Genomic DNA, 71,432 nt, shown 5'->3' with positions numbered 1-71,432 from the left:
TAGGGAGGACACATTGTATCGCGATTGAATGCAGCAGTGCCTAAATATGACACGATAAAGACGATACGATGGGTGGGTGGCTTTCCAATATCTCGTAGAAATGAAACGCCCGAAAATCCCCCGTTCGAGCAAACGCGAAAGGGAGCTCTCAAATCGCAAGCAGGAGAGCAAATCTCCCTCGATCGTCGGTCTCGCGCGTCCGAGATGGACGCGACGATTCCTTTCGAGCGCGTCGCCGTCGTAGAAGCTCTCCGATCATCTGATCGGAAGTCCCAAAAATCGTGTAAACGACCGTTCCGCCCCGCGGCCGGGGCGGAGTGTGTCGTTCTGCTTGGGGGTGAAAAGATTTGACGCGTAGACAATGGCCGTTGCATCGTCGAGCGGAGTGCGACGAGAGGAGAGAGCCGCGAGGGGGTCCCGGTAGTTGCAAAGCCGGGATGGTGGCGGGAAGAGGGATGCTCGCGCAAGCGCCCCCAGGAAAGTGGCGGCATAAGCGGCCGCACGGGAGAAACCACCCCGTCGGTGCGGCTGCGAGGCCGAGACGGAGTTCAGAGGAGAAAGAGAGACGGCGAGGGAAAGAGGGAGGCAGCGTAAGACGGGGATGAGTGGGGGGATGTAAATGCCCCCGTGATGTATCGGATCGATGCGGCAGCATCCAGACACCCCCCCATCTTACTACGCGACCTAAAAACGTTCTCCGAGGCAGGGATGAGTTACGGCTATCCTTTTCCTTTCGTCGTAATTTCGTGCCGCTGGACCACGGGAAACTCGAAATCACGACGCGAGTCACCGCGAGTTGACGTGTTGACGTAAGTTAATCGTAATGTATATAAACGAATTCAGCTTGAAATTATTAATATTATAAGAAAGTTTTGCATTTACATTAGAAACTTTAAAAGTAAAATTCACAATGACAGATTCGGATTTCCCCTTATCTTTGTTTTACTGCTTGCTAGAAATTAATATTAAAAATTAATAACATCCAGGATTTTGATTCCTATAAGGCGTTGAAAAGCGATATAAAGACTGAGCGTCCAATGAAATAGATACATTCTATCTCAGCGAAAGGGATTTTTGCAAGTATCTCCTACTTCTCATTAAAAAATTTCAACGGCGGATCGCGCGATCGCTCGCGATCGATCGGTGCAGTGCCGCGTGCGCGCGCGAAACTTGTAATAACCGCGTTTAAGCCCGCGATGATACTGCCGAGTATCGTTAGAGAAAGTTCGCGACGTAGTTTCGAGATTTCCTCGTTTGCCGAACTTTTTTGCACCGAATCTCGACAACCGCCGGCCCCATCTCGCCGCGCCGACAGTACATAGCCGCGCCATATACACACGTAGTACCGGCGAGCTGTACGTCCCGGAGCAAGTTTACGGATAGATACATTTTCCGCGAACCAGCGGCACGGCGGCGACTGCTAAGCGAAGTTACTCGGAATTGCGGGCGAGGCGACGATGTTCGTGCTTTTACTTGCCGGCAACTTTTCTGCGACCGAAGGGACGTGGCACTCTCGCGCGAAAACCCCGGGCACACACCACCGGCTCCAACGGCGGCGGGAACCGACGTATGCTATTAATGAACACGTGTGAGCCACCATCTTGCGCGCCCGCCAGTCTTCACGGTACTTTTCGGCGGCTTCTACCTTTACGAAACAGCTCCTTAACTTAAACCGCTATTTCTACGGATCTTTTATGCACAAAGGTACGTAGGTGTATGTATGTTTAGAAAATCGTCTTACATTGTTAAAAGTTAGTTTTTTGATATATTATTAGTATTAATATATTAATAATTATTTTCAGCCTTGTAGGATATTACTATTTAGAAGCGTAGATTTGCTTTCACCTAGAACGTTATGAAAGACGATCAAACAGCGCGACGGAGAGAGAAACCTCGAGAAGCGCGATTTTACTCGCGGAACAGCACATGGCGGCGTTGTTCAGTCGGCACGAGCTCTCACACCGTGCCCGGGATCCCATCCCGGTCGATTGTTGTTCGTTCCACCCCGCGTGCGCAATCAAGGCGGAATTAAAAAGTACAATCGCGCCACGTGCGCGTCTCGTTTCGCGTACGTGTGCGCGCGCGGGAAAACGCCGCCCCCACCCGCGCCGTCGCGGCCATCGAGCGATCGGTCGCCGCTGCATTTCCCGATTCCCGCGCGAAACAGATCTGCATTTATTGATAACGTTGACGCCGAGCGCAATAAAGCAGCGGTAATTACCGAGTTAAGTAATGGCTGCGTTTGCTCATTAGCACCCGGCGCGATGCGGCTACTTTAATTAGCAAGAGCCGAAGGAACCCCGCAGCGCGCACGTTCCGTATGTAAGAGTCCGCGCTAATGGACGACCGCGATAGCGTTTAGTAGATGCATTTTCATACGGCCGCCGGCAATGACGTGCTCACATCCGGATAAGAGCTGGATGGCGCAATGCCGCGTAACACGGTCTAAGGGTGCGACTGCGTACGGCAAAAGTGTGTACCGCGAAGCGGGCGCATCGGGAAGCGCACGGCCGGGAAGGCGATTTTATCGAATCTCCTAGAGCACGTTATGTAGACGGCCGTCTGTTCGCGGGGATAATTAGGGGAAAACTCCGAGCCCGTCGTGTGTAGCAGCGTAAAGTGGAAAATAATTGCCGCGCTAGATATTAAAGACCGGTTAAATACGCCATTCGTTGCGTTTACCGCGTTACCGCGCTTATCATATTGCGCGCGTAACGCGCGTGTAGCACGGATTGATGCAGATGCCCGGCCCTTTCGCGATTGCGTAACATTTTTGAGAAACATGTGCGTTTTATGCATCCTTCTTCTTCCGGAAAAGATTTATCTGAACATCATTCTTCTCTTGAAAAATAATTACGGTTTTTTTAATTTATTTTTTTTTAATAAAGCTCGCAACTATAACGATCGTTATAGTTGACAGAACAATGAGATACGCTGTCTTCGCATCTCATTAAATTTTAATAGTAGTTTTTGCATATTTATATGTTATTCAATAATTGATAAACTTTATATATATGTGCGAGCAAATAACGCGATAGTCACAGATAGAGTCGTGCGCATACAAATTATTAATTAATTTTAATTTCATTAAAATTCTCTTGTAGTAAATGCACGTACACATTTCCTTACGTATTTGTGGCGTTCGGACTTATCTGGAAATGCGAGGGAAACACGTTGCATTGTAAAATGTGAGTGGTCGTGCATATTCATAAGGAATACACGAGAAAATGCATGTCGAGGAAGTGAACAGCAGCAGTTTTACCGCTTTACGTCCCCTCTCGTAAATTTACAGGAATTTGAGCAGCCGGAGACTAGACAATTACAATTTTATTGCGCGCCTAACAAATTCCGTTTCTTAATTACTCAAATAAATCTGTCTCATGCAGTGTTAAACAATTTACATAAATATAAAATTAATTTTCTTGAACTAAGTTGATATCCGTTTCAAGAGCGCGTGTAGCAATTTCAAGAAGATGCAGCATATCGCTCACGTAGCATCGAACATATCCCAGCTGCAACACGTAAACCGGAGTAAAATAAGGAAATGTGGGGCAGTAATTGTCGGCTGTGCTGCATATTTATACATAATAAGGTATACTCCAATTACAATAGCGTACTGCAATCTTATCGACTCGTGCAGCTGTCTTATCGCCGACGATTCGGTTAGCGATCGCTTACGCTAATTGCGAGCACAGCTATCATTGGCCTGCAGAAAATTAAGGAGGCACAAGCGCAGGTAAAAGGGACTTCCGGGAGCGCCAAGCGAAGGCAGGAAGAAAGCAACCTCGCCCACACTCGTATACGTGTAATAACATGCATCCACTGCCAATGCATTTTCATGCCACCGACCATCGTCGCGGCTCGAAGAGAATGCAGCTCGATGGCGATAAGGGTACCGGAATATGCAAACGGCAAAGAAAAAAAATGTTGCGCGGCGGTAGAACTGTCTGTTAATGTTAATTTATAATTAGGTACAAGCCGCTGCCGGTGTAAGCGACCGCGATAATTTCATCGAAATCTCGTACGGCGCCTTATCGATGATCGAGAACCGTGATTTCTCATCTAGCGCGCGGCGCGTTATGCAGGAACGGCGCGCGTCTGCGGAAAATTAAAGGGAAATGCAATAGGTAGATAGACGATCTCGATTATGCCCGCGCTAAATATAGAATCAGGCCGCGCCGGCAATATTTAATTAACGTCTTGTGCATTCCGCGCGCATTCTTCTGGCGGCGCAAAAAATTTGCGTGCTTTCACGAAGTAACACCCGTGAGATTCCCGCGCTTCCCTCCTAATGATGACGAAATCTAATAGGTCCTCTTTTCCTCGAGATATGATCTTGAGAGCGGGGAGGACTGATAACTTCTCATCAGACGCGAATATATAATGAGATTTTATCTTTTTATAGGATTTTTTAAAATATTTTAAAATATTTTATTATTCAAGGTATGACGCTTTCCCTTAATTGTTGCATGCTTTAGATTCAACGAACATGAGGAATAGAAAGGCGTTCTTTCCTCGCGTATAACTGGCAGTTATGCGTCGACACGTTCGAAAATCCTAAGTGGCCGAAATCACCCCCATCGTGCTCATGCTCACGCGATCTTTCAGTTAGCATCGGCACCCCCGGTGTTCGCGGAGATTGGCAGAATATCTGCCGCAACACGCAAAGCAAACCGTGTGCGAAAATATATACTATAGTATCCAAATTTTTTAATAGTATTTCAATACCATAAAAGCACAATATGTAAAAAATAATTAAGTATTTTATTCATTACGATGATTATCATTAAATTAAGTATTTATAATATTAAGATTATTAATATTACATATTCTTTTATAAATGTTAGCATTAAAATATTTCAGAACTTTCAATATTAAGCTCTAATCTGATTCTAGTAACGATTTCTCATCGGTAAAACGGATTTATGTAAACGTTTTCGCAGAAGAAAATGCACGTTATCGTTTCAATGCAAACCATCTAACGAACCATCGATTCGTTCTACTTCCACGGTATTCATCCTAAACGGATTTGGCTTCATTAACCACCCGTGAGGCCACCCCTGTTGCAACCCCTACAATTTTCTCCGACGAAGCGAGCACATCCTCTCGCGTCGTAACTATGGTAACAATAGCAAAGGCAGTCAGAATTAGCACTGCTGCGAGGAAACGTTGCGTTCAAAGCATGAGATGAAACTTAATCAATACATTATAATGGCAATCTCTCATAACGACAATTACGTAAGTTTCAAGCAACGTAAAATTATATACAGCAACAAAAATATATTTTATAAATACTTAAGTGATGATTTAAATATTTATTTATCTCAATAAAAAGTTTAAATATTTTTTAATTACAAGGTAGGATATGATATTGCGATATTATATACAAGGGGTTGAAAACGTTCAACGAATCACATTTCTCAACGAACATCAGCCAATCGAGTTTCTCGGCAGGAACTCCCTTTACGGTTTAAATTACGAACCAGAAGGGTGCGATCCACCCTTCGAGAGAATCGAGCGTGCACATGCGCGAGACATATGCAAAGTAGAGGGTTCGTGTTGACCAATGAGTTTGCTCGAAAATGTAAAGGGTTGCGTCGAAAGCAATTCTGAAGAACCAATAGAAAATCTTTAATATTAATTTGTAAAAATTAATGAATTTGTATCATCTTTGGCCACTCTATATTTTAAAAATATGCAGAATAGATATAAATAAAACTAATTAACTACAAAACAGTTGCAAAAATCTTGCAAATATAAAAGTAATGAAAATATGTCTTAAATCGTTACTTGATATGTGATAATCGAGTAGAAAAGTATTCGCAAGAAAAATTATAAATTCTCAGAATGTTCAAATTCAGTCGCATACGTATCACTTGAATAAATGTATCAGCCAATCAGATAAGCGGGAATCGTCTTTCAAATTTTACCGGGGAGGGTTGCGACCCTTTGGCAAAGGGTTGCAACGCACGTGTGCGGCACATGCGCATGCAAAACGGATGAAGTAAAATGAGGCAGCCAATGACGTGGCTTTAAAGTTGATTCCAGCCCGTCCCTCGTGACCGTTGCGACCACTCTGGAATGAGGCCGATCCTAAAGGGCTCGCCCTTATCGGGAGGGAGCAGGCAGTGGGACTTAAAAAATGATCCATCGCTACCACCAATCACGCGGCGGGTGGTAGCGAGTCCCTCTCTGATTGAGACGAGCTTCCAGCGCGTCTGGAAAACGATCTACCCCCGGCGCGGATCCGCGGGGAGAGAAAAGTGTTAGCCATAAAGCACGATCATATATCAGCCCGAGAAATATTATCGCGCGCGCAATTGATGCTGCGTGTTCCACGCGTTTGCGAAAAAAATCTCCGCCTACAATTACTCTCCTGTTCATCCCGAGACATGCGCCGATCGCTTTTAAATTTCACGCGTTTCTGAAACAGTAATATTTTTATATATTTAGAAGCATTAATTAATTTTTCAATAAACTTTTAATAATTTTTTAATAGATAATATCTCGGTAAAAGTATCGTTTCTTAGCAAAAGAACGATTGAAAGTGTATTTCCGTAATTGATAAAACGACGAAATTATCATATCGAAAATTTGATATATTCCGTTATTCTTGCAATCTCGCTTGCAGCTGAACAAATTGGTCAAATAAACGTGAGGATAAACAACGCGGTTTTCTCGTACATGGTCTGCCAAAGCAGCCGATAAGCCGATATCCCTTGGTTGCTCTAGAACCGAAGGGTCTAAGCACGAAGATCGAAACATTCTTTTGTCTAGGAAGCTTAAAAGCTCTGTTCTAAAGTAGGGTCCATGTCCCTCATGAGATCCTCTTACCGTTCCCGGAATATCAACAGGATTTGATCAACAACAGTAGTCTAATAGAACGAATACATTTTAGAGTTTATGTATCGCGCGATCTTCTTATTCTTCTTGCATTTGTTAAGTATTTTAATAAAATGAATATACCTAAAACATGTATGTAAAACCTGCTATGCAATCGGAAGTATCAAAGTATGAAAAATTCCCTCAAGTAAGAGGCATATGCCACTTTAATTAATCGAAAATAGAGAAGCATTAGCAAAGATTTCTGTAATACAAAATTCTGTAATATAAAGGAAAATATAGAAAAAAGTTATTTCTGCACGAGGGGGTTGAAGTACATTCGACGCGGTAAGAAATGCCCATTATCAGACGCGTACGTCCTGTCAAAAATAAAAACGTCGTTAACGTCTACGGCGACGAGCACGACGACGACGATGACGACGACGAACGGAGGCCCGCGCGACGCCAAGCGGAAGGCAAAGCGAGCAACAAAATAAAAGCGACTGCGGGGTTGACCGGCGTTATAGACATGCTCGCGCCTCTCCACCCCTTCGCCACCCTACCCCGCGTCCGCTCGTACGCTCTGCGGGGTGGTTGGCGTCCGTTCCTTCTTTCTTTTAATCTTACTTTTCCCGCAAACGGGCAGCCAGGCGTTAATTCAACGGCATTGATTGCCACACGGCAATCCCCCACCGGTTCCGTGCGAGCGACCGAGAGAACGATGGGACGAGTTCACCCTCCCTCGTCCAGCGTCTCTCGTGCCTGGTAAGGAACGCTTTTCCACCCTTCTCCGCGTCTTCTTCGATCCCCCGCAACACTCGTTTCCTCGGCTCTCGGCTACATTCTCTCACTGCCAGCTGCCCGACTACCTCAAGTCCACGACACGACTTATGGGAGTACTTATTTCCATGCTTTAAGCGCGTCTCTTAATTCTAGGGAGTGTCGCATTTGCGTTTCTAATGTATTTACACTAGGCACTTTATTTTCGAGCTGTCCTCGACTTTATTTTTCTGCTGTTCTTTCACGAGACCAGAATGTATTTACCAAATAAATTCTGTTGTAAATTCCTAAGAACAATCGCTGAAATGTCGCAAATGAGCGAAGCATGAAAATAGTTCTCCAGATGATTTTAATATCGCGCGTAATAGAGAGGTGAATGGCAGCATGATGACGATGGTGAGCGCGGCGCTTTCGTTCGATGCAAACGATCGAGATAAATGGTCCAAAGGGTGTGGACTCGAGATGGAGGAGAGTGTCCCTGGGGTTGCCGGCAGGGACATCGGGGGAGATACAAAGAGGGAGAAGAGACGGCGAAAGAAGAAGGTAGGGGTCGAGTGCCCGGGGTCAATCTATAATAAAGCTGGCGTTATCTCGACCAGCTAGCGTGAACGAAGTCTAGAGGCTCGTAAAAAAAGGGAGAATGCTGCTTAAGAACGGATTACGGGAATGAAATCGGAGAACCGATGTTCGCAGCCGGTATGTCCTACAGTGTCAACTTTGAGTGATGCTCATATCGCGGTTAAAAGTAAAGATAAAGTATTTTTGCTTTGAATATAGAGAAAATGGCCGAAAAAATGCTTATTTAATCTGTCAAATAACGCATTTAATTTTAAAGATATAGTACATCTTTTTAAGAACTATTTTTAGCTCTCAGCAAACGTTCATCTAATCCATTACGTAGATCGAAGCGTAACTAAAGACTCTGCGCTTAAACGATTTTTGTTACGCAGATACACGTTGTAAGCAACGAGTTTTATATGCTGACTGTTCCCTCGGACTATGCTGTGGTCATCGTTATTCCAGACGATTGAGTGCAGTTGTTAGCAATTGGTAATTCAGTACAATCGTCAGACGCTGGAGGCAGCGAGGGGAAAGGTCGCACGACGCAGCGCCCGTGGAAAATGTCAGAAAGATACATGACGCAACGTAATACGAACACGAGGGAACCAGGTCTTGAATGGTCGCTGAATCCGTGGCAAAAAGTGTGCGAGGTACGTCTGAATAAAGTAAGTTTCAACATGGTGGAATAAAGTATTTGAAAATCGTTTCAACGATTGTGGCTCAATTACGTAAGCAGCATGCATCTAATTGTTGTAAAGAAACGGGAATTATGTATTCATCTTACGTGGAGTGTTCTACAACCCCTCATAAGGATAGAGAGCCCTTGCTCAGGTATACCAGATCCATTATTACGTTACGCGGGAGAATCACCTGTCGGTCTACCTGTTACTCGAACTAACACGCGTGAAACTCATTGCAATGCATAAGGGGGCGCATCGACTAACTCTTCATGCTAATAGCAACGTGGATGTTATGCTGGGGTGATTTTTATCGCGCGCTTTAAAGCCCATTTGCTTAATGAGCCGCGGAACATGCGCGTTTAGGGTACCATTTGCGCTCGAAAATGATTCCTACAATATTGTAACGCACATTGTTTATTACATTATTTCTTCTATTATCTGCTAACTCTTCTTAGAATGGCACATGATATTATATATATTATCACATAATATATATATAATTTTTACGTTATTTTATCGACATTTTAATATTTTATGTAATTAAACTAATGTATTCATTATACCTTGTCACAAAGAACCACCGCAAAAAGAGTGCAAAAAATGCCCGTTTTTCCGTCCTCGATTTTTCAAATGAATTTTATGCCAAATGATAGCTCATGATGAGACTTTAATCACAGAAAAATTTTACGATGAGCATATGATTGGTTTCAGAGATATAGAGGGTCAAAGTGGTTACTACTTACTGAAAAAGTATGACACTATCGACACTGTATAGCATGAATTTTGGTTGACTTTTTTCGAAACGTAGTACCTATGTGTTCTTTGAGTTGCTGATTACGAATCTGATGTCAGATTTCAAAAATTCAAGATGGCGCATCCAAGATGGCGGATATAAAATATAAAAAAATTACTTTCTCCAAAAATTGTTATCTAAGCGGGTTCAGGATCGCAAGCGAGTCGCACAGGAGAGCGCGATCCTGAACACGCTTAGATAACAATTTTTGGAGAAATTAATTTTTTTATATTTTATATCCGCCATCTTGGATGCGCCATCTTGAATTTTTGAAATCTGACATCAGATTCGTAATCAGCAACTCAAAGAACACATAGGTACTACGTTTCGAAAAAAGTCAACCAAAATTCATGCTATACAGTGTCGATAGTGTCATACTTTTTCAGTAAGTAGTAACCACTTTGACCCTCTATATCTCTGAAACCAATCATATGCTCATCGTAAAATTTTTCTGTGATTAAAGTCTCATCATGAGCTATCATTTGGCATAAAATTCATTTGAAAAATCGAGGACGGAAAAACGGGCATTTTTTGTGGTGGTTCTTTATATAAAGACAGTATAATTAACAAAATAATATCAAATACATTGCATGCACATAAAGTTACGCGTAATAAATTCAGACAATGATGAACTGTTATACATCGAAGAGTTGGGAAAGGCGAATCGACTTCTCGAAACGAGGATTTTCTGCCGTGATACTCGGCTATAATTTCGGTTGTTACAGTTATACTTTTCGGCATATACCGTCTTGTGCTTCTTGTGGAATCCATAATAGCGCCGATCCCCGCCGCAAACAATACAAAAATTATGTTCACGAGAGTTCCGTCGGAGTTCTCCGATTCTTCCCCGTAGTTTCATTCCGGAGCGTGTTGAGAGCCCGCCGTTTATTCGGGACACATGACGAGCGGTTGCGCGAGTATATTGGTTGACGATGTGTATACATATATACGTGTGTATTTAACACACGTTGTGTGTATATACGGGTCTGTAAAAATATATCTCAAACTTGCGTCCGGTAAACTTTCCCGAGTTAGAAATGATTTGCGAGCATTGAGAAGAAGTAGCAATTTCTTTGTTCCGGAAGGGGAATATCGGTAGTTCGTTGCTCGCTTATTAGCTTTTAATCTGTCGGCGTTTTTGCATTTTATCGACAGCTTCACAAACGGAACATTTCGGTTATTGCGTTTTCTTCGACCGTAATCCTACCGACGTTGATCCATTCTCGAGCAAATGGCATTCGCGATAATTAAACGTAGCAATATAAATTATAACGCTCGAATGGCTCTTCTTGCTCTGAGGATTGATTTATTTTAACTCTTTTTTCTCTGAGCGTATCTTAAGCGTAGAGATTTCAATATATCATGAAGACTAATACGAGACTAATTTTCGAAAACTATAATTTCTGATTAAAATTGAAAGAAGAATTGTGGAAACCTCATACTTATGTCCGATCAAAAAAGCGAGTCGCACGCGGGAAGAATTCTCTATCGCTTAATATTACAGTGCTTTTAGGCCTATCTCACGGACACAGATGTCCTCGTTGACGGCGCGGTTCAGTCATAAAGAGCACCCACTGCCCGCTCACCGTAACCGGAGTTTGTGCGATCTCGCGCCCTCGAACGAGGAGGTTTCTTTTAATTAAACTGCTTCCACCCTCCTGCCTAGTTATCCCGGCAAAAACGGGATTCTCGAGAGACATAACAACCGGCAGGAACGCGTTATCAGTGCTCACCAGCACTCCGAGCACACCCCCTGCTAGCTTTCATCCCTTCTGACGGCAGATCCGACTCCGGCTTTGTTAAAACTCACTCCCGGGCTGTTAACGATGACGCGTTTTATTGCCGAGATAATGTAATAAAATTAGAAAATTAAGAATCTTTTTGTGAATATTTCACAGAAGCTTGATTGATCGAAATTTCTTGTTTTATAACTTTTTTAACATTGAATTTCAAATAGACCTATATAATCAGAATTATGTTTCTATACTAATGTTTGCATCTCTTGATCGCATCATTTTGTTTGTAACTCGAGAAGTGTGATGTAATTTGAGGATTTTGGCATTGCGCACTTGACCAGCCCAGCTCGATTGGTCTTAGTTTGCTAAATCATTAGAAAAGTCGCGGCTCGCCCTTCGGAACGAAAATAAAAGAGATCAAACGCGACTGTATAGATGAGGACAAAGTTACGAAGCTGGTGTCATGCTGCACGCTCATAATCCCGGGCAACGTCCCGCCGCACCTTCGTACCTTTGCTCTTTTCACTCTTTTCTTTCCCTCTCCCCAGCGAAATTACTTATAATATCTGTCAGCGGACCGACACGGCCGATGGCGCCGTTACCATCGCGCTGCAGCGCAATCCCTTGGAGAAATGCTCTCTTTATTATCTATCAGAAGCAATCTACCGAACACTTTCCTCTTTGTTCCTTTTTCCTTTCGTTTTCCGTTTGTTCCTCTCCTCTGTCGTCTCCACCCGTCTTCGCCCCGGGCTTAACGTCCAAGGCTAATTCCTGATCACCAGCGAACGTTACTTGCGATTGTTACAACTCGCCGAAACTGGTTATGATTGGTAAACAATTGCTTCAACCGGTAACTGATAGACAAGAATTTTATTACATTATTTTCTTCGATATTTAATTTGTCGCAAATATATTTCAATAAAATGATTGCTGAAGTTAATTACTATGCTACATTTAATTTATTTATTTTAGATCAGTATAAGATTTATTATATTTGTATCAATATCGCTGCGGTCCAGCATCACTACGTGAGTCTTGAGCTAGTAGTAGCGAAGGGCATGTAAAGAGTTGCGCGGCATTAAACGCGATTGGTTCCAGCCACATCAAGGCCTGCCGCGGTATAATGCGACCGACCGACAGAAGAAATCGGATCACATCGGCTCGGCCGATGTGCGGCTGCGAGTTGACGGCTTTTCAGGTTCACTAGGAATGCCTCGGACGTCCCGCCGTATAAACTGGCTGGCTAATTTAGACCGACTGTCCCGTGAAATTACCGGGGTTCGCGGGTAATGAGAGGGTGAATGGGGAGGGATAGGCCAACCCTTGGACAGTGGCCGGCTAATCACGGCCGCTCGTTAGCGAATTGAATGCGCCGCCGGTCGTATCGGCGGGTAGAAAGTCAAAGAGAGTTCCTTTCTGCCTTAAAAAGGACCTCGGCCATTGCTGCTGCGGTCGTCTCTCAAAACTCGGCACGTTCGCAATCGCGGTGCACGATAGCGAACCTCCCAGAACCGCCTCTTTCACGGAGTTCTCGATTGACATCTGTTTGCGACAATAGCGGCCACATATCTCGCTACTGCAGGTGAACAAGTTGCATGTAATTCTTCCAGCTTGAATCCCTTCTGTTTATTTTTACATTGAGACGAACATTTAGATACGCGTGATTTCTTGCAAAAACACTTGTTTCTGTATGAAAATTAAAACATGCAAAACGCATATCGGCCTGTCGAGTAAAATACGTGTTATTGAAAAATATATATCTTTTTATAGTCTCAATAAGAAACTGTAAAATTACAACAAGTTAGTAACAAATAAGTTATCTGAAGAATAATGAAAAATGTTTAAATAGTTAGGTGTCTTCTTGCCTACTTGATAACACATTGTTTCCCGCTGATCGAAAATTTGAGCGAGTCCACGCTGACGGTAAATACCGTCGGATTTACGGAGGAATTGCACAATGCATCGATTGTCGCTAACTTAATGGACACCCTATATTTGCTCATTAACGAACCCTCTGTCGCGAATCCGAAGCGCGCTTCCACCAACACGAAGGCAACGCTGACAGACAAGAAGGATGCTGAGGAGAATAAGGAAAAGAAGGTGAATCCGGACGGGTGGATGGAGATGGGGAGGAGAAAAGGAAGAAGAAAGACAAGTCCCTCGTTACAACTTCTGCGAGGAGAAGAGCAATACGTCCGGCTTTCCAACGACACAAATTACGTTTTCGAAACCAGCGAGCGGTCGTAAAATATCATGCGCGATGTTTTTGAATCGCTAAGACAAGAAACAAGTTGCGAATTATTAATCGCTAACAATTATTTATTTTATAGTCGTTACAACTAATTAATTATCAAGTTCCCCGAACTTGCAGGATCCATTCCGTTGCGACTCATGTTTTTTTTGGGAATACTGAACAGCTATTGTTCAGCAAAAAAATTAAATTCCGAATTGCGGAAATAATAAGCTCTTACAGCGATGGGCAAGTTTTCGTCGCCGCATTCTCTTGTCATCCCGTTTTCTTTACTTTACTATTTGTTTTCTATTTCTTCTTCCCAGTATTTTATAAATATTCATGACGATACCTTATGCAGAACATTTCAACTGAAAGAGAAGAGCGAGTTAGGAATATCATCAAGAATGACACATTTTTCTCCGATCCGATCCTTCGCTGACCTTTTTCTTAACTCTGCAAGTTCCTTTTTCCACAATCGATTCACCCTCTCTCCCTCGGAGAAGCGGCAGCGTATACCGTTTGGTATTTAATTAACAAGGAATCAATCAATGGTGCTTCTCGTATTTCAGAAAACAGTAATTGAAAAAGGGAAGGAAAAAAAGGAGACAGCTTAAATTCTTGAAGAATTTTCTTGCGAGGGAAAAGTACGCGACTCTCTAGGTGCGTCTTCATTAAATTATATAATATAAAAATTACTCATTTAATGAATGTATTATATAACGTTCTCTTTAATTCATGAATTAATTCAATTCTGAACACTTCTTATTCCCAGCTTGTGTTTCCGGTACGGTCGGCGGGAGGGACGAACATGCTGTCGGAAAAAAAGAAGAAGCAAAACCAACACGACGCTCGATCTCGTTGCGACAGTTTGGAATTGATACAAAAGAGTTTCCAGCCGGCTCCTCCTCGCACTTTTCCCGCGTGTGGGATGAAACAGTAACGTTTAAAGCGCTGGGCGACCACCACCTCCTCTGGGAGGGTGGGTGAGGACCTCGCCAAATATTTGGTTAGTCTTTGATGGGCTTCGAGAAAGGACAAGGAAGGTACCGGTGGCGACGTGGGAGGAGGATTCGGACAGAGGGAACGAAGAGGTAAGGAATGGGGGAGAGAAGAAAGGTCCGAAAGGAGGAAAGGGAGAAGGACGAGTGGAAGAGATGGAGGCGCGTGCTAAGGTCCACGAACGGAACGGCGGATGAGCCGTAAGAGCCGGAGAATGCCGGGCATTTTTATTGGTTCCAGCTTTGGCTCTCCTTGAAACTCGGGAAGCCGATCAGCCGGACAGAAGGATCGTCGAATCTGATCTCATATGTGCCTATATTCCCTTCTCCCCCGACACAGTCTGCGCAAAGGTAAAGGAAGACTTCGGGGTGTGTGCGTACATGTCGTCGAATTGAATTCGACGCCCGAGGTAATCGAATTTCTGTAAATTTAATGCCTGCATGCAGCTTATTCCGTACGATAATGTAAATAATGTGCGATAATGATCAAAAAACAGATTCAAAAAATTCCGCTGGATGTATATTATTCTTTAATAATATTTAGGCAAAAACGTATATCTACATTTACGTCGTTACTGTATTTGTATCGTGATTCGAGTTGCATAGTCAAAACGCGAAATGGATCTTCTAGAATTAAGCTCAGATCAGCCTCAGAGGGTGGAAGAGGATTGGCGAGGACCTCATTCGAGAGGACGCATTTCCGCGATGTTCATTCGCGACAGCGAAACATCGCGGATGCGCAATTCTGTAAAAATACACGATTTTACCTCGGAGGTATATCAGCCCGCCTATATTCCCGCGCTCGCTCACGATCCCCCGCCGTACAATAACATCCCGCTCTTTCCGCTTTTGTATTTTGTAAGTCAATTCGAAACATGAATCGTATAATAATTCAACGAAGCTAAGGAAAACACGACGGATATTATTCGTCCCACCTAGCCCGCCCCTCGACCGGACTCCATATTTATGGGAGCGCGGGGGTAGTTTTGCGGAACGGTAGCTTTTCGCATTTCCGTACGTATGTTTTATCGCTTTTAAAATACGCTCGCGGATATTTTCACTATAAACGTACGGGAACCGAGAGGGTATGTGTCCACAGGATTACGAATAAGAGGTCAATCTACGCGGTGGATGCTGAAAAGTGTACGAGGCATGCGCGAACGAACAATTTTGAAGCGGTCTTCCCTTACCTGTCGAGTATAATTACATAGATGAAAATTACATAGATTAGATAAATAAATAAGCAAAAGAAGTAGGCTTTATTATCTTAGTTAATGTTTTTAGCTAAACTAACATTCTCAGCTCGATTAAATGTTTCAAGCTACACGTAATAATGATTATCTGATTTTGCGGGGACGTTTGTCGATTATTCGCGGAATCAACGCGATGCAAGAAAATCCAACTAGTAAACGTGCAGATACTACCCTGATTTTTTTGCCTAAAATTATACCGGGTGGGCGTGGAATAATGTATGTAGTCCGCCATGGAAGCGAACTAGTTGCAATTCCAATGAGAAAACTGAGTGCTATGTGAGCTTCGTATCTCGACGGATTTCTGTCTTCTCGCCTCTCATACATATTGTGATTACTTCTCAGGGAAAAGGAGAAAGCGCGAGCGAGGGAGACGGAGAGAAAGAGAGAGGAGCGGAAGCGCATGTACACGCACATTTACCGTAGGATAACGAAAATGCACGTATCTCTGCTAACACGGAGGCACGGAGGTGTAAAGGAGGAGATCTCACAATTCCGAAAATGTGCGATGTATTTTCGCATTGTGGCGCGACGAAATTCCGAATGGCCGAGTATTTCGGAACGGAACCGTTATTTCGCACCGTTTTCCTAACAAAACCGCCCGCGTCCATTCGTGATTCCTGATCGTCAGCGAAACGAGAGCATCGAGAATGAATAGTCGCTCAGGCTGAAGCGAGATTAAAGTGGACTCTAAAAAGCGGGCTCGCGCTCGCGCCGTGATCGATCGGTGACGATAACGAATCGTTTCGTACGTACGTACGTACGTACGTACGGCAACAACGATCTTATCGACGAAGTTTCCATTTCCGCCTGCTCTCCCGCTTCTCGCGGCAGTCCGTCGAGCTTTCCCTATTCGCGTTTCCTATCCTCCTCCTTTACCACCCTCTTGTCCGCCGCCCTTTTCTTTCCCTTTCTGTTTTCCCGTTCCCGTGCGTTTTCTCTCCTCCTCGCTCGATATCCGGGCCGATGCTAAATAGCAAAGACCATAATTCCGTGAGTGCGAGGAAATTGCTTTATCGCGTGGAATAATGGTTCGTATTCACGTGTAGCCCTCATAAGTCTCTTCCCCGATACTTGCACTTTTCGGAGATTGCACGTGGCTGGACCGAACCGCCCACGCATCCTCTTTGCATCGCTCGTCGAATGAATGCCATGCCGTTCCAAGCGCGGGGCCACGGCAATGCATTGGAAAGGAGGGTACGCTGAATGGTCACGAATCGAATGTGACAGCTTCGCTACATCGGCGTTCTGACAAATGTGGAAAATCAATACTGTGCGACGCACCGTTCTCGCTTGCAGTTGCGAATTTCGGATGTCCTGGGATCTTGAAATTCCCCGTGATGAAATTCTTATGGAGAAATCAACGTTCGTGTTAACTATTTCATCGATCAAACAATGATGGCAAGTTTTTAACAGACATAAAAGCTCACGGGAATATTTTTAATGATGCGTTCAGAAGGTCTTTATCTGGCTGGAATACTCTGACAGAGTTCTTATATAACTGCCTAAATGTTTAATTAAAATTAAATTAGATGTTGCTTAGATGTAACGTTAACAGTTTTCTTATGTATAACGCTAGCAATGTAATACATCGACTCGTATGCCATGTATGTCACATGACATATTTTATCCGGCTGCTGTGCCGAAAGATACATACCTGCAGACAATTTCTTTTGCGCCCGGGGCCCGCGGCGGAGAAAAATTGTTAAGAGAAATTTTCCTGACTTTAAGTGACGTTGATGTACGAGCGTAACCAAGAGAACGCCTGCAGGAATGTCAGATTCCTTTATTCCCCGCGAAAAGCACAGAAACCAACACCCCGGTCGGATAGCGCGATTCCGCAATTAAGAAGTACGCGAATTACTAAACCACGCGTAATTTCGATAGAATGTCGCGCAAAAACCCTGGCTACCTCGAAATGATTCTCAAACAGAGGTGAACGATAGAGAGAGAAAGAAAGAGAGAGAGAAAGAAAGAGAGAGAGAAAGAGAGAGAGAGAGAGAGAGAGAGAGACCAGGCAAGTGTACAATTAAAAATGTTCGTAATCTTACAACTTCTTAGTTTACCTTTAATGATATATATGAGGCATAAGAGCAATGAGATATAAATTGTAAGAATTTTTAATGGGCATGTCGTTGAGGCGGTTGAATCTGGCAATCATTCCTTCTTTAATTGTGCACTAATTAGACCAGCATCAATCGGAGTTGCACTCGTTTCATACGTCGGCGGGAATCGCAGTCTGTAATTCGATCCGTACATCGAACTCACCGCGGAGAGTAATTAAAAGCATTGTCAGAGCGGACAAACCAAAAGGGACAGGCTCTACCGAGGAAAAGGACGCTCTCATTTTGTGTCTTAGTCCGATTGGTAATTACAAGTCGCAAATAGGGTTTTAATGGAACGTGACTTACGTCGAGGAATGCAACCAAACGTGCAACTACTATGATGCAATTATGAATCTCATGACAATACGATAAGTAATTTATACTTAAAGAAATTAATGAATTATTAAGAAATTGTAATATAATTAATAAAATTGTGACACAATGCTAATTATACATATAATATAAATAATATAAATAATAATGTTACATGCAATCTATATCTCTTATAATATTTATAATATTTTTTATTTTTGTTATTTATTTAAATTTGAATCTTTGACATCTGGCAAATGCAATTCTAAATTTACAATTATGCTGCTTTTCTGAGACTTGCAAACGCCGGCGTTCCTTTGTCGAATGCGGGTTGAACTCACATGAGACACGTGACTTTTTATTCGCAGAGGGTTGAAAGTGCTGTCGCGCGCGGGGCGACGACGAGTGCTCGTCGACGGCCGGCTCTGAAGAGAGCGTAGCGGGGATGTTGGCAAATACGTAGGACGCATTCAGATCAGCCTCCACAGGCCGAGGGGACCTACCGAACGGGAACGACGACGGAGAAGTAGAAAAGGTTTTACGGGGCGCGTCAGCAAGAGACATCAGAGGCCGCACCATTTCCTCTAGCCGAATACAAATGAAATACGTGCGAATGTATCGCGTGTTGCTCCTTTGTACCTTACAAGAATCAATGCGTGAAGGAGGAAACTTTGTCCTGACAAAGCGAAGCTTCTCCTCGCGGTCCTACTTTTCATGTGAATAATTAATGGAACGGTCAAGTTTCAAACATCTTTCCTTCACGTGGTTTAATTTATCATAAGAGTATAATTTCTTTTTTATAATTTAGTATCCTATTCAGATTTTGAACCAATAATATACATAATATTTCATATTGTAAACTTTATTATAAAATGTTTACTTTGAGAATTTTACTTGTAGCAGATTAGGCTTTGATTGACGTTGCATCTGGACTTTCATATGTCCTATACATTTTTAAAGGATTGAAACGTTATAAATGTAACGACTTCGGAGGATTTGCGAAGCAGCTGGGAAGACAGAATAAATATTGATACACGTCAAAGGGAACGTCGCGTGTAAATGACATTCCGGCAGGATCGCGAAATATAGCACGGTAATACGCGAGACGGAAAATAGCGGCAATACTCTTGAGTGCCTCGGATGGTGGCCTGGGGGATCTAGGGACCACAGGATAAGGATTTGCTTTCGGTAGGGGAGAGAGACACTCGTGCGAATGCTACATACGGGAATGCATATGCAGGGAACATGGTCGTTCTAGGTGCGTCTAACCGGGGGTGCTTATCGGAGGGCGCTCGATAAAAAATATGACGGTAAATAAAATGAAAAATATTTTTCGTTTACTATATTTTATGCAATCGAGTAACGAGACCTTGTTCTTCTAAATTTAAAAATTAATTTTCAGATTTTAGTGTAAGAAGATTGATATAAGACTGCAAAACAAGCTGAAACGTAAAGATAAATATTAAACAATAAATACAGAACTATTTGCTTCCACAACACGACGCAAATATTAAATGCAAATATTAAAAGTATCTCCGTATTTGAAACACGTATGTTTCAACTTTCTTTCAAGAATCACGAAAGGGAGAAGTTAATTGGATATCAATATGTATATCAAGATGCCAATTAGTTATTAATCGAATAAATATTAATAAATAAATATTAACATATTGTAAATATTACAATGTATATTAAAATATGATTCCCTGACAACCCCCTGATGCAAGCGTATCATGACGATACAAAGCAAGCTACCTGGTTCTGCATAGAGAAAGACATTGATGCCCAAACTTGTACAAAACAATGTGGTCTCTTACGATCACAAAAAGTAAAAGGAATCGCCCCGAGGCCGGAGCGATCATGGTCGCTTATCGAACTTGAAATATCGTCAGGCCGAGGGTGCCGAGATCACCTCGACACACTGCTGGTCTCTTCGAGGGTCCCATAGTCCATACCCTTCTTAGATCAATAATACCATTCCCGTGGCGGCGCATGCGTCCCACAGCGTCTCCCGTTACAACCCCCATACGCGAGCTGGTTTCCACCCCCGTTGAGCCGCGTTCAGGGCGCCGCGTGCCCCTCCATGCAACATTCATAGCGCTATCAATATTATACGCGCGAAATAATAACCTGTGCATTTATTATAAGAAGGGGGAGAGGCGGCCGATATAAAAAAAGAAATACGCTCGGGATCAAGATAAATGCGCGTGTAAACTGTTATGCAGATCCATCGACCATCGATAAAGAGTCGCGAGAAACAAGATGGATCGGTGCGCGCAATTTGTCTAGCGACCAGGCAGCGAGAAAATTAGCGAACCGATATGTAAATAAGGAGAATAATCTGCAATTGTATCAAAATATTATTTTTCATCATGACGATATTATGAAAACTTTATAGAAATATTAAGAATGCGAAATTCTGTTTATGTGTCAATATACTGTTAAATGAATTAAACATTTAAATGTTTGCATAAATAGTGTCGACGTGTTGCAAGTGTAATACATTGTTTGCGTACTATGTTAATCAATAATAGATAATCAAAGTATGCATCACATTTGTATTAGATAGATAATTAAAACGCAATAAGCGATTAGCCTTGATACGTGGAATAGTATGAATACTAAAGTACCATTAAAAATATACGTCTCTTACGCAACTATATGTGATGACGCTCTTAAGAGAGTAAACATCTCATGAAAGATGCGAAAGATCTCGACTCGAAATTCCGGTTTTCTGGCGATACGGACGACAGTTGGCATTCGTAGTTGCGGATCCGACTGAGAGAGGCTCGCGCGTGACGTGGCCACTTAAAACTATAATAGTATAAAAGACTGTACATTAGTTTACGTTACGGCCGCAAATCGAAGTGTAGAAAATACGAACGCATCATTCATTACGAAAAGTGATTTACAATCTCGCCTCATCATCGTCATTTCGCTTATCGCGCGTCAGTCACCTTTACAAATGTGTAGATAACGAAAGATTTACTTTTTCAAAGGAAATCTCAACTGTGCGATCAATTCATAATTGCATTAAATATAAAGCGCAATTTGACGCTGACTAAAAAATTCACGGAATGATAAACGTGATCGTATGATAAATCGCAGCTTATCGCAATAACAAGTAGCAGAAATAAAGTGTGTTACCGGATATCGACTTTATCTTTTGATCTCGACGTCTTTCATTTGAAACTGTCAGTTTCGAGGTTGATTAAGCTACATAAAACAAATAAAGCTATCCGTTTTCGTGCAATATTTCGTACAATTTCACGGCAAACGTGATCAAAAATCTTCTTGTTAAAATCAGAAACGTGTTACGACTTTTCTGCCATGTCTAAGCGAGTGCCAAAATTCGTGATAACCAAAGAAACTAAAGATTATTTTATGAGGTAAGAGGATTAGCTTGTCATATTTTTGCAAAATAAAAATTGCAAATATGTTGAATCACAGATTAGCGATTATTGATTCAATTAACGCAGGTTTCTTTTAAATAAACAGATCCTTTATGGAATATATGTAAAATCATTATTCGACAGAGTTGGGACAGACTTAATGACAGATTTTATTAATGACTGGAGAAATACGTTTGTCTCTTATTTTAGTTCTCAATGAGACGACTGTGCTCGTATTTAGATAGACTCGCATGTCAGTCATAAGAATATAATTTACGAAAAATGAACTACTTTTTAAGCACGCACTTCTGGGGCCCGGTATTCAACTGGATGATACCCATAGCGGCCATATCCGACACGCGAAAACATCCGAGAATCATTAGCGGCAAAATGACTGTGGGTGAGTTCGACGTAGCTCTAGCGATGGACCTTTCGAAGAATTCATTCTTCGTCTCGTAATAATCACGTATCGCGACCGAGCGAGGAGGGTGCGCGGTGAACAGCGAGAGAGCAAGGGCCTTACAGAAGAGGGCCCATAAAATAATTTCTGCTCAAGCGCAGCAAATAACCGTTTATTTCTTAATGAGCAACACGACGCGAACGTCTGAGATGCATAAACCGACCTAAAAAACAAGTGCACAAGTAAATTGTTGCGGTGAAATGTTATAAGCCACCTGTGATCGCTAAGATGCAACATCTGTTCCAGAAAGTTTTCCCTGACAATGAGCACGTAAACGTGATTCAGGAAAGTTTGCATTCACAAGAGAGACTCTATATAAAATCTACAAAAGTTTGTCAAAAATTCTGTTTTTTGAATAATAATATTGTTTAACGCATCTCTCGTGTTTCATTTATCATAACTTCTGTTTCAGCTTTGCGAGTTTATTTTGCGAGGAACGGTAAATCAACGATAATTCACATATCGATCGTTTCCTCATTTGACTAATTTTCTTTCTATATAATTTTCAGCCTTGACCTTCTACTCTTTGGTCTTCATGCGATTTGCTTGGAAAGTACAACCGCAAAATTTGCTGCTCTTCGCGTGCCACATAACTAACACTGGGGCTCAGCTCACGCAAGGTTACAGGTTTATCATGTACCATTACGGCCAGCAGCAAGAGCCTAGAAAAACCGACGTAGGAAGTCAGCAACCACACGAAAAATCTGTTACAACAACAATTTGAACGCTTGGGAAATGTAAACTACGAAACGATAAAACATTAATAAAAAAAACATGAACTCTTTGATTCATATTCTGAGATTGTAAGTTTTCGTCGAATGAAAATATCAGCGAGATAACGTAACATTTTTCTCTCTACTAACGGAATGGCAAGAATTATATATAAATTATACATAAATCAAAAGAGAAAGAGAGAACCACATATACTTATAGAATATTAAAGAAAATTTAATGCAATCGTAAAATTTTTTTGCCTTTCTCTTTATTCATATTACGTTCAAATATAAAATATACATGTATATTCTCACCATTATCGGAGCATCTTATCAAGCGGTAACGCTCTGATACTCACGGCAAACATCAACGTTGCTCAACAAGTTTTATTGCAACAATCTGAGATGCAAACAACAGTAGTGCAGCGTTAGAATCAACCACGGCAATTATTGAAAAGCGTGCGCGTAGCCGTGTAATATATTGTAATAATTGCTAATATATTGGAAAGCCGCCTCGGGGATATGGCGTAATGTATCCTCGCGCAATGTTAACAGTGTTACGTATAGTTGGCCGATCCCGTTTATTAAATTATTCCGTTACTATTCTTCTAGTAATTGTGGCTAATGCGATATTTATGATTCAGCGATTGCGTGCCACAATGAGAGCGACTTGCACGCTGCAACATGTAACGCCTTGTATATTACTCTTTTTGTAAAATAATACATATCTTCTCTCGTAACTAAAGTGATCCTAATACTTTACATGATTCTGCCGAGACATTTGATATTTACGACCGCCGCTCAAATAATGCCGCATTCGTTTGTACATCGTTTGTACTGCTCGCCCTTTCACCGTGCGAAACATTTCACGACTTTATGGCAAATATTTAATATTAACGAAAAACTTTTATCGCGTATTATTATATCTCCTTTTTTTTCGTTTTCAGAAAAGTATCTATTTTTCTCGTTCTTTTTTAATTCAATACTCAATCACGTGAATCATCTTGTTCAGCAATATTATACTACTAAATGTTGAACAGACAATTTTACTGACTTTCCCATAAATCGCGTAAAAGGATCACTTCTCTCTCATTTATTTTCTTTATCTTTCTCTCTCTCGTATTCTCGTCCTTCTCCATAGTTTGACTTCTGTCTTTCTCTTGCATACGTCATCCACTTCTTCGTCCATCGTTACTTTTCCGATGGTATCCAAAGGGCACGAGTTTATTCGACTCGGCCCCAATTCCGCAGTACGAACGAATGTATAAGGAGAGCAATAATTTTCTGGGGTGGCCTCTCGCGCGCGCGATACTACGGGGGCGCGGGTACGGTATGGCGGGCACTCGATCGTGCTAGGGTCATTTTATGGGATCTGGCACGGATCAGACGCACGAATCTATCCTCGGTATATTCCGGTTTTTCCGAATGCTAAGCCGCGCCGTCCTTCTCTCCGCGACGTTTTCCCTCCGCCTCTTTCTGTCTTTTCGCTCCCTTTTCGTATCTCTCTGGTGCTGTCCAGGGATATAAAATCCACCCCCGACTAGCTGAATAAATATATATGGCCTTATTAGCCTTGTGCCTGGCGTCGATCATGTGGCACGCCCCGCCGGCGGCGCTCCTTTGCTACACGTTGATGGAAATGTTTCGAGTGACGTCATCTGACAATTTCCTTTCCACACGTTACGCTCTGAACAACGGTTAAATTATTTCCTTATCTTTATATAAAATTATGAGTTAAATATTAATTGTATAAGCATTATATATTTTATATAGAATATCAGAGTGTACAGTCGCAAAATATCCAATGCGTCGTCCATCATTTCCGCTTCCGTTAATCACGTATTAGGGAACAGTTTCCCGCGTGTCTTTCTTGATAAGACAAATCCGGCGTTTTCCATTCACGTTCCTCGGCCCTGCGGGTTTTGTCATGCCCGCGCGGAGACAATTGGAGAATCGCACGGGGGAGGTACGAGGAGGAGACGAGAGGAGCGACGAGGGAAGAGTCCTTCGGGACTGATTTCACAAACAAATGCCGCCGATTGAATCCTGGCATGTTGCAAGATGGATCGCTCTCTTTGAATCACAGATTACCGGCCGCCTCTTACCTTCCACCTCGTTTCGCAGCGTGTCGTTCCTTCGTACCGCCGTGGCATACATCGCCCTCTCCCCCGCTTCGCCCTTCCTGTCGATCCTCACGCCACTTCGTCCTTCGCGGAGGCGCCTCCACCTCCGCCAACGATTCTCTTCGAGTCCTCGGCAATTTGCCACATGCCTACGCAGCTGCGAACGTCTCTCTTTCTCTTTCCCTTCTATCTCTCTTGCTCTCTCGTTACTAGAATCCCAAATCTTACGGCAACGACCACCAAATTGGCGGGAATCGTAAAAGGATCGCGAAATCGAACCGACTGATGAAAGACATCTATGTCGGCCGAGTGAGACAAAACTGGTACATTCAAGAAATTGCATCCAATACGCGATTGAATCGATATAACTATGACAGTAAATATATATTCACGCGATATACTCGCAATTGTATCACAAGATACGTGAATCTGCAAGTAATTTCATTAATCAGTCACTTGAAAAAAATAGTATTATAAATAATAGCAAAAATAGTAAAATATTGCAAAGACAAACAGAGCATCACTAATTCGATCAAAATCGCGCGAGAAACGACGCCTCGGGAACGCCGGATGCAATCGAAGTGCGCTTCCGCCGACGAGTTCGAAATAATTCGATGAAGAGGAGACGCTTGCGCCGCCGCAAGCGAAATGAACTGTAAAGCGGAATGCTCGGATTGTAAAGCCGCCCCCGCAGAGCTGCATGAACTGCGATCGGACGAAGAAAAGAAGAAGGAGAAGGAGGAGGAAAAAAAGATAGAGTGGAAGCCAAGGGGAACGACCCTCGGCCCCGAGACTTTTCAACGCTAGACGATCTTTAAATTAAGTGCGTCAGCTTATGACGCCCATGTAAAGTCTTGCAGGGTGGATTTTCGATTCGCGCGCACGAGCCGAGCGGAAAGACTCCTGAAATGCGTGGCGAATGCGCGCCGCCGGCGGGGACCCCGAGGGTGAAATGAATCAAGCGCACCCTCACCATGCACGACATACATTAGGCTGACACTGGACTTGCCATTCGGAATGCTGACGATTTCTTATGTCAGGGGTGAAAAGGAATAAGAGTATTTCCCTGGAAAATCGAGGAAATATTTCGCGAATACGAAAAGAGCATGGAGCCAGCCACAAGGATATCTTCTTTAGCTAACAAAATAAGAATTTTATCAAACAAGTTTAGTGTATTAAACTGCTGCATAAATAAATTTGCAATCGTTAAATGTTACCTATAAATTTAGCTAAAACTTGATTTTTCTCCTATATAATTCTTTCAAAATTATGAAATTGTCGAAGCAAAGTGTGTGTTATGAAATTATTATCAAAGAAGGAAAAATATTATAGATGCTTTCGAATCTGCTGGAGTATGGCTACAAGAAAGGTGAAACATTCTGCAAAGTTAAGCGTGGCAACCACGGGGCATATACATACGCATTTCTGGTGGATTCATAAAAATGTACTTTAGCCACCCCTCTAAAATAGCACGGGAGCGCAACCGTAAGCGCGCCATAAGGGCGTGAAAGCGCGCTACGTTAAAAAAATCATGAGGGTACCATCTTGCGTGCGTATCATCCCCCAAAATAAATGCTTAAATTCGATAATCCTCTTTTCCGAAGGGCACCATAATTCGTCGAAGGATGCAAGTGATCTGGTGAAGATCGCGCGTCGTCTTTGAAATTTTTCTTTTCTTTCGATAATTTGATAGAAAATAGTAAGTAATTTCGGGGGAGTATAGGAAAGAACATGTCCCATTAAATGCGTTTGCGACGAATGGGAACTGAGGATACGCGAGGAATGACGAGCGTAAGAGTGCGAAAGGTTATGGGGTTGGGCCGGCTGGTCGGCGCACTGCGACGGGATGTTTTCGTTCGAGGGGGTGGGCCGACGTAGATGGCAACATAATCCCCGATCGAGGAGCCTGGCACATGGGAACATGGGGAACATCTTATCTTCATATTACACACCCGTCGTGGTTCTCAACCTGAATTGTCGGCAATGTGTTTCCGGAGCTCACCGATATCCCAAGGTTGACAGCTACGAATTATCTCGATTAATAACAGTAACACGATTATTTTATACTTGGCCCTTCGTTTTCGAAATATTATACAAATAATTCGCCGATCGCGTTCCACTGCGTCAGTAATGGCAAAATGAATCTACTCCCAAGTGTTTCATAAAGTAAGAGGAAAATTCTACTTGACGGGAATCTCCATTTTATATCCTCATTCCGAATACTGCAAAGTGTGCATTCTCCCCTTGCAACTTCTCTACTGATACCAAATACATTCCACCAAAGTCGATATCTCATGAAATTAATAAATGTCACATCGACTCTAAGATTGAATCGATCGCCGTCGTATAACGCGCTCTCGGATCGCGTTACTTTAAAAGTTCGCGGAGAGCAGTAAACAACTCTCCCGTTTCATGCCGCGCGAGAATCACGCGTGTTACTGTGCGGATCCGGAAGTGGATGGACGCGCGCGTGCACGTACACGCGCGAACTCGCATATAGAACGATTTCAGCGACTGAGGATGGTTTATGACCCGTAACCTTTCCACCCCTACCTTCGCGGATCTCCACCCGCTGCTCTATCCCGCGCAACGTGACTTCATCCCCCTGTAAACTCGATCCAATATATTAGGGTTAGCTTCGGCGGGAAGAAGCTATCGACGCCAACCTATCGAATCATCGTCCTCACCATTTGTGCCCGTCGAACTTTCGTACTTTAATAGTTTGCTCCTCTACCTGATATTTAATGCAACTATTTGATATAATATTTTCTCTAACTGTGAGCATGATACACATTATGAAGGATTATATTTAACAGCTTGATGATCATTTTGAAGGTGAATTCTTCGATTGATCGAGTTTGCGGAAGTAGAAGAGGGGAAAAAGAGCTTACAAGATTTATCTGTGACATTTGAAGTTACGGGTCAGTTTTATTGCGACGGAAACCGCGATAACGCACGACCTTCTTCTCTTCGATTTCCATTTTCCTCGATATGCAACGCTCTCCGACGTTCTACCCTCCGATCGGTCGCTACATGATGGGACTCCGTTCCATCAGATGCTGGAGTTGGCAACTTTGAAGGATATTTTTTATTCATGTGACGTGTTTGAGAGCGCGGAAAAATACATTCTCCCGATTCAACGTAGGATCGAATCGGAGGAACTTCCACCTACGTCTTCCGGCTAAGATCTTCAATTTTAGAATCCTCTCCGAACCGGGTCTACGTTCTCGTCCTTTTTGATCAGGATAAATGAGCCAACGTAGAGTGATTCGGTTAAAGTGGGAGAACTGGACAACTTCGATTCTGGCAAACTTTAATATGTACGCGCATCCGTTTCCCTTTTACGTAGCTATTATATTCTTAGAGGTAATAAAGAACCACTGCAAAAAATGCCCATTTTTCCGTCCTCGATTTTTCAAATGAATTTTATGACAAATGATAGTTCATGATGAGACATTAATCACAGAAAAACTTTGCGATGAGCATATGATTGGTTTCAGAGATATAGAGGGTCAAAGTGGTTACCACCTACTGAGAAAGTATGACACTATCGACACTGTATAGCATGAATTTTGGTTGACTTTTTTCGAAACGTAGTACCTATGTGTTCTTTGAGTTGCTGATTACGAATCTGATGTCAGATTTCAAAAATTCAAGATGGCGCATCCAAGATGGCGGATATAAAATATAAAATTTACTTTCTCCAAAAATTGTTATCTAAGCGGGTTCAGGATCGCAAGCGAGTCGCACAGGAGAGCGCGATCCTGAACACGCTTAGATAACAATTTTTGGAGAAATTAATTTTTTTATATTTTATATCCGCCATCTTGGATGCGCCATCTTGAATTTTTGAAATCTGACATCAGATTCGTAATCAGCAACTCAAAGAACACATAGGTACTACGTTTCGAAAAAAGTCAACCAAAATTCATGCTATACAGTGTCGATAGTGTCATACTTTTTCAGTAAGTAGTAACCACTTTGACCCTCTATATCTCTGAAACCAATCATATGCTCATCGTAAAATTTTTCTGTGATTAATGTCTCATCATGAGCTATCATTTGGCATAAAATTTATTTGAAAAATCAAGGACGGAAAAACGGGCATTTTTTGCACCCTTTTTGCGATGGTTTTTTGTACGACTTGCATTTATTCAATAATTATCTGGAATCTTTATATATAATCTAGTATTTTATTTGCACGTTTTGAGCAAAAACAAGCGGAATGTGTTGCACTTATTTGCTGATGTTGTAGGCCATTCGACACGACAAATCATGAAAAAAAGATGAAGAAACCGCGTTTTGTTTTGGGATACGACATCGATATACTTTTTCCTATATTCGACAAAACGACGTTCAAAAAAAGCTCTTTTGCTAATTGGTCGCTCAAAACCAAGGACGGGGAGATTTCCGAGGAACTTGCGAGACGCAGCTTGTCCCATGGGATATCAAGGAAATTCTACGGATCGGAGTCCTTTCAAATATTTAGCAGCAATATCCAATTTCGCCTTCTGTATCCCCACAATTCTTCATAGTTGATTTGCCGAGGCTGCCGTTCGACTAAAAGTCATTTTCGATCGATCGCAAGGTACATCTTTAATTAGGATGCTATGAAAGTTCCGTATAATAAAACATCATGCAATAATGATCGAGTTAGTTACACTGCCAATGAAGAAAAATTATACTTTAACTTCTTAATTAATCTATCCTTTATTAGAGAAAAACGTACTTAATAATTTGACAAATAATAAAAATCGATAATTTGTCGCTACTTGGCGCTCACTCGAATTAAAAACATTAATTTTTAGAAAATCATTTAGAAAATTTTTAGATCTCCGATTCACATAATAGATCGTGTACATCCTCTCGCGCAGCTTCAATCAAGGCCTGTCAACACACTCGGGAAAGTTAAGGCGAGGTGCGAGCGCGAATAACTTTCCGGTAAGTTGTCGATTTCAGCAGCAAAGATAATTTTAGTGTGCGAGAAAATTGCGGCACATCAGCGACACACACAGTGGCTCGTCAATTTGGAAATGACAAGGCGGCCGGTCGCGCAGACACCGCCAAATGGAACTTCTAAATGGATAAGATATAAGAGTTAACACTCGAGCGAAAGGAGGAATTAGGTGTCTGATGTATGAGGCAGCGTCATATACTCGCTCGTTTCCGATGAAGCATGTGCGTCATAAATGATGGTGACATTTTCCTGGCACCGTTCCCTTTGAAAACCCCGATAAACTCTAATGCGCGGATGTGTCGCGGAAGGGAGAATTGTCGTCACCAAAATGTCAAAGGATACCGAATCAATTAACATTTAAAGAAGCATGATGACTCATGCGAATTACTTCATCATGATGCGAATTTCTTCACTCTGTAAAGTTCCAGTCGTCTCTATGACAAACGTAAAAATTTCTTAGAGGGTTCATCGCATCGGTAAATAAACTGCATCGCGGGATCGGCGAAACGCGCAATGAAAAGCATTTCTGCCGCGCAAAGTTTGCAAATTCGATTCCCGCGACATCGACATGAGTAAACGCACAAGTCATGACAGTGAGGGTGAATGGCAGGGTGATGCATGTCCCGTGTACCAAGAGGCGAGGGGGATGGCACGGAGAACGTGATCCTGTGACTGATCCGTGAAAGCGTGAAAGGGTTTCCACTCCTTTTTCCACCCCTTTATCCACTCTGCGAGAACACGGGGGTGTCGCGAGGCGACGATCAATCACTCCGTGCCACAGCACCGACGCACACCTCCCTTCCCACCTAACGAACATCACCTCCCCTCCTCCGCCCGCCGTCGCTGTCCACTTCACTACCCCAGGATATTCACATAAAGGATTTTCACTGATACAGCTCGAACCAGCTCTCCACTTGAACCAAATGCATCTCCCACGCGATCTGTCTATATTATCCGCGGGCTGCTTATGCGTTTGGATTCGCGAAAATGGGGAGAAGCCACGCGGCAATACATCAATGATACCCTTGCGTTAAGATGTTACACAAGAATTATGCCCTGGGAAAAGAGAACTCTTACATCAGAGTTGATATGCTAATTTCCAGCAGAAGCAGCCGTGCCAGCTGCATTGCGAAAAACACCTTTGAAGACGTTTTCTTAGGCAAGATATCAGAGGCTGTAAACGAAAGAGAAATGGAAGGAAGGAAGGAAGGAAGGAAGGAAAGAATGTGGGAAGAAGAGAGAAGGGTGGATGGGCGGGCGGGTGAGAAAGAGAAAAAGGGCGAGAGCGAACGGCGATTAAGGATCGTAGGGAAGCGGGCACGCACTGGAAATCGTAGGTCAAGATATCCAATGCCGCTTTTACGGGCCGTGTCCGTGTCGGGAGATACTAAAACTAATGTATTCATGAGATAATTATTTCTTGCATTCATTACGGGGCTGTAAAGTTTTTATTGGCCGCTGGTCGGGGCTGGCGAAGCGCGAGGCATCCTTACAAAGTTAGAGAGAATTCGCTCTCCAGGTCGCTTCTTTCTTCTATTTCATTCGGGCCCGTTTACGGCACATTTAAGGACAGTCCTTAGCCCGCGATCGCGCCGATAACCGAAACTCAAACAAGCTAGCGATATCAGGAATGTTAAAAGCATTCTTCAATAATGTTTAATGGCCCGGGCAATATTTGACGACAACATCGCGTTGCGCAAGTTGCGGCCGGAGAAAACACAGAATGCTTCATTTTGCACTTTGAGCACATCGTCGGCTGATCGAAGTGACTAAATAGCAACTTCGGAAGTACTTCATGATAAACTCAATAAAGAGTTTATATCGAGAGTTGATTCGAAAACTTCATCACTGGTTTTACTAGAGTTTTAATAAAAGTGTTGCACCATAAAGACAAATTGATGCTGAAAAGATATCGACTCTCGCATAAGCTACATATTTAAATCAATCATTCACTTTGTATTGCATAATTTATATATCACAAATAAAAATTTTATAGTAGATATGTTTATTTTTCAGCACTGTTCTATTCTAGATTTTCTACCTTAAATTTGCGACGACAGTAGTGAGTTCATTAGGGAGGTTTCCTCAGGGTTTGCACGAGCTCATCGTTTTGGTCGTCTCTATTAGATTTGCTATTTTTACAAGGCGCACAGCCGAGCGTACCGTATATAATAAAACGCGCGCTAGCAAATGATAAAATTGTTTTCTCCCTTAAAACGCAGGGAAAATATTAATGCGCGAAAGAGTGATTAATTGAAAGCGAGGCGTCGCGCACAAATATCGATGATGGCGTGACACGGCTCGGAACGAAGAGAGAGTCTTATTCGCCTTTGTATATCTGCTAATTATAATTTTTTAATTACTTACTTTCGCGCAACACATCGGCAAGAATTTATGCACCGACCTATATAATATATATCTACATATCTCGCAAGTTTGAGGAGAAAAATGCGATAAATCATATCTATTTGTAATGAATGACTTTTTTAGGTATACCAGATAAAAAATTTAAATTTCATACATATATCTTAACCTTGCGCTTTCAGATATGCTGCGAATATCTTTCAGATTTTGACATTGCTCAAAAGAAAAGAAGAGAAAGCTCTTTAAAGATTTCGATCCGCGCGATTCAACCTACGTCTTATTAAACTCGTACATTGAAGTCGCGAATTCTTCGATATTCTTTTATATTATGGGACCAAAAACGGTAAAAAAAAGTTGGTAAAATGCAAGAGGAGGGATTGTCCCAGAAGGATATGAGGGCGCCGATGGAATATCAACAACTTCGCTAGGAGCCCTGAACAAAAGACATTACTCCTTCGTGTACTGCTCCTGTGCCGAGTGGGAAAGATACATCAACCTTTTCGTCATATAAAAATGTGTTTATGCGTTGCACACGGGGAATGGAAAACATCGTTCTAGGGAGTTTCCCATGTCCCAGCGCTGACACAACTCAGAAATATACCAACGCTCGTAGAATAAAAGGAAGAAGAGAAGAAAGACAAGAAGCTTCCATGAATTTTTCATTTTACGCTAATCGTTAAAAAGATTTGTGAATTCCTTTATGTGATTTACTTTTTCTCTTTATTATATCATTTCTCTGGTAATTTATTAATATTTATTCACTTCGTGTCATTTATGAACAAGATCAGTCGTCAAAAAGCGAGAAAGTCAAGTAACTTAAAGGATCAAGATTCGAGAATCGATGTAAAGCGAGGGCGGAAACCTTCGACGTGCAAGGGAGAAGACCGTACTAACATACGGAAGTAGAACACAGAAGAATGGAGTCGACGGCGCGAAAATCATGAAGACCGGAACCGGAAATGAAGCTCATCGTTATACACTATTCTGGCGTCAATGGGAGAAGCGTCTGATCGAGAGTGACTGTCACTACTGAATGTACGATCAATCTTATGAGCAAGCTTACGTGGCAATATTTCGCGAGCAATAATTTTTTATATTTAATATATAATTCTACATAGTATTACATATATTTATACAACAATAACAACAATACAACATATTAAAATCGCGAAAAACTTAGTTTTAGAGACAGCATATGATTATACGTGAAGTAAAATTCAAGGCTTTTGTAAATATATTATTTAAATTATCTAAATTTCTTTCAGATTTATTTTTCAAAAATTTGTTTCGTCACTTGATTATATTCCATATCATGCACTTATTTTGCAAATCAAGCTCTTACTCACCGGACTCGGAGGGACGAGGGGAGGAATGGAGAGATCGGATTTTCCCGACGAGAAGCGCTAAACGGACGAACGATCGATGCTGAGGGTGCAAACGTCGGGGCACGAGATTTTCGCACGTGTCCATGGGGCTGTCTGCGCGATTCCCGTAATCCCGCGCGGCCCGCACTCGAGCTTTCGTTTCTCCCTGTAAAAAGGAGAGAGGAATTGGAATCGGCTTTCCGAAATTGCGCACCGTCCCGTAAGGATCCCCAGGGAGGGAAATGCAAACACGCCTTCGCCGAATGCGTGGTCCATCAGGAAGAAGGAAGACGACAAAAGCGTACAACTTGCACAAGGGAAGCACTTGGATCGTCTCACTCTCAGGATCGAAACCTTCGAATCTAAATCCGAGGTAAATCCAAGAGAGGAGTTGGGTAGCTTTAAGTTTAGGCAAATAATTTGTGCGCGATTGATGAAACTTGGGAACAGCTCCTCTTTCGTCAAACAGAATACATTTTATGAAATGCTAGGATAAATTTATAAAGATAAAAACTGTTAAGATAAAACTATTTAGTTAATTATATCTTAATTTGATTCGTATGCAATTTTTGTTAGAATGAATTATAATTGCAACTTTTTATACAATGGATTTTTTAATTCATATACAAGCCATAACAAATGTTATAAGCGGTTAAAATATTGTTGTGGTACTTACATTTTGCAATAAATTAGCTTTACGTTAATTATTATTAGCGAAGGTGCACAATTAATTTGTAAAAAGTAAAATTAAATGAACTCCGTCATCTGTTACAATTAGGCACTGCCTAATAGGTAGTACTAGAGTTACTCTTCTGAGATAAATGTGTGCAAGAAGTCAATTGTAGCGCCATCGTACAAACGTCATGTGAATCATGTATCTGTAGTTCGAGTATAAGGGAACTCCGAAAATCGAAGTTTTCAAAAATTATTAAAAGAATTATTAGAAGATGCAGTTTTAATAATAAAATTTTAATAAATTCATCCATAACAATGAATTTTTACGAAAACTTGTTAAAAAAATAAAATCATCACATAATAATATACAAACATTAAATATAAAAGTTGGACAAATGTATAATCGAAAGAAAACTTCACATTAAATATCTTCTCTTTCATTTTAAAAATGATTATTTCAAGCAGAAATATGAAATATAAAATATTTCAAAATCATTTAAAATAATAAATGCGCGTATCTTATATCGTTATATCGTACATAAATTTGATAATGATAATTATTTCTTCACAGAGAAAAAGAGAGAGAGAGAGAGAACATTTTACATATAACTTAATTTTTTTAAATGTATTTTTAAAGGACTTACTAATCTCAAATAATTCATCTTACCTTTTGATTATGAAAGATATCCTTTAAAGTAGTTTAAAATATGCAGGAATAACTAATATTATTTTATAGACTAGAAGCTTTAATATAAAAAAACGTCTGAATATTATTGGAGAAACAGCTGTGCTACACATCTTTCACCCTTGAACTCCACCGTAAAACTGATTACCCTTTTTCCTATATCTTGTATGGAAAGCAGTAGGGAATGTAAGCTCCACCCATTTTTTACTCTCAGCCTAAGGCACAAAGCTTAATCACAAGTCAAGGAACGCAGTATCTATCCGGACTATCACTACTGATGAAATAATAATTTACGTTTGCTACATATTCACGTATTTCTGAAGACTACTGACGAAAATTTTGTTTAAAAAAAGTCTCTCAAAGCTATTTCCAACGTTAGAAATAGCAATTAAAACTATATATAATAATTAAGAATTGTCGCAATTGTTTTCGAATTATTAATGAAAACATGACATAAAGAGAAGCATAAATTGAGATCAAAATTAACTGGCAATGAGTGCTATATTATTATTTAATATATTTTCGCTGTTGTAATATTTGATGTTGGCGTTCAAAAGGTAGTAATATTTCGGTATTTTCTATTTCACCTAACATTATAGTTTCAAATTTTTATAATTTAAATTTAGAATATAAGATAGTCAAAGGTTAAGAATCACATAACACGCATGTTATTATATTATTGTCACGTATTTTGTTATTTTATGTAAAAATTACAATTTCTTTTTATATTTATATCTGATTTTGTTTCAATCATTTTGGTATCTATTAATTTTGATATTTAGTAGAATTAAAATAAAAATGTAAAATAAAGCTTTACATTCTTTGTTATTTCATATTACTCATAAGTCAAAAGTTTTGAACCTTATTTAATATGTGTCTCCAATATTATAAAAATGCTCGAAAACTTATATAATAAAAATGTATTAAAATACTTGCAAGATATATGTAGACAATATAAAGTATGTGCAGTTTCAGTCAAACACTTTTTTATTTATTTCTTTATGTAAAAAAAACTAGTTCAATTATAATATAAAGATAATAGAATCTTTCCTGGCTTACTTTTAGAAAATTAAAAATAATTTCTAAAAATATAGGCTTATAAGTATATAAGAAAGTAAAGTACAGCCAAATATTTCACAGCATTTTGTAAGTTTTTGGAAAGACACAAACCATTTTTCACAGCATAGTATGTACACTCGGACAGTTGCACACTTGAAAAGTCAGATAATGCCTCAGATGAGCATGACATCCTGACAACTGATTAATCAAAAATCCACTGTGAAGGAAATTCAACGGCAGCCAGCGACAGACTGAGCTACCCTTTCCATGCAGAGTAGCCTCTGGGGTAGATCCAATGAGATTCTGCCCAATCGCGGGCAGCTCCCGGCCAACCCCCAGGATGTTATCCTCCATGGAAGGCAACTGGAGAGGGACAGCGAGCAGTCTCCGGGACACGGAGCATGCCCCGACGGAGCAGTCTAAATCCCATGGCCCATGCGTAGTACCCTATCAATTTTGACTGTAAACAGAAGAGAAATTGACTAATCTAATACTTATGCAACACGTATTGATAGATGCCTTATCAATATCCTACCTTTTCCACATCATTAATAGATGTTGACTGATTAACTTAAAGATACACATATACCATGCCTGGAACGAGTATTTTTAAATGGAAGATACAAAGATTTTAATATATGTTTAACACAAATCATAGAAAAACCATGGCCAATACTTCTGCTGCTGCAACACCCTTTTTTAGCAGCTACCCCTTTTTATGGGGAAAGGGGTGACTATACCCCTTTCAAAGGGGTTAAAATATAAAAGGGGGACTGTGTAATGTGCCATCAAAAAAATCTTCTACCACAAAGGGCCAATACCAAGTCGAATAAAAGCAGTGAAAATGAATGCGCGAGAGAAACGTTCCATTGACTATTTTTCTTTACAAGAAAATTTTAACGTACTTTTGTTTATATCTCCGAGTTGCAAACCACAATTTTAAATTATTAGAAAATGTAATGTATTTTACGATATATAAAGTTTTAGAAATAAAATTAGCACGTAAATAAGCAGAGAAAACACGCAATGATTTACTATTTGTTAAATCTATAAAAGTTTTCACCTCGCACATGTGACGCGTATAACCTAAAAAGTTCTCGATCGATTTCCGCTCTCACTTTTTTCTCATGAAAACTTTTCAACAGTAATGAAAAATTAATATTTCTCTTGTACTTTTAACATAATACATAATTTATATTATTTTTTCCCAAGATTATTATATATATATAATTATTAGCAACATTTTTATCAAACCATCATTTTAACTCGGAATTGGCAATACAGAACTCGCCCTTACTGACAGAGACTGACGAAGAAATGTCTGGTCGATTCATGGTTCCAAGTTCCAACAGAATACTGTAGTTCGCGACAGTGCGGTATCAGTATCCATAATTTTATCATGAATCGTTCATTTCTTGGATGACACCTTAAATTGATTGAATATAACTGAAAATGACATTGTATCATTTTGGAAACTGCTTGGCGTTGGTATACGTGCCATACTACTTGACGTATAAATATTCTGGCCTGTAAGTATCACAGATCTTTTTCTTTTTTATCCTAACCTATAAATGTAGCGGTGCTGATAACGAAGAAAAGTGTTTTTTCAGGTCAGAATACGGTGCTTTCTGGAAATGCATCCAAGCGGGTGGTATCTACATCTTCACTCAACTTGTAAAAATGCTAGCGCTTGCCACATTTTTTCCTACAGCTGACAATGTTGGAGAAGAAGGGTTCGATGTGTTTGGAGTATGTAACCAGTAAATTATCAGATTTCTTTCAAGCAATACTTTTTGCAATTAAATTTTTGCTTCATCGTCCATCATACTTGCTTTATATTGTCCAAAAATAAATAACCTATTGATCTCTTATCGCTCATTTCCTTCTGTCAATTTTGCCATGGATCCGTAGAACCTTTAGAACGACGTAGAAGAGCACAATTTATTTACATAAAAAAATAAATAGTATTTTATTTATTTTATTTGTTATTTTATTTATTGTTATAGCAAAACTGCTCGCAGTATGCCACTCTAAAGTGCTAAATAAAGATATATATTTGTAGGAGTTTCTAAAGTCATCTATCGACTTAGCAGACCTGGTAGGAATTCTGCTAGTACTGAATGGTATACCGGGAAAGGGCCATGCCAAGGTATTAACTGCTGGTATAGGCTGGGCAGGAGCAGAGGTATTGCTCACGAGGTTTTTGTTACTCTGGGTTGGAGCGCGTGGTGCTGAGTTCGATTGGAAGTACATCCAAAAGAGTCTCGAGTCAAATATAAACTTGGTAAATTTTATTTCAGATGTTTAAGGACTGTTAGAGAACAAGGATTTTGTAACCGTGTCAGAGAAAATTTATATGAATTATTCTTAACAGGTTCAACATATAACGACCGCAACATTGGTTTGGTTGTGGTCGAGGCACGATTTACGACGTGGTTTAGTTCCCGTAGTGATTAGTATGCTCATACTCACGGTGTACAGGCCGCTGGTGCTAGATTTTCTTACGTCACTTTTGTTAGCTGGTCCATGGTCAACGCTTATTATTAAGGCGATCACTACCTTTGTCATGGGTGCAACAACGCTGCATATTTATGCAGGCCTTGCACATTCAATCGGAATTTTCTGAGCGGTGTATGTATTTATATACGTATTTTCTCGATGTATGTACAGTTGTGTTGAACAATATCCCCCATTCCATTCTCCATCTTCAATAATTGTATATTGTGTAATAAATAATAATTTTATTTATTTGTGTTGTATTATTGTTCTTTTATTTCTCTTTCTTTTCATCATCATTTTTATTGTAAAAAGAAAGTACGAATTTTCATATAATAATAATTAGAATAAACTTTATTTTGCGCGAAATGTATAGTAAAAATTGTGAGATACTCTTAGCCTCTTCAAGAAAAAAATCCATCATATGTTATGACAAACATATTAATTATGAGCTTTGTTAACGGAGTCTGTTATACGTGTTCGCTATTGTACCGTCCGTGACAATGCTATTATCGTGTTTCATAATTTAGTTTGAAAAATATTCTTTATATATGTATTTAGACATGTAAAGAACGATGGGCGCACAATCTTTATCATCTAACTCTAGCCTTCGATCTAGAAGCATGACTATTCTGGTTAATGGACGATAGTAACCGCAGGCCTGTATGCAGATGTTCGCTGACTGAATCGTTTTAGAATAGAACTCGTCAATGACAAGCTTTGATGTTTCGCATCTGAAACTAAGCCAGGACACTTTACAAGAGGGATTAAAAATATTATTTTCCTTAGATTAAATATTTCTACCGAAAGAAAAAACAATTTATTAAGTATAATACAAAATTGAGTAATTAATAAATATATTAAAAGGATCTTAATACGAATTAATTAACAAAATTATATTTCATTGTTACTACTAAATTCTAAACCAATTATATATATGTAATTGAATTTAGTAATATATTAAAATCTTTAAAATCTTTAAAGATTTTAGAATCAGAAAATTATCCTAATTTGCGTAACATATTAACTGATTTGTAGAAATAAATTATAAAATAGAATTTCTCTTAATTGCTTCCAAGAATTGATCGCAGAATTAAAGATACGTTGCAAGTATGCGAAGTTTCCTTATTTTAATTTACATAAATGGCGATTCGACAAATCAGTGATTCATAATGGATATATTTGTAAGTACAACTTAAGTATACGCTAAGAGACGCAACAGTCGTACGTATACGGACCTTCGTTTGCCGATCATTCTTTCAATTAATCCGCTAGAACTTCATTATACTGGAATTCAAATTGACCATTAACTAATAATGCACATTATATCAATAAATTTTTATGAAGATTGGTGAGTATGTGTTTGTACAAGTAGTATCGCGCTTTTTCCTGTCTTTACTGCCATTACTGTCACTCTGCAAGACTCCCAATGCGTTTGTGGAACATTTTCTGTTTAGAGAAAAGAACAAAAATCCCTTATCGATTTTTCTTTAATTTAGGAATCAAGTTAGCGTACATAGAAACATTAAATGTCTGCAATACGTTAATGAGAGAATAGTTTACTTACAACGGGACGTTTGAAGTTAATCGCGAATGGAGTCTTATAGCTTCATTTTGTTACGATCCATTGGATCATGTATGACCTTTATCACGCATCGGCATAGCATATATCACGTGCAGCGGCAGATGCACGTTTAAAGTACTTTCCCGTTATCATCTGCTTCTGACGTTTACCTACTTAGACGTAAAAATCTAATGTCTCGCGGTGCTATTATTTACGAGTGTCTTATCAGCGTAAACAGGATATTCTTCAACTATTGATTTCCGGAAGCTTTTAGGTTTTATCTGGCTTTAAAGTTTTATCAAAATTTATGGTAGACGTACTGAGAGTACTGAAAGTCTTACTTGTACAATATATAAAATATAAAGCTGAAGTTACAGTTTTTACGTGCTATACGTGTTACAAGCAAATAAACGCAAGAATACAATTTCTTCTGTTTAAACAGGAACGTTTGATATATCATAGCATAGCTTAATATAGCTTAATACATAGCACAGCTTAATATATCTGGTTAAGTTTTCTTTCGTCTGTTAACACCTTTGGAATGGGCACATTTATTTATAGTTCTTTCGTGAAGAAAGAAGAGATGCAGTAGATTGCATATGCATTTGTAGAAGATAGTTCTTATTTTTAATATAAGTCAGTTTATTATTTTAAAGATTGTAAAAAAATAGTATATGTAAATCCATACAAAATGCGTCCATTATATCAATAGACTAAAATGAGGTATGCATCACGCTCATACCTTGGCGTTCTAATATTAATCCACCTACGTGTGTAAGCGATTTTCTTGGAAAAATTTGTTTCTCTTTGAATGGCGTTATTTGAAAGCGGTTCCAAAGTCCACTATTCGGCGGAGGAGTTGCTCCATATAGTGGCTTACACGTGATGTAATTACCCGGCAGGTCAGGACATTAATGATCCGGTGTCTCCTCATTTAACTCAATGACGCCGAGCGTATACGCGCTTAGATGGTCGTTTGCCAAACGATTACGTGAAAATAGGAAAAACAGCCGTGGACTTTGGACGTGCAATCGGCCAAGAAAAATTCAAGCCGGTTTCATCAGACATAACATAAACCAATTTAAAATTCTCATGTCGAGCATGTGCTAGAACGTCGTCAATTGCGTACGTCAACGAGAATTATAGTTTAGTAATATATCAGACAAGGACAAACGATTTGTTAAATCTTTGAAAATTTAACAAATTTTAATTTAAATCTAATTTAATGTTAAAATTTTGAGAGATCAAACTTGAGTTGGGTAAATTTTAAAAAGTAAGATAATTCAAAGTTTTAAGATCCAACCGGATGCAAAATGGAGTCAATCGCGAATATAGACAAAGAAAGTGTTTAGTTCACGGATAAAGAAATTTACGCTGAAACGTTCGTGGCTTTTAGATGGGATGGATGCTTCGACTCACGGCTATATGGGAAAACGAATGTTCGCCCATGGCGCGCAAATTTTATCCGAGAACATGATGCGTAGAGGGGTCAACCGATTCTCCATTGGCTCGCCATGTCGGAGTACGTTCGCTCGTGGGTTCTGGTCGATGCTGCTAAAAGCCGCCGTGGAACCAGAACTACTAGTCGTCGGCAAGCCGAGAAGCACGTATCGACCGGCTACGTCCGCAGCGTAAGCACAGTCTATTCTCGTCCAGCCGAGTATACTTGTGGTCTTGTCGCGATAGAGCGTGTTCTCTGAAGCAGTAAGCTCAGGAGCCAAAGCCGAGACTGAGAGAACATCAACGAGAAGCCTCGAGGAACATCCGTAAAAGGAAATTTCTATTGCCTGGGTGAACATCTGCGTGTATCACATCAATCAAGTTTTGTCGCGCGGGGGAGCACGAGCGGGAGGAAGAGAAATCGGCGATAAAGTAAGGACATTAGAGTGATCATAGTAGTGACCCCGAGATCAAAGAAAGAACAATTGGCGAGATCGCGGCCAGACGTTGTTACTATGTAAATTACCAGCGCGTATACTCGCTCGCGCGCGCGCGCATTGCCGTTTACGAGCAACGACACCAGCTGCGACAATATCATCATTGTCAATAGCAGTAGTAGGAAGAGAAGAGTGAGCGACAGGGAATCGCGCGGCACGCCGCGACCTAGAGGCCTGAGCTTTTCTCTGACCGATCCCAAGGAAGCCCGCAAACTGGCTCCGGAAGTGAGGATCAAGCAAATTGGAATGAGGGAGGACCTGCTGTCCATAATACGGCACACGAGCAGCGACCACTTCTCGGAAGAGCTTTAGCCGGATACTCGGCCAGGAAGCAGAAGTGGAAGGAGCAGGACCAGCCAAGCTGGCGCGATTATTTGTGGCTAGAGTATTCGCGCGATAGAGTAGAGGTGGCTCTTGCTCGTTGGCCTTTTCGAGCGACCGACCGTATCGGGCTTCCCTTCGTTCCGAGGATCCTCGCACTCATATTCCTCAATCGATCGTGACCTCGTCGTAGCCAGAAGGGAGAACCGAGCGTCCACAGGACTCGTCGTTCTCCGTTATACGGGTTTCCCGGTTATGCCCTGGGTTGCCGCATGCTTTGATCTGCTGGCGGCTCCGTTACTGGGTTACTGTCTCGCGGTCAGGAAACTTGCCCTACAAGTCGGCATCCTGCAGGAGAAGAAGATCGATCTCGCCGGGAGATCGACTAGCACGGAAACACCCTTGTACGCTGACGTAACAACCAACATGGTCCCCAACGCGGAAGAGCAGCATCAAGGTAAAGTCTCGCGCGGAATCGTCTCGCACTTGATATCGAGAGATGTTAATGTCCGCTTATGTAATCCATATCGTCTTTCTACACGTCACGGTTTTTTCAAGCTTCCGTCTGTGTTATCTGTGTGTAAAGCAGCTTATCTAAATATGATTAAATAATTAGTATCACGAAATTATTTTAAGTGTATGGGAAAGTACACGCATGTACTTCACATTACTCAACAGTTTTTTAAAATATTTAAAATTTATTAGAGTATTTATTATGTGTGTGATTAAGTATGCTTTTAAAGTAATAAACTTTAAGTTTAATAAATTTTGATTGGGCAGAATTATTATCGCAGCTATTATATTAATCTTTCCTGGTATGACTTATAAGGAAAGTCGCATCAACTGGTGATTTTCTCATAAACAACAGCATAATTTCCTTGTTTTAAATTATCTGTTATACTAACAAGTGCGATATAATTAACACGACTGCGAACAGCTCTATTTGATCAGACAATAGATATGTATTTTAAGAAGTTGCTATCCGTGTATGCATTTACCTTATTTATGTCATCCTTTATTGTTACAATCAACAATTACCTGACTTATTTCAGCAACATTTCCAAAAAAACTTGATTGCATATTAAAGTAGGAAAAAGAGAAATTTGCAATGTATGTTCCCACGTTCAGCAGTTTAGGAAAAAAATTTATGCGCATAATACATGCATCACATAACGCATTATAAATTAATTAATTTTTCTTACTGTATTGGAAGTTAGTTTAATGCCATTCAAAGGAAATGCAAAAGTGAAAGGAAAAGAACAGCCTGAGTATTGAGGTCGCCATCGGCAATATTATATGACTGCTCTGTTCAATACCGCATTTATGTTTCACTTTCCATTTATTGCACAAAATTAACGGAATTTTATGTGTTTAAATTTTAATTACGTTATAACGTTGACAAAGAATACGTATGTAAGTCCGTACTGCCATTGTCTATACTCTAGGCACTTGGCTAAAATTATGTTGGCTAAAATTATAAAGGACTTACATAAATACATGGATGCGTTCCATTGCATTAAAGTCCACCACTTTTATTTTCTGTATGTAATATTTTTGATCGCGTATATGCGAGAAAAATAAATAATATTCTGCTTTATACGACTGTTTTGTTCGAATGCTTTAATCGTATACGATTAAAAGACGAAAACACATTTGCATTTAGTTTTTTAATCTAAATATTAATTTTTACTCACTTTAGAATACGTATAATTTTTACTATACACATTCATTCCTTTATTTGTGTGTGTACCTATAAAACATTAGTCTTCTATTACAAACGACAGACTCACAGACGATAGACATTTCACGTCGGATCGGATTTCTTCGATGGTAATCCATCTTGTAATATAATTCTATCAATTAATCGATATCGTATTGTTCGATCTAAACTTGTATATAATTGAAATCGATTACCAGAAGTTGATCATTACTTCTCATGCGAATGTAACGATAGAGAGTATGTCGTACAGTCAACGTTACATAATGCGCACAATGGTAATTAGAATAATTTATGCGCAAAGATTGCAAGAAATTATTTATGCTACAACCTGTTTTTTTGTAAGTAAAGTACCCTGTAATTTGCATATAGATCTGAACTTGTTTTTACATTAAACCGCGTTGCAACATTTCGGGGAAGCGGTAGAAGTTTCAGTAGTTGCGAAAAACTACGTTTTTTTTTATCCGTCTACTACGACAAAATCGTATCTGAAGCTGTATCTTCTATTTATTATTTTTGAATGACATTGAGACATCGATAGCTTATCACTATATTCTTCAGGAACTAAATTGTCTCTTATCTGCTACGTATGTTCTTATATAAGTACAGGGAGCTTCAGAGCTACTGTACAATCGCTTTCAATCACACAAATCCTTTTGTGGATATAAAAGACGTCAGACGTCACAGAGATAACTGAATAAATGAATCGTCATAAATTTTTAATAAATGATATTAAATTCTGATGCAATTCAGATCTTGAAAGAACGCACAACGTACATCGTTGTGATTGGAAGGCCAAATTATTATTATTATCTATCGATGATATCAATTAGATGATACAAAACACAAGGAACGCAAGGAACAGCTGCATTATATTCCGGATATAGATAAAGACAAACTGGTTTATATAGACGAGCAAATAATACTTCATATTTTCTGAGAACTTCTTTAGTTGCCATTTTTTGCTTTATTTATGGATAAGAACGATATCTATCACTTGGAATAATGATCACCAAATTTTTATTGTTAAACCATATCATTGATAACTGATTGTGATATTATTGATACAATATCTGAAAGAAGTAACGTATAATTGTGATGTGCATTATTTCTCCTGGCATCTATCACTGTAGAAAAATGGTTAATAATGATAAAGCACAGTATTTACAAACTTCAAAGAAAATAAAAATAATTATCTCGAATAATTATTTCTTTCTCGCAAATTGTGACAGTGTCAGATAATAGGAATTGTACTACGTTGAAAAAATAAGTTAAAATTGGCTGCAACGCACGGGAAAGCCCAAACAAAACCAATGCACGCGTGCTTGCAATTCTAAATATAAAGTCCGTCCCTGGTGGGACACGAGGCATCATATATTTGATTGCTCGCACATTCGACGTCTCAGTATTCATCAGATTTGTACAGAGTGTAGAAATCTAGAGTACCCGGGTTTCCCGATCTTCTTTCAGTCACTTTTATCAAACGTGTCTGACGACATCAAGCAGTCTACGTTCTCTTTAATCTTTATAATTTTACGGAAACATGTGTGTGTTAGGTAAGATGATTTATATACGCAAAATCAATAATGATGATTTTAAAAGTAAAGTGCGGTAGCAATTGCGCAAAGATGTAATAATGGAACAACGTTACGACATGTAATAATATATTTTTGACACAAAATTGCACAAAATTGATTTAACAAAAATTTTTAAATTTAAATTGCACATATTTCGTATAGTAATTTTTTGACAATGACAATTAATTTTTCATGCTTATTAATCTATTTAATCAGGCTAAAGAAATAAAAACTAATGACTTTTTTCAATAAAGATATTTCACAAGTTCTTCGTATATGTTTAGAATACTTCATAAAAATTACATATATAATATTTGTAACGGTAGAAATTAATGAATAACTTATATTGCTGAATATGCTTTTATTTAAGTGTTTTGGACGTGTTGGAATGTGTTTGTCTAGAATTTACGATCAATGTTATTTTCAAAGTGCACATTTTCGTCTACGTTTCTGTAACTTTAGACGTCACAGTCATATTGCGAAAAATCACATATGCCTAACCACTAATTCTCACATTACTGCTGTTCACGTTTGTAGATGAACATACATATTGCCAAAATATTTTCACGTCATATGAAATGTCTCATACAACAAAGCTCTGACTAATGAATTATAATTACACTTTGCCCTATAATTTTTAAAAAGTTTTATTTATGTTCAGCGTGAATAAAAGTTTTTAAAAATCATTAAATGTATCTTTTATCGTTTATGACATTTAATATTGCTAAGAAGAGTGTACTTAAACATGTATATTAATACATATTTTTAAAAATATATATTTTTATCGTCATGCTTTATATTATCTTACTATTTTTTTCGTAGATCCCGGCAAAGAGAAGGTTGCGGGAAGAATGTTGGGTACATCGAAGTCATCGCGCAAATTCGCGGGAGTCATCATAGCCACTTGTGGTTTACCGGCTCGTGGGAAAAGCCAAATTGGACAGAGTCTTGCTCGCAGACTCAATTGGAATGGCATGACCACGAAGGGTAAATACATACTTGTAATAAAACAAATATATTTCTATTCAATAAATTTGTTACACGACTCTAAGAATGAACACAGTCATTTTAATAATATACGCTTTTTATCATTCCAGTATTTCGCGTGAGCGATTATCGAAGAAAACGGCTTGATACCCGTACACCTCACGAGCACTTCCGATCGGATAATGCAGCCAACAATGCTTTAAGGGCTCTCGCTCAGAGGGATGCTATGCAGGATTGTGCAGCATGGCTGGCATCTGGAAATAACATAGCAGTAAGTATTCAGGACATTTATTTTTCTTTTCTTGACAGGGCGACTGCGAGAGAACAGCAATATTCTTCAATAACATTGCCTTTCATAATTTATAATAGCGTGAGGAAATTAATTAAAATCTCGCTTGATTACTAGTTTCAGGAAATATATCGCACGGTTATTCTTTAGAGCTTTTCCCTGTTTCAAGCTTCTGGATGCCATGCTGATCACGCGAGCGCAGCGCACGGAGGTCTACGACTACTTTTCCGGCCAGCTCGGTTATCGGGTTTTGTTCATCGAATGCGTCTGCGATGATCCGGAGATCTTGGAGCAAAATCAGCAGGAGATCGTGAGACACAGCATTGACTACGTGGGTGCGGATGCGGCATTGGCCGCGGAGGATGTGCGCTCGAAGATCGCCTATTACACTCAATTGTACGAGCCCATGGACGAGAGGACCTATCCCAGGATCAAGATCGACACCGTCACCATGGATATCGAGACCTGCAAAGTGTCCGGTCATATTGAAACCAGCGTGCTCAGATATCTTGGAGACATCAGTCTAAGACCGCACACTCTTTATTTCTCGAGGGTAAGCAGTCAAACAAGTAACGATATTTCTCTATATTATAATAGATAAGTTCATATTAATTCATATTAATTAATATTGAAAAGAGGATGAGATATCTTAGCGGAGAAGGAAAATTATTCTCAAAGTTTACGCCTTTTGTACTTTATATCTAATATTCTTACACTTTTGCATATTTATGAGAATATCTCGCTCTCTCTTATTCCACTTTACATCTTTTTCGTATTTTATACTTTTCTTTATTTATATTTTTATATATTATTACAGCATTTATATATATTATTTTTATATATTATTACAGCACGGCGAGAGCGAGTACAACGTGCTCGGTAAAGTCGGCGGTGATGCGGTACTGAGTGCCAGAGGCGAGCGGTATGCTCAAGCGTTGTCGAACAAGTTCAACGCCATGCGTATTCCCGATCTTCGTGTTCTCACCAGCCGCCTTCGCAGAACCATCGCAACGGCACGCGGCATCGAAGCTCCTCAGGAACACGTAGCCGCTCTGAATGAGCTTCACGCGGGGGTGTGCGAGGGTCTCTCCTACGAGGAGATGCAGGAGCACTATCCACAGGTAATGACCCCTCAACATTTCAATACAAACTTAACTCAATAATTATTTAAAGCAAGCTATCGATCATTTGCTAAAAATATCCGAGAGCTTAGAGAGAATTTGTTAAGATTAAATATAAAGTGATGCGTCATTTTTATCCGAAATTGCAGCCATCGATCGCATATGACACAGCGCAGCAACGTTATTTCTCTCATACTTATTAATAATTTCGTAACAATGTAATTTCAGGAATTCGCCTGGCGCGATCAGGACAAGCTGCGTTATCGTTACCCGTGGGGAGAGAGTTACATTGACGCAATGCAACGTGTCGAGCCGGTGATTGCTGAGTTGCAGCGGTCCCACAACGTGCTCGTGGTGTCGCATCAGGCGGTATTGCGCTGCATCATCGGATTCTTCCTCGACAAGAAACCCGAGGAACTGCCCTACATGGAAGTGCCGCTGCACACGATAATCCGCATCGCCAGCCAGGGCTACAATTACAAGCTCGAGCTCTTCAAGCTGCCAATCGAGTGCGTAAACACGACTCGCGTCAAGCCGACGAATTGCAGCGGTGATCGTACCGCCGACGATGCCCTCATCACTGTTCCAGCCCACTTCGATATACCGGATCCTTGGAGGAATCCCGGCAACGGGCCCACTCTCGTGCAACAGCATTAGGAGAATCAATTTCGAGGTCATTTTGAAAATAGCGTAAGTCGACTTTTGCAACGCTATTGATCGTTGCGATTGATCTTTGAAAAATCGTCGATGTATATAATCAGTGATGCGCGGTTCTGCGCACACAAAACTGGCGCGACTTTTCGTATTTGCTGTCAATTAATAATAATATAAATCTTATAAATAAATAACATATATCTCGGCGATCTATCAATATTATACTAATTAAGGATTAATAAAGTTTTCAAAAGTTGACTTACGCTATACTCGAAATAGATGATTCGCGCGATCTTCTCTTGCGCCCAGAATTAATTGTAAAGTCGCGGCGCCATCAAAATTACTTGTCCACTGCTTGTAGTTTCCGGGGATGAGCAAAGTGCTATTGCATATAGAAGAAAGAATTAGATTATCTTTAGTTAATTATTCTCATAATGCCAGCTAAGCGAGCCGATTTTGTTTGCAAGCACAACTCTGAGAGTTTTTGCAGCTCTCAGACGAATAGCACGTCGACTTGATTGATTTGTAATCAGCATCACAATGATAGATATAGAAAGTGTTTTTGATTTCGCGTTTTATTTCATGCAACGTGAAAATGTACAGACTTTTGGATCTTTTTGACACTGATCATCGGCGAGGTTGCGCGAGGTTTTGTCTCTGATCGACTTCGACGATGGGTCTACGATATACACTCCGATGCTACAACGTTCTCTTAAGTAGCAATTGGGAGTCCATGGTTCGAGCCCCCTACGTATCGCGAGACATGATAGTTTTGTGTTAGTAGTTTATAGAATTACACATTGTATAGGCCCGTAGATTAAGAGAGGAAGACAGATACCTGTCGCGTTAAATATAATACAGTCTTGTGTATATAATAGAATGGACGATGGCAAGCGTTGAGAAGCGTTCGCGACAGATTAGTAGCGCGCAGGTACTGCACCACGAAATTAAAATGCAAATCAATGCACGTTGTATTTTCGTATCTTAGAATTTCTTTAACGGAATTTCTTATTCACGGAACACATTGTAAAACTCTCATTTCGTACTGTGATCGTTTTTTCAACTTTTTAACGTCAGGAATACATAATTTCATTCATTAGCGCGTTTTGTATCCTTTGAGTGCCATTGAATTCATAATTACGCCGAGATCGCCGAAAGAAGTAATAAATGAAGACACTTGGGGTAATCGTTTGATTTTGGAGTACGCAACAGTTACTTCCAACGGCCTTTTGTAACGATCAGAATAGTGGATAATTTATCTAGTTACTCTCTAAGAAGTTATATTTTTATAAAAGATAGATATTAGATGTAATCATAGAATTACTCCGTTTATATAACAATTTATTCCTATGTTTTATCGATTATTTTAATCAACAATGCAATATATATATATATATATATATATAATGTATAAGTATTCGTAATCCATAGAAATAAGATTGTTAATTATATTATTTTGTGTAAGTAAGTTATGTGAAAACTTTTTACAACGAAACGGACGATCGAAAGAAAACTTTGAAGCCTATCATATATCAGAGATACAAATTATATTATATTATATTATACTTATATTTTTGTAGTGATTGCGATCGTTATATAAATTATGACTGTCTATGCACAATAAAAGAGAGTTTGCAATTTCAATATATATTTTGCGAAACAAGTATTGCTTGAATTTTATTGCCGTTATCGCGTAAACTAATTTAAACGTATAATCGGTATAATAATTTTAATTTACTACTAAATTTCATTTCAGCTAAACGGATTGTTCTGTTGCACATATTTGTAAACCGATTTAATTTAATACCATGCAGACTTATAATGAAATGCGTAGTTTTTTTAGCATAAACGCGATATAATGCGCAGGAAAGCGAATACTTAACAGTACATGCATTTTGATATAATAAATCAACGGTAATTCTACAATTCGTAATTTATGCATTATTCTGCATGAAGTTAATTACAATAATAATTTTTATGTCGATAGATTAAATTTGAGAAATGTGGGTGAATTATTTTTTACATGCTGTTGACTTTATTGTTTCGTTTTAGTAAAATACTTTATTGCATAAAAGCGCATGATATTTTCTTAGACGCGAATGTAATTCTACAAAATAACGCGTACGATACTAGACCGTAGATCTGAGATTTGCGAGAATTAGATAATTTAATAGTCTTGGGGAAACCCGCTTGCGTATGTTGTGTTGTGTATGTCTTCCTTTTGAAGAAGAATACATCTAGTCGATCTCTTGACATTTCGACTGCTGAAGATGTGATTCTACACATTCAATCGCGAGAAGTAAAAATTACAATTTGTTATATGTATGTACACTACATGGATAAAGTATATAGTCGAAAGCCTTATAAGTTTTTTATTTGTACACTCTTAATAAATATTTTTTACAAAATCATATTGTTCTTTATCTGATATTTAAACTATTGAACAGACAAGTATATTAAAAATATATGATTTTGATTTATAAAACTTATTATGTGTGATTTTTCAGTATATGTTACCAAAAAAAGATTCTGGTTGCGGAAAACATTAAATAAAAGATTATAATCAAAATTATTAAATTTAAATTATTAAAACTATTAAAATATTATCCATTTTTTTATTATTTTATTTCTCTAGGAAATGTCACAGCGTTATATATATATATTAATTTATTGCATATATATTTCTATTTATAAAGCTCACAAAATTTTATTTATAATAAATCTCGCCACTATAATATATCGATAATATATATCTATAAAATAATTAAGTAGCTTTGCAGAATAATATGCAAGCTATGACTAGCGATATGATATATGACTAGATGGATTTTTATAAATACTGAGTTGAGATCAATTATAAATCGATTGAGATCGATTATAGATTGATTAAAAATTAAAATTGTTGAAGAATCTGGACTTTAGCAAAAATTTTGATTTCTCGAGTAAAATACATTCTCGATTGCTTATGCAATTATTAAATTTCGGTCAACTCGATGCATGATGAACTAATAATACTGTCAAAATTAATTGTGCAATATTTCTAAAAAGCTCTTTTTAAAAAAAATCGCACCGATTAGACAAATACTGTTACCATCACATAAAGAAAATATCAGTAGCACTCTGGTGAACATAAACATAATAGAGCAAGCATGTGCTTCAAATTTTCATTATATTAACATCGATAACGCGGGACGTACTCTGCAGGCATACAATTCAGAGATTACCATTCTTCGATTCGTTCACTCGAGGATGTCATGCGCAGAGCTATATACCCGATCTCATTAATTTGGCTGTATAGTCTCTTTGTTTGGTGGCCAAATGCAAATCCAGACTCTTCAACATCCTCGCTCGAGTTTCTTCCGCGTTTGTTTCTCGTTTACGCAGATCGCTCGCGAGATTTTCATCTGCCGAAGGCAATGGTTCGTTCCGTTGGAACGGCAAATCGAGATACTCGGGTTCAACGGTGTCTAATGAGGCGGATCTGTTTCGTGATTCTCGCACGATGTTCTTCATAAAGTCGAGAGCCATCCTCCGACAAGTATCGAAACCTAATAATTGTATTCTCTTACTGTGTATCACATTCATACGATGAGTCTCCCAGCGTGTTTCGTTGTCCATTATTTTAGCGATCGAGCTGGATGCTCCCGGTAGATCTTGGAACACTTTGGCAAGAATTTCCTTCGTTAAATCCTCCTCGCTGCCTGATGCATCTATAAAGTGAGAAGTATGCCAGTAATGACACGGTTGCTCTGAAGATCGCTGATCACGAAAATGATGTCTCTACAGAATGAGTATGATGAAGTACATGCTGTAAGTGCTGTAAATTTCTAGACCTTCAACATATCTTTTGGTTTAAATATAAATATGTAAAAATATGTAAAAAGTTATAATATGAAGAGTTACGATTAGATTATATTTAAAATTAATAACGATTTGCTTCGATTTGTTCATTATCAAGAAATTATCAAAGAATTGGATTGCATTTAATGTCTGTGATATTAATAACTTGCCACATTGTATAATAAATATTCATTTCTTTAGATGATAAACCAAGTGATTTATCTCGCTCCATATATCACACGGATGACACGCGATTTGGCGTCATGTCACATTGAAAATCACATGTGAATTTGATGACATTGCCAAGATATCTTCCGTAGAGAATTTTTCTCTGGCGTCGAAGTGATATCGTTTCGCATGATTTTTACGTTATACCGAATTTTATTTCATATATACAGTTTTTTTCGTATATTATTTTCTGATTGATATAAATCGCTCCTTGAACCTTTGTTTTTTTTTCTACGATTGGCCTTATTCTTCATAAGAATGTCATTTTATTACAATAATGAAGTATTCCAGTAAATTTAATATAAAATATTTATTAATATCAAACAAAGGGAATTCCAAAGTTCGCAGAAAGGGCTAGTAATTTCTACTTTTCTTCGTAGGATATTGCAAAAGTTCTTACTAGTGATACTCACATACAAGTTACATGCGATTCTCGAAAAGAACGAGAAAAAGTGTTACTTACCCAGATCACTGCTGCCATTATCAGTTTCTGCGATATATGTGTCTTCCTTGATCTCTCGTTGTAATTCTAGGACTCGAGTTAAAGCCAACTCGAGATATTCCTTTGTATTTGGACCCTGTAGAACATGAGATATGCACAGTAGATGTCGGATGCAACATCGGACATGCTTTGATCGCTGACAGCTACAATCCTTAGATAGTATAGAGATCTCTGAGACCTTGCAGTATTTACCCTTTATCTTATTTCTGATATCTCTTTGATTACATTTTTTCCCATCTTTCTCGGTGATGTTTAAGAAAGTTTTGAACTATCTTTTAATGTATAATTTAAATATATAATAATATATAACTTAAATTTATCGGAATTATTTTTTCGAGGTTTGCAAATGTTTATGTTTGTAACCACTTGGGTTAAATAAATTTTTACAATATAAATTCCTGTAAGTTTAGAATATTCAATAAAACTATTAAATCTATCTAGTATTATTGAGGATTATCTATCAGATGTAATTTTTTCTATCTCTTATTATCCTTTTAATAATTGGAAATGAAAACATTCACTATCTCTTTTTTTTTCAATAATCTATAAAATCTGAAAAGATTCTTTTTAATTTACACAATTCCCTAAAAATCTAAAAAATATTTGTGCGTGCATTGATTTGTTTCCTATACGTTTGAATTCTGTCACAATTGAATTCTTTCGTTACGGCCAAATTGGCTATAACAACTTATTTGCTAAAAAAACGAAATATCAAATGTAATTTAATTACAACCTAATATACGTACATATTGTACATGGCATTTCAATCCAGAAAAACTTATAGATTTTTGCAAATCTTTTTTGAGTTATTAAATCCAAATTGGTAAAAATCTGCCTTCATATTCAAAGCGTTCCAAATTTCATCAAACTTCGAGTATCAAACGTGTAACATATATGTAAAGTAAATCAATATAGAAACAATTTTTACCGCATTAACCGCGAAAACACAAAATCTGGTTTTGAGCTCGAGAGTTTGAGAGATTTCTGGTCGAGAGGTAAAGCTTCAGTTATATTTGACTTTAGCAAATTATTAGGTTGTTCATTAAGTTCTGCGGTTTTCTCGATAGATAGCGTTTGTCCATTGAAAAAGATAGCATGCATCGCCTGAACCGCAGATTGCCGCATACTCCGTGACAGGTTAGACAACGCTTGACATTTCGCCAGAGTCTTTGTTGTGTTTTGACGTGTTGTGTGTACGCACTATTCATTGAAAATGGAGGATCAAAAGGTGCATTTTCGGCACATTTTGCTATTTTTCTTCCGCAAAGGAGTAAAAGCGACGGACGCACAACGTGAGATATGTGGCGTGTACGGGGACTCGGCCATAAGCTCTGACACTTGTCAGCGTTGGTTTGCGCGCTTTCGTTCCGGAGATGTGGACGTCTCCGATGCTGCTCGCTCCGGTCGTCCATCCACCACTGACGACGACCAAATCGTGGCCGCAATCAAAGCAGACCGACACCTGACGACGCGGGAGATCGCGGAGCGCTTCGACATCGCCCATACAACGGTTGCGCAGCGATTAAAACGGCTTGGGATGTCGAAAAAAGCAGATGTTTGGGTCCCTCACGAGCTCACCGAAAAGAACATTTTGGACCGCCTCATGATCTGTGAATCCCTGCTGAAATGGGACTCGCTGGAGGCCTTTCTCAAACGGGTGGTCACGGGAGATGAAAAATGGGTGGTATATAACAATATTCGACGCAAGCGGTCATGGTGCGGTCCGGGTGAGTCGTCACAATCGGTTGCCAAAGCGGATTTGCATCCGAAGAAAGTGATGCTGAGTGTGTGGTGGGATTGGCGAGGCGTCCTGTACTTCGAGCTGCTTCCGCGCGGTCAGACCATCGACGCCGAGAAGTATTGCGCTCAGTTAGAAAAATTGAAGCAGGCAGTGGCGGAGAAGCGGCCGGAATTGGCGAACAGGAAGGGCGTTGTCTTCCACCACGACAACGTCAAACCACACACTGCTTTGGTGACCAAGAAGAAGTTGAAGTGCTTTGGCTGGGAAGTCATGCAGCACCCACCGTACTCCCCAGACCTTGCGCCGTCGGATTACCATTTGTTCCGGTCACTCCAAAACAATCTCGACGGGCAGCGCTTTAATTCAGTGGACGATATTCAAACGTACTTGGAGGACTTTTTCGCGCAGAAGTCGCGCGACTTCTACAAACGCGGCATTATGTCCCTTCTAGAACGTTGGCAGAAGGTGGTCGATCAAGATGGACAATACATTCTAGATTGAATAAATGTGTAAGTACAATAGATTTATGTTTTAATTTAGAGCAAAAAAACCGCAGAACTTAATGAACAACCTAATATTTCAAGCCTTTATGAGTTTGCAAGACCTCTCTTAGTCATGAGTACAATTACCACTTTATGATAATTAAATTGGCTGCAATAATCGCGATAAAATTAGCTTTTTATTTACTTCTTTCATTATAATAAATTTTATTGTCCGCGTTTTTTTATGTTCTTACTAAGAAAGAAATAAATTGTAATCTACTTTACAGTTGTACGTTATCAACTATAATTATTAATAATTACATTAAATGAATTATAACATTTGAACAATATAGTAAATGGGTTTAACTTACCACATCTCGTTCAATTCCTTTTACTCTTTTAACACCGTCGCCACCATCTTCCAAACAAGGTGCCTATGTTAATATAATAAAATAATGCATTAAGAAAACTGCTTCCTCATTAATTTCTTATGAATTTATAATTTTCAATTTATATGTATAATATAATTTCTTCTCTTCTCTGTATCGTTATATTAGTATAAAAACATATTTATATGTAATAACATATATGTTAGAGGCACATTCTATATTATTTTAAACCTGTATCATTTATTTCTATTGTAAATGTCTTACCGATGAACATCTCTTCATTATAAAGTGCTCGAGCTTGTCTACCTGTAATCAAATGATACTTGGTGATCAAGGAATGATAAGATGCGAGAATTTCAGTTTTTACCTTGTCAAAACTTTCTTGCTAATTATTTTACATTTTTACTGAATAAATCGCAAAACGTGTGTGTGACATTATTCTAAAATTGTTTTTTACTTCTAATGTAAACTGTCATGTAAAAACTTTTGCTTCTAATGTAAAATGTCATATAAAAATTAAAAGCGTTGCGATTTATTTCTTTTATAATTTCTGTGTACTATGTCTATATTGCATTGGACATTTAATGTATAAATATCTATGAAAAAAAAATATATATACAGGGTGTCTGACATAAGGTGAAAAACCTCTCGCCCACAGGTAGATCTCGTCAAACTGAATTAAAAAGTCCTGTTTGCAATTTTGCAACTATTTTGCAAACAATTACGTAAAATTTCAAGTAATTAAGTAAAGAAAGTTCGCTAATTCAGCGGACACGATTGGCAGCGAAGGAAGTAGGTATGAATGACAAAACGGCTAGCCGCGCGCGCGACGCGAGTGTATTTCTAAGGGCCGGTTTTTCAATCATGGTTTAAACTGAGATCTAAGTTTAAACCATGATTGAAAAACGGCCCTAAGAAGGCGATAGCAGCGAGTATCGGATTACAGTGGCAGGCGAGACGACGCGTGGACAATAATTTCTCAACGTTTCATTCAAGTTCTCGTGTTGCCGAGAAAGTGTTGTCCACGCGTCGTCTCGTCTGCCGTTGTAATCCGATACTCGCTGTCATCGCGTCCCGCGCGCGGCTAGCCGTTTCTTATACATCACAAAAAGTCGTCTCGCCTGCCGCTGTAATCCGATACTCGCTGTCATCGCGTCCCGCGCGCGGCTAGCCATTTCTTACGTCATTCATGCCTACTTCCCTCGCTGCCAATCGCGTCCACTGAATTAGCGAACTTTCTTTACTTAATTACTCGAAATTTTACGTGGTTGTTTGCAAAATGGTACAGGACTTTTTAATTCAGTTTGACGAGATCTACCTGTGGGCGAGAGGTTTTTCGCCTTATCTCAGACACCCTGCATATCATCTCGATCTCATGTCTTTTATACTCCTTACACTTTTATACAGGGTGTCCCGGGTTTTAACCGACAAACTGCGGGAGCATATTCTACTAGTGGAAATAAGAAAAAATTCTTATATCGAGTTTGCTTAGAAATGATTTATTACAAAGTTATAAACCAATATTGAAAAGAAATATGAGATAAGTAACAACGGAACATAGTGTAGAATTTGGAAGGTCGAAGATGTTTATGTTATGTGTATTCACATGTATTCATGTTCACTATGTTGAAACGATTCAGTATGATTGTTACTTTCACAACAGTAGCTGTTAGATTTCAATCGTCGTGTCAACTAGCAATTACTATCAGAATGCCAAAAGTGTTTTCAAATGAGGAATACACTGATATTCATTTCGTGTACGGATTCTGTGACGGAAATGCACGAGCTGCCGTACGAGAGTATCAACGTAGATTTCCTAACAGGAGAGTACCAGATAGATTTAAAGCAACGAATTACTAATTCAGTTACTGAGATGCAACAAAATTTTCAGGAATGTCGTACTGTAACAAATTCTGTACTACGTCGATGTCTAGCTTGTATCGATGTGCAAGGACAACATTTTGAAATGCGTCACTAAATCATTGCGTAGATAATTTTTATTTTTGTGAAAAAATCCGTTGTTACTTATCTCATATTTCTTTTCAATATTGGTTTATAACTTTGTAATAAAGCATTTCTAAGCAAACTCGATATAAGAATTTTTTCTTATTTTCACTAGTAGAATATGCTCCCGCAGTTTGTCGGTTAAAACCCGGGACACCCTGTATAATAATTTCAGTTATGCTTTACTCTCTATATTGTTTTATAATCCTCCTATTTGATATAAATCCAAAGTAATAACTCAAATTACTACAAAATAAACGATCAATATTTTCAGATTTTTATGCGAAAAGATAACACTGTAAAAGTTACAATAAAATTGACACAAGATATGAATAAATAATCTTGATACATTAGCTACAAAGTTGTTATCTGTGCAAATAATTACTTTACAGTGTCGTCGTTTGGAAATAACGATGCCTTACTTACGTGTCTCTTCGTGCAGAAATGTGCGCTCGAACTTTATCCCTTAACTTCGCGTCTGGTTATCCGTTATATCAGCTTCGTTATCACGCACTGCCAGAATCTAAGGGGTGTTGCGCGCGTGTAAACTAACGATTTCTTTGTCACGCCAAGTTCTCTCGTCCCCGAAACACTTTCTCGAATATACCTCCTTCGGTTCCCGTTTGTCGCAAGAAAGAACACTGCCTGTTCGTTATTCGTTGTACGCTACGCGCACGAAGAGCCATCAATGAACCCGAGACCGTTGGGTAACGTCGATCGTCGCGTACTAACAACCCCCTCGCTTTTACTGTTGTCGAGCAGAGGGGCCCATCTAAGTGAGTCGGTTTGCCATCGGTCCCCCTCGACTTGCTGTTCAACCGTCGTGTGTAAAGGTCCGAAAGAGCGGCAGATGCAAGCCCCCCCTTTTTCTTTCCGTAACCCCCTACGCGTGCCACATTGAAGGGAGTGAACGCGTGGCACGTGCGAGCGGAAGTGCATGCGTCCTAAACGTGTGTGGATTATCTTTGTTCGATTTGGGAACAACGTGCGAGTGAGGCTTTCACGTGAAAGAGAAATGAATTATATCTTATACCTTTTGCTTATGCTAAATTATAGACAGAGTTATCTTTATTAGTAAAATTCAGCCACGTAAAGCATGTGAAAAATGTACACGGTATCTCAAAATTGGGCCTCATGGCCTATTCATTGGGAAAATGTACGACGTGAAAGCGACGTACGGAACATTTCGGAACCATCTCGCTACAGATAAGTTCATTAAATCACTTGGGAGTTGACGCCTCTTTCAATGAAAATTTAATGTAATTCGGTAGTTACTCGATTCTATAGGAATGATATAGAGCAAATACTCTCTCTACAGATTTTAAGTTTCTATTATTCGAATGTACTTTTAAGTATACCTATGTGCTAGCAAATGCTGGAAAATCTCAGATTCACACGAAACAATAAGAAGTCCAGTAAGTGAAATCGTATTAGCTAATTCACTTAGTTATAGCATTAATTCGCACATATCACACGCATTAGTCTACATTATATTTTCATCAATACATCATGCTACAAACTTCCAAGCGATAGAGGAGAAAAACGCTACCGTTTGATAAAAGTATTTGGAAAGAGTAGAAAGTATAGTTGATATGCATCCATAATCAAAAAGTCGAACTTGAAATAATATTGGATCAGATAGTTAAGACATCAAAGTTTAAAATAAATTTCTATATGTATTTTCATATTTTTCATGCGTTTAAATGCTTTTCTTTCCTTTCATGGGCACTCGCACTATTTGTGATTTTATCCGATAAGTCCGTTATTCCAAATACAAAACAGATAATACGGATCGTCAGATCCCATACAGCACAAGATCGTTCTATGATCCCATACAGCACAAAATATTCGGAGAATATTCTAACAACATGATTTCCATATATTCTAAGAATATTCGAAAAGAATATTCATAAATAGTTCCACGAATGTTCTAAATGTTATTGGTATGTTATTTGGTAAGTACTCAGAATATTCTAATGATATTTCAATGAATATTCTTATAATATTTTATTTCTTATAATATTTCCCACAATATTCCTAGAATATCATATACACTCTAAAAATGGCTTCATCGTAATTAAGTGTTTGAATTATACACATTTAAGCAGAAATAATGTTTGACTTATCAAACGCAAGTGGAATCATATGATCATAGAACGATCTTGTGCTGTATGGGATCATTTATAGAATAATATCGGAGAATGTTTAGAATATTCTCATATAATGCTTCAGAGTTTCTGTGAACCTTCCATGGAACATTTGAAGTAGACAAAAACTCACATTCTCTGAATGTTCTATAAATATTCTGTAGCATATTCTATGAACATTTTGCGTATGTTTATGGACTGTTTCTATAGGATATTCTACACTCTAAGTAATAAGGGTTTGAAATTTCAAACATTTTCGTTGTCGCGTTTTCAAGATGTTTATTAATGTTTGACATTTCAAACATTTATAAGTGTTGGGTTTGTGGTTGGTGTTTAATTATATTACACGCGTTAGGTGTTTGATTTTCTACTTAATTGAAATTTCCTGCAAATCAAATGTTTATATGTTTGAAGTCTAACGAATTTGTTGGCGCGTAGTGGATGAATTGGTTCCTAGAGCGAGAGATTACTGCATCTTAGTCCGACCATCAGATTATCAGATATTCCCAGTGTATCGCGATTTAATAAATACCTTGTTAGGCAACTCTTGCTCGCGAAAAATTGCGCCGCGAGCGCCATCTGGTTTGTTGAAATTTTGTAAGAATTCAGTGCTTAAGTTTGTAAATGTTTGTTTCATAAGTGTGTAATTAGAAAGTGTTTGAAATATAAATTTGTTTGACTTTCTAATAATCAAACACAAATTGTGTTTTATTTTGTTCCCGTTTAAAAATCAAACGTATATATCTGTTTAATTTGACTCATGTTTGATTTTAGCAAAACAATTTTAATATATATATAGCAATGTTTGATACAAAAGTGTTTGAAACTCAAACGCTTTTCCACTTGCGTTTGATAAGTCAAACATTATTTCTGCTTAAATGTATATAATTCAAACACTTAATTACGATGAAGCCATTTTTAGAGTGTATAGGATATTCTAGGAATATTGTGGGAAATATTATAAGAAATAAAATATTATAAGAATATTCATTGAAATATCATTAGAATATTCTGAGTACTTAACCAAATAACATACCAATAACATTTAGAACATTCGTGGAACTATTTATGAATATTCTTTTCGAATATTCTTAGAATATATGGAAATCATGTTAGAATATTCTCCGAATATTTTGTGCTGTATGGGATAGAATAACGTTAGATTGTACCTTTCGTTATATTTTCACTGTTATAGTCAAACTGTTTAGTTTGAATTTTCTTTTTATGGATGTTATTAATTTATACATCGCATGCATAAATATATTCAGCTTTCATTATTTTTACAATTTCAATAAACGCATAAAAACATTAACGAGCATTGTCTTTTGGGGAAAATAATTATTAATTCTTTCGAATATGCGAAAATACATTAAACGATAATTAATTTGTTGGCTAGATTGAGCACGAGAAATATTCATTACGCTACGTGTATTTCAGTAGATATCTGCGTTTCACTGGTAGAAAAAATAAATTCTTCTTTACTTCATATAATCATTTAAAACTGGGAGCCCTTGAAAACTTAATCTTCTTAAAAAGCGTCCCATTGATTTATTTCTACGAGTTCGAATAAATATAATAATCTTTCTCTGTAGAAAATAGAAAATCACTGACATATTTCACAGTTTTAATAAGCTATTAACTCTTTCCGCTATTTAATCCAATTATATTATTAATCCTCAAAGAGACAGACTACATTAAAGTCTCTTTTCAGAAAATCTTTTAATAAAGAGGATTGCAGTCTATATATATAAGCTCGTGCGCCTATATGAAGTATATAAAAGAAGTTGTCTAAAGACAGCATACATAAGCGTAGAGTGAAAAATTGCGAGTGTACATATCAAGTTGCTAGTTCTTTTTAAATAAACAAATTAATCAAGCAATCGTAATTATTTCGAAATAATCGTCACATTAATCACCTAATGCCTGGATGAGAGTATTTAACAATCATATCTCTCATTGTACCCTTTCATCGCCACGTTAAAGCCAGTATCAAGCATCACCAAAACATGCAAACGTTTTGATGATTCACTTTAGGTCCAGCATTATCGGTAATGCGGGTGATTACGCTCATACTGCAATTCGTGCATCGGCATATACGTACCCCGCTCATATTTCGCAAATAATCACTTACGAGCGTAATTTCTGATTTGATTCATTTGGGGTAGGTCTGGTCGTTTCTACACTGCCCATCTCGAATACTGCGGTCGAGTTGAATTCCTGTGTACGTCTTCGAAAAGTGGAACCGAAACTGTTGTCGTAAAATGTGCCATGCATGTCACCTCGACTCCTCTGAGAGAAACCACCGTTGCTGCGAACTCTACCCCTGTCAATCTGCCTTCCACCGCAAATGGCAAAGCGACACGGTAGACAATGGCATAGATATTTGTTAAATCTGCCACAAACAAAAAACAGAGATGATGACGTACTGTCACTTTATATTCTTTACGTTTAAACTTGAAGATTTCTCGATTCGCTTTTAGTTTGATTTCGATCTCAAGTTCTGCAATTCGATTAAATTTCTAACTTTAGCGTTACGTGTGTGATTCTTCTTGTTAATGTAAAGAATCATTTGCGATTATCGCGAAAAAAGCAACTTACTGGTAACACGACGCTTTACAAATCGATATACGATTTTGTCAAGGAAATTACGAAAAAGTATATTATTTTGAAAACTTTATCAAATGCGAGATAACATATGTATATATCACATGTTCTTTTATTGAAATAACTAAATGTCATTAACAAATGTCATACTCTGAAACTACAAGCAACATTATTTGTCATAACAACATTATATTTTGTATTCTAATTGTATAATTTTTCTTTTTTAGTATATTTACATTGTTACGTGAAATTCGGAAAGCAGTTAATAATTACCGTAAATTAGAAGGCGACTTCAATAAATCCTTTAATGCTTACCTATGACGAAACGTGCGGCTGATTAAGTAGAGCGCAATGGGATTAACACAGCTATTACTGAAACTGAGGCAAAAGCCGATTATCCTGAAGGCGTGCCAGAAATCGTCGTAGTCCTCCTGTGATGTGGAGCAGAAGTGGAACCATAGCATGAACACGTGATACGGTAGAAAGCAAATCACAAATACGATTATGAAGCATACCACCATCCTGCTCACCTGTTTATGCAGCGATGAACAAAATTATTAATAAACGCGCGGCAAGAATTTTAATCGAACGATCAAAGTTTAAATATTCAATTTTCTATGTGAAATTTTCAATATTCTACGTTAAATGTTCAATGTAAAACATACTCTTTCAATTTTGGTTTATACAAAAGAGATATTTCTTAAGAGAGAAGATATCTATAAGAATATCTATATTTATAAGAGAAATTAAAAATTAAAACGTTATAAGAGAAATATTTTGATGTACCCTCCTACGCGTTCTCAGCTGGTCAATGCGATGATCGTTATTGGGAAGTTCACCTGGCATGTTCCTCGTAGATAATGCTAAGTGCCGTGCCATGCCCAGGTAGAAAGCAGCTATCACGCACAATGGTATCGCATAATATACCAAAAATTTGAACATCACCATACCTTTCTTATAGTCATTTCCTGTGACACGAAAGCATTATGCACTATTTACTTTTGTACTTCAATTAATAATTATTAAAACATGATCAAACTTATATCAGAACTTATTCACTTGATCTTAACAACATTGATACTGTATGTAAAATACGCAATATATTGCGTATAGAAATTTTTCTTATAAGAAAAAGCTTTGAATCGCTATTTAATAGCGATCAAAATAAAAATGTAAAACTTGACTGTTATTTTGTCGTTCATGGGACGTATCGGAAAAAGTTCGCAGGTAACTCTCCCACAGATAAAATGACATTATCATATAGATAGTCGAAAATTTCATCGCGAAGTTTACATACGTATTGACGTATTCTTAATTTGTAACATCATAATTGTATCTTCGCGATTGCATATTCGTAGAGGTACGTTGTATCTTACCGAATTCTTCAGGAAAAGGGCTGCATATGAGAATACTCCGGTTTTCTTCCAACGTTATGACCGGCACGTAAGAGAACAGAGCGTCGGGCATAGCTAAAACAATTGCTAGAACCCAGATAAGGGATGCTGTTAAGATAGTTAATGGTTTTGCACTCAAACCCGCTACATGACGACGAATTGGATTCACAATGGCGCAATATCTGCGAGAATGTAAAATAGATTACGTTATATTAATTCATTTCGAAGATAAATTCATGTCAAAGTTATAATGATTAATTAACTGCTACAGATATCAAAGCGTAGCGCATCATTATTTTTGTGTAAATTAATCTGACATTTAATCAAAATCAGATTGTAAAGTTAGAAAGAAATATTGAGATAATAATGTGCGTTATTTTACATTATTACATGACATATATTTTATTTGCTCGGAAATTATTATTAATTAAATTAATTTATATGAATTAAATAATATACATTAATTAGTTTCAAGAGCAGGTTTTGCGAAATATTTGAATACGCTATAATTGAAATTTTAGCTTCAGAATTAAAGCAAGTTAGTATGCAGATGATATTCATTTGCGTAATTCCTTGATTTAGCCTGCACGTGATAACATTCTCGGTTCTATTTACCTTTCAGCTGACAAGGCTGCCAGTGTAAATACTGATACACCAATTGAAATATCCTTAGCACATTCAGATAGTTTACAGATAGTTAAGCCCCACGGCCATGACTCGATTGTGTAAAGAATAGACGTGAAAGGTACACAAGTCACAATTACCTGTAACAATTTTCCCATGCTCAATTCAAATGGCATATCGCCACTAACATAAGTAACATAATGCAAAACATGCACATCATGGATTATTTATTATACATAAAAGATAATTTAATTAGTTTTAAAAATAAATGCCTAAAACATAAAAACGAAGATGGTGCTCCTGTAGTATATTTCTTCGTGTGCATCTTATGATGATTTTTATTATTAAAGAGTATTAATAGAATCTATATATAAATTTTAATAAAGGATATATATACATATAATTTTAAAATAATATTCTCTCTATAAATAATTATCTTAATCAAATCTTTTTCTTTGTAAAATTACATTTCCAAGGAACGTTTTTCTTAGGTACGTAGTTAGATACGTAATTAGGTACGTTTTTCTTTTTATTATTTTTACTCTTTAAAAGAAGTATAACTTGCTTATCGTTCTTATCTTTATTGAAAAAAAGATATTTTCCTCAAAGGATTTATTTCTCGTGAAGGAGGAAATTTTGCAAAACAAAGTAAACGCAAGAGTAATACTTTTTGACATGCTCACCAATAGATCGCCCAGCGCTAAAGATAGCACATAAGTATTTGGTATGTTTCTCATATTGGCATGACGTAGTAAGATAAGAACTAAGATACCATTTCCCATCACACCCACGACCAGAATTAGCGAAAAGATTACGGGTACGATGTAAGTCTCGAGACGTTCGTCATATGGCACGTAATCGGTATCGTACTGCTTTACATCAGAGCTTATGCTTACGTTCAATACGTCACCCGCTATCACCATCATCTGTAATACAGGAAGCATTCTCATCTCTTATTCACTTTGACATTAGTACTTGATATGAAAAGAGAAGAATATCGAAGTGCCCCGAACAACAAGAAAAATGACAACGTTGCATTGTCCGAATGCAAATTAAAAAAAAACACAATGGAATCGTAAATTATTTTTAATTACTGCGGATTAATTAACAAACGTAGATATGTTTCATCACGTTGCATGCAAATACGATGTATAGGATATTGTATAGGAAGCGGCATAAATAAAAAGATTAATGCGTCAATTTCATTGACCCATTTCCCTTGCACGCGATCTTAAAAAATTTATATTACATATTACAACATGGATGGATTCCATTAACACCATTAAAATGCGTAGCTTATGTATTATACGTACTACGCGAAGTGACATGGAACGATATGAAATAAAGTAATGAAACATATTGGATTGACAGTAATAAACATGATAAATGTTCCGCTATTTCTTAGGCGGACACGTAATTTTTCTTCCTCAAGATATGACAAAGCAGGGTACATTTATTATTGCCGATGTAATTTGTACTTTTATTTATTATATATGTGATCACTTTATCGCAGACCTAAACATGTATTATAGTTATTATCGCTAGAATGAAAGAGATAATTAAAAGTAAGACAGATTACGTTGCACGTTCATACAAATCTCTGAATATTTTAGTTCACACATTTTTCTCATTTTTATATCTCGTAGATTCAAAAGATATTCGAAAGTAAAAGCATATCTATCAAGTTTAGAAATGAATTTTATGAAATAGAAATGTAGCAGAATACGCGATAAAATTTGCTGAAATATAAATATCATGCATATAACATAATCAATTATTATATTACAGTACGATTTAATTAATTACTTTATAAAAGAGATCAATTTACAGAAAGAAATAATATAGTTTTCTTTACATTCCATATTTTCGCGTTCTATATACGAACTCTATGTTTTCTAACATAGCATTACATGCAACGGCATACATTGAACTACCTAGACTTGTTACTAAAGGTTTTGATTTTGCTTATTCAATTTAGTATGTATTGCGATTTAGTATGTATTGTGCAGAAGAAAAGAAACAGAGAGAAAGAGAGGAATATTACATATTAAAACATGATAGATTCCATTAATTCCATTAAAATATATAGCTTATGTATTATACTACTACTACGCAAAGTGACATAAAATGATCTGAAATATATCTTTTCGCTACTTTAAAAATATCCAATGCAATTTCTATCACATTGGATAGTTGTCGATTCAATACAATGTTTATATGTTTTCTTTTTTGATAACTTTCCTATAAATATAAAGCCAATATATTTGTGGCATAAATATTAAAAATATTAAGTATTAACAGGAAACTAAGTTTTCTATCTATTTGCATGGTTAAATCGAATTTATCATCTTAAAATCTTTCAGTAGTTGTAACGCACACAATGTAAATTATACAATAATCTCTTAATAATGGGATTATTTAAACATTATGTACAATATAATTGCACGCAATTTATGTAATAATGTATTTCAATAACAATATATAATAATTCATAACCTAATATTTAAAACACAAAAAGAAAAGAATCTTAAAAAGAATCTTGAAATGCAAAACTTAATCTCTGCAATAAATAATAATAGTTACAGAAATAGTTGCAGCAATCTTCATTATATAATTAGTATAATTATCAGTTTATTCATGTGTAAGCACATCCTTATTAGATAATTACACAGCATAAAGAGCTATAGGAAACTCAATTTCATTAGCACGTATATGTGTATATAACGTATAATTAATCAAACGACCAAATTTCTCTAATGGAAAAAGCGTTCGCAATTACTTTCTAATCAATAGCGCTTTTTGATTTAGAGTTAAAATTCAAGTCGCAAATGCGATGTAGTTGTAGTCGTAAAAATCGAGATGAGACTTGCTCATCTCGTGTTCCAACTGCGACAATCGACTTGCAACAGCTTCATGCGATAGCCAATAACACAATAGGCATGCGCACGATATGCGACTCCGACTTTTTGCTTAAATTGATAACAAATTTAAATATATTTCCAACTTCCGGTTTCCATTGCTATGTACAGATTATATGAACCTGTCCATACAACCGCGAATGATTATAGAATGAAATGTATTCTACAATCGAACAAGTTTTATTCCGAATCGATATTCAGCATACGATAAACGGTTCGCGACATCCGACTCCGGCTACGACTTATTGTAGAACGGGCCTATCTCCACCTGTCGTATGTTTTCCATCAGCAAGTATACAAGTTACTATCAAGAATCCTTAGGGCCGGTTTTTCAATCATGGTTTAAACTTAGATCTAAGTTTAAACCATGATTGCAAAACCGGCCCTTAGGAGACGTTCGACCGTTTAGCTAAGAGTCAAGCGAACGTTCGAAATTATTCCATCGTCGAAGTACTGAAGTTTCAAAGCGCGAAATTTGCGAAGCAATTTAAATGGAAAATCTCAATCACAATATGGTCGGATTCGTTGGTTATTTATTGCATATTCAATTGTTGGACTTATATGGTGTTTATAGATTTTATTAATATCCACGCAATATTTATCGCTATGCATAGGTATACACATTTTGCATTTTTTCTCTCTTCCTTTTCTCTTGCATCACTTGTCAATCTACTCAATAAAAATAGATATAAAAATATTTAATTTACTGTGACGCAAATATGCTTTGCCATATCACCTTATACATATTTTAATCACTTTTAGTACATATCAAAAGGCCATATTTATACTAATACATGAAAAATAATTAATCTTTTACAACCAGTTAAAACGCATTAAATTAAAACATTAGTAATGATCGAATAGGCGCTTACTTGTAATTAAATTGAATGTGATTAAACACAACTTTGGTTTTCATATACAAATAATTTTCAGTTTTTAAAATAAATTTGCTGTCAAATTCGAGATTCAAAGAAAATATCTAAAAAACTATGATGATATTTTTTCTGCAAAAAAATACTATTAAACGCAGGACACAAGCATAGATTATCTGCTTACATATACGTATCATCCTCAATACGCAATGTAAATGAAATTAATTTTAAATAGCATTAATAACAACAAAAATAAAATAAACTTATTTTTAGATCATAATTCTGTAGTTTCTTATAATTAAAATAGTAATAAAACAATTATATATAATATATGTTATATATAATATATTTATCGCGTATTGAGTGCTGACCATCGAGCACACGTTAGCCAGTATGATTGACAAAAATTGTATCTAATATATTAGGGGTGTGATTTAGTTTTGAGGGTTTTTTTTGCTCAAAAACGCATGTATTTAAATATGATAATGAATGAATACCTTAATCAAAATATTTTCCTTCGTTTTCTATAACTTTTTCCCATCTTTCTGGCAAGAGATGGATTCCACCACGATAAAATCACTCTTCTTTTGAGTTGATCCATTCGTCGACGAATTTTCGCACTTCTTCGAAATTATGAAAGTGTGTATCCTCTAAAGCGTGTTGCATCGACCGGAACAAATAATAATCGCATGGAGCAATGTCCGGAGAATACGCGGGGTGCGGTAAGACTTCCCATTCAAGCTCTAATAGTGTTTGTTTCACTGATAACGCAACGTGAGGTCGAGCGTTGTCATGAAGAAGAATCACTTTCTGTCGTTTACTCGCAATTGGTGGTCGTTTTTGGTCCAATGCTTGCTTCAACTTGTACAATTGGTGTCGATAACGATCAGCCGTGACAGTCTCATGCGGATTTAACAGCTCATAGTACATTATCCCACCAAATACAGAGCATTACTTTTGAACCGTGAATATTGCGTCTCGGAGTAGATGTTGATGGTTCGCCTGGATCCACCCATGATTTTCTGCGTTTGGGATTATCAAAATAGATCCACTTTTCATCCCCAGTAACAATCCGAGACAAAAGACTCTTCTTTTTTTGCCTGGCAATCAACGAAATGCAAATGTTCAACCGGTTCGCAATGGCACTTTCCGATAATTGATGTCGAACCCATTTCCCTTCTTTCTGAATTTTTCCTATTTCATGTAAATGTTTGGTAACTGTTGTACGATCAACATTTAATGCTCTGGCAAGTTCTGAAGTGGATTGTGTTGGATTTTCGTCCAATAATGCTTGCAAATCTGCATTTTCAAGCTTTCTTGGTTGTCCCGAGCGTTCTTTGTCCTTCACATCAGTATCACCACTTTTAAAGCATCTAAACCAGTATTCACACGTCTTAATTGATGGGGCAGAATCACCATAAATTTCCACAAGAATTCTATAACCCTCAGCCGCAGTTTTCTTTTGATTAAAAAACAAAAGCAACGCATGTCGAAAATGCTCTTTCGGAAGTTGCATTTTTACGATGATATAAACACGACTGTTATTGCATCTATTGCTATAATGCTACTAAATGTCATGGATAATGTCAACACTGTAAGAAACAACAGTTATCGGAAACAGCTATTGGAACAAACTGACACTACAGCCATCTGTTACAAAACCCTCAAAACTAAATCACACTCCTAATATATAATATATGTATTGTATATGTATAGTACTACATACACGATCGCTAATAATATGAAAGTAACTAAATAATATATCGCTTGTTAAAATATCTTGCTTAAACGTAAAAATTGATATATTTCTGTTTTAAAAACTTTGATATCGTTTATAATATTGTTTGTATGTTGATATTATTTGCTGTCGAAGAGATAAGCTATTGAATTGTATGGACTTAATTAAATTTAAAACATATTCCTCTTCGTAACAAGCTTCTGCATTGACAAGATGACATATGGTTTTTCCATTGTGAAAAAATTGTATTTTCCAATGTACTATTTCGACTATTTGTTGAAACGCGCCAAAGTTAAAGCTGACCAATTCTTATAGATTGAAGGATTTCCTATTTTCTAGAAATTTAATAATTAAAATGATTGCGTTTGAATACTGCTAGAAGCAATATTACAAGTGTCTCTTTCTCATTTTTTATATGTGTAAAATTAACTCACGTGACAAAAAAAATACAATTGTATTTTACATAACAGATGATACCTATGTTTAGGTATATTATCCTGTTGTGAATATTATCCTCAAAATATTGTAATGCAAATTTATTATACATTGACTAATCACGCACAATAAATCCCTCAAAGTTCCGAGGAGCAAAGTCTATAAAATAATTTTTGATTGAGGCTACTGATAAAATTGTATTGAAAATGTTATTTTAAAGATCAGCGGGGAGTGACTTCTAGACTTCTAGAAGGATTTCGCATCACCATACCGTTTAAGCAATGAAGTTTACTCCGGCTTAATCGAGCTTAAATTTGAGATAAAATAACTATGCGCCTGCAATGAGCTGGCTGTGTCATCCTTTATTCATCTGTTCCGCTGAGTTCCGTCTAGTAAGATCCAAGATTGGGTTTGAAGCGCAAGATAATTCGCTTTTGGAAGGAGATTTAGATTCGGTTCGCATCAGTCACTATATGCACACAGCTATTAATAAACCCACCTTCTATGGGGAGCATGATTTGCCAAGACGATCGCGCAATCTGTGGTGCACACTATATGCGATATTTATTCAGTTACCCGAAAATTAATCTTCGAGTTTACCGAAGAATATCTGGATTCTCGATTCGTGCAAACGAATCGTTGAGGAACTGACTACTGGAACTGTTATTTGTTATACCGAGCGCATTGGTTTGTTATTCACTATTTATGTTACGCTCAAATGACAGGCGGTGAAATTCACCGAGAAACTTATCGAGAAACATTCAGCCGATATAAGTGCGTCTGGCATGC

General features: G+C 38.2%; 4 protein-coding genes and 1 long non-coding RNA gene across 6 annotated transcripts; 3 read left to right on the top strand and 2 right to left on the bottom strand.

Moving 5' to 3' along the window:
- The first annotated feature begins 8,424 nt into the window (after positions 1–8,424).
- LOC105277494 (mitochondrial pyruvate carrier 1) lies at positions 8,425–22,913 on the top strand. Its single transcript, XM_026968273.1, has 5 exons — positions 8,425–8,813; positions 14,175–15,013; positions 18,639–21,659; positions 21,962–22,062; positions 22,632–22,913. Exons 3-5 carry the CDS (start codon positions 21,601–21,603, stop codon positions 22,844–22,846), a joined length of 375 nt encoding a protein of 124 aa, XP_026824074.1. The 5' UTR covers positions 8,425–8,813; positions 14,175–15,013; positions 18,639–21,600; the 3' UTR covers positions 22,847–22,913.
- Positions 22,914–35,676: 12,763 nt separating this feature from the next.
- On the bottom strand, positions 35,677–37,323 carry LOC105277491. The gene is made up of 2 exons (XR_893631.3): positions 36,598–37,323; positions 35,677–36,522 (listed from the first exon to the last, which is right to left on the bottom strand). It is a non-coding gene; the product is annotated as an uncharacterized LOC105277491 (long non-coding RNA).
- A 93-nt stretch (positions 37,324–37,416) lies between these two features.
- LOC105277492 (transmembrane protein 147) lies at positions 37,417–38,810 on the top strand. Its single transcript, XM_011335879.3, has 4 exons — positions 37,417–37,591; positions 37,673–37,811; positions 38,125–38,346; positions 38,437–38,810. Exons 1-4 carry the CDS (start codon positions 37,515–37,517, stop codon positions 38,686–38,688), a joined length of 690 nt encoding a protein of 229 aa, XP_011334181.1. The 5' UTR covers positions 37,417–37,514; the 3' UTR covers positions 38,689–38,810.
- Positions 38,811–39,457: 647 nt separating this feature from the next.
- Positions 39,458–51,136, top strand: LOC105277490 (6-phosphofructo-2-kinase/fructose-2,6-bisphosphatase). Of its 2 annotated transcripts, none has more exons than XM_011335877.3 (6): positions 39,458–42,837; positions 46,497–46,661; positions 46,772–46,932; positions 47,120–47,503; positions 47,802–48,071; positions 48,300–51,136. In XM_011335877.3, exons 1-6 carry the CDS (start codon positions 42,636–42,638, stop codon positions 48,726–48,728), a joined length of 1,611 nt encoding a protein of 536 aa, XP_011334179.1. In that variant the 5' UTR covers positions 39,458–42,635; the 3' UTR covers positions 48,729–51,136. The 2 variants fall into 2 exon arrangements, with proteins under 2 accessions (XP_011334179.1, XP_011334180.1); XM_011335878.2 differs by having other exon boundaries at positions 42,735–45,653.
- Positions 51,137–51,418: 282 nt separating this feature from the next.
- LOC105277488 (neuropeptide CCHamide-1 receptor-like) lies at positions 51,419–67,136 on the bottom strand. Its single transcript, XM_026968370.1, has 10 exons — positions 65,364–67,136; positions 64,672–64,820; positions 64,039–64,238; positions 63,449–63,630; positions 62,978–63,192; positions 62,194–62,450; positions 56,172–56,209; positions 55,890–55,952; positions 53,257–53,371; positions 51,419–52,435 (listed from the first exon to the last, which is right to left on the bottom strand). The coding sequence occupies exons 1-10, from the start codon at positions 65,628–65,630 to the stop codon at positions 51,990–51,992; spliced, it is 1,932 nt and encodes a 643-aa protein (XP_026824171.1). The 5' UTR covers positions 65,631–67,136; the 3' UTR covers positions 51,419–51,989.
- Positions 67,137–71,432: the final 4,296 nt, after the last annotated feature.

The sequence above is a fragment of the Ooceraea biroi genome, chromosome 3 (genome assembly GCF_003672135.1).
Source record: "Ooceraea biroi isolate clonal line C1 chromosome 3, Obir_v5.4, whole genome shotgun sequence".
In the NCBI taxonomy this organism is placed as follows: domain Eukaryota; kingdom Metazoa; phylum Arthropoda; class Insecta; order Hymenoptera; family Formicidae; genus Ooceraea; species Ooceraea biroi.
This window is presented reverse-complemented; position numbering and strand designations above follow the sequence as displayed.

Bases quoted from the DNA above. Each gene is read 5' to 3' on its own strand.
- LOC105277494 (XM_026968273.1), top strand. From the start codon at position 21,601: ATGTCTAAGCGAGTGCCAAAATTCGTGATAACCAAAGAAACTAAAGAT. The intron at 21,660-21,961 runs GTAAGAGGATTA...CTACTTTTTAAG, and splicing joins ACTAAAGATTATTTTATGAG to CACGCACTTCTGGGGCCCGG. The intron at 22,063-22,631 runs GTGAGTTCGACG...TATAATTTTCAG, and splicing joins TAGCGGCAAAATGACTGTGG to CCTTGACCTTCTACTCTTTG.
- LOC105277492 (XM_011335879.3), top strand. From the start codon at position 37,515: ATGACATTGTATCATTTTGGAAACTGCTTGGCGTTGGTATACGTGCCA. The intron at 37,592-37,672 runs GTAAGTATCACA...GTGTTTTTTCAG, and splicing joins ACGTATAAATATTCTGGCCT to GTCAGAATACGGTGCTTTCT. The intron at 38,347-38,436 runs GTAAATTTTATT...TATTCTTAACAG, and splicing joins TCGAGTCAAATATAAACTTG to GTTCAACATATAACGACCGC.
- LOC105277490 (XM_011335877.3), top strand. From the start codon at position 42,636: ATGCCCTGGGTTGCCGCATGCTTTGATCTGCTGGCGGCTCCGTTACTG. The intron at 46,662-46,771 runs GTAAATACATAC...TTATCATTCCAG, and splicing joins GAATGGCATGACCACGAAGG to TATTTCGCGTGAGCGATTAT. The intron at 47,504-47,801 runs GTAAGCAGTCAA...ATATTATTACAG, and splicing joins ACACTCTTTATTTCTCGAGG to CACGGCGAGAGCGAGTACAA.
- LOC105277488 (XM_026968370.1), bottom strand. From the start codon at position 65,630: ATGAGAATGCTTCCTGTATTACAGATGATGGTGATAGCGGGTGACGTA. The intron at 56,210-62,193 runs GCTCGTAAGTGA...GATTACAGGTAG, and splicing joins TGAATCAAATCAGAAATTAC to ACAAGCTCGAGCACTTTATA. The intron at 55,953-56,171 runs GTAAGACATTTA...ATATTAACATAG, and splicing joins TAATGAAGAGATGTTCATCG to GCACCTTGTTTGGAAGATGG.